This window comes from Gallinula chloropus (assembly GCF_964237585.1).
Source record: "Gallinula chloropus genome assembly, chromosome: 1".
Classification (NCBI taxonomy): Eukaryota; Metazoa; Chordata; class Aves; order Gruiformes; family Rallidae; genus Gallinula; species Gallinula chloropus.
In genome coordinates this window covers 188028683-188096933 of record NC_140085.1, presented here as the reverse complement: position 1 = coordinate 188096933, position 68251 = coordinate 188028683, and the positions used below count along the sequence as shown (strand labels likewise).

General features: G+C 52.9%; 1 protein-coding gene across 1 annotated transcript; it reads right to left on the bottom strand.

The window, feature by feature from the left end:
• Positions 1-24491: 24491 nt before the first annotated feature.
• On the bottom strand, positions 24492-66867 carry POLD3 (DNA polymerase delta 3, accessory subunit; the record flags this gene model as incomplete). The annotated part of the gene is made up of 13 exons (XM_084277099.1): positions 24492-24744; positions 25528-25838; positions 30877-30958; positions 32286-32383; positions 41544-41656; positions 43517-43679; positions 48285-48357; positions 50781-51045; positions 56497-56629; positions 57735-57774; positions 62674-62776; positions 63977-64032; positions 66808-66867. The coding sequence occupies 12 exons, from the start codon at positions 66865-66867 to the stop codon at positions 25633-25635; spliced, it is 1392 nt and encodes a 463-aa protein (XP_084133225.1). The 3' UTR covers positions 24492-24744; positions 25528-25632.
• Positions 66868-68251: the final 1384 nt, after the last annotated feature.

The following is a 68251-nucleotide window of genomic DNA, read 5'->3' as shown; positions in this document are numbered from 1 at the left end:
TACCCAAGATGTCTGGTGTGCAGAGGGAGGAGGGAGAGACGTCGGTGGTGTGAGGACCTGGGGTGATGTGAAGAAGGTTGGGATACATCCCTGGCACCCTGGTGTTTCCCAAGAGCAGCAGGAGCTAGCAGCAAAGCAAAACGTGGCCGTGCTTTCTTACCAGCCGCCGGCATAAAGGTGACCTGCAAGGGAAGAAAAATCATCCTTAGGCCTTTTCTTGGAGCCCCTGTGATCTGCAAAGGGTTTCTTTGGCCAAACACCGTCCAAAAGAAGTTTTATTTTAAAGAATCTTGGGTCTTTTCTCCTCTGTTTCAGCAGGGAGGATTCTTTTCCCTTCTTTGCAGGTCACTTGATGATGTAGTTTTTGGGAGGACCCGACTGCTGACAGGGTCTGAGCCCCCAAACACTGTACTAAGGTTGCTACTAAGCATGTTATTATGCTATATATTTATATATAACCTACATAATATCTACTGGGCTGTACTCACAAGAGGGGCATCTCCCAAAGGGTGAACAGGACCATTTCTGCAGTGTGGGGAGGAGGGCATAGAGCAGCATCGCCCTTCCCCTGTCTGGAAATAGCTTTGGGGGATTTTCAGGTTGTTTTGGTACATGTATTTATCCCTGGTTTCTTGTTTTATTCTGTTTTGATAAATCTATTTATTTGGAGATCCAGATCTGTCTGATAAATCTGATTAAAGTGTCTTCTTGATTCAGCCTCAGTTTCTTGGCTCTTCTTTCCCTGTAGGATCCCTGTTACGACTCGGAGGGGTGGGGGGGAGGCTCATTGTGGCCCCTGTCCCAATGGGGTCAGATGCCCTTGTTCTCCCCTCAGGCAATGTCCTCGGGATTGGGATGTGGGATTGGGGCATGCAAAAAGCACCCCATGGATGCTTAGCTCATCATCAGGGGATCACCCCACCCCATTTCCTTACAGTCCACAGCTGGTTTGGGGCTGAAAATGGAGCTCGGGGCTGGCCATGGGCAGGAGGGGCAGATGAAGGATGGGGGAAAACCTGGTCCTGGCATGCTGGAAGGACACCCAAGCAAGCTGCTAAGGGAGGCCAGGACCTCTCTCTTGGCCAAGAACTGCTCAGTGGGACTATAGCGGGATCATCACAGCTCCCACCCCAGGAATGAGCATGCCTTCCCCTTCTCCCTTCATTATGCTCCCAAAAACCAGCACTTGCTGCCACACAGCCAGGATGTGGATGGAAACCAGGTCTGTGCACAGGCAAAGGATGGAGATTCCAGACAGAAAAGCATCCACAGCTCCAGTGGACCTGCAGCAAGGAGCAACTGGGGATAAGCGGCGCAGCCAACGGGCACCGACCAGGCGCTGCCCACCGGAGCTGTGTGATGATGCTGGTGACAGGACTGATCTGCTTAAATTTATCCAGGGGAAAAAAAAAACCAACAAATCCCAGTGCTTTTTGCACATTGGGGGTGTCTCCCTGTGGTGTGGGGCAAAAGGAGCTGGGTGAAGTCACCTTCTCACCCTATGGCTGTGTGCTTGGCCTTGGCCATGCCCCAGCAGGGATGATGCTGCCAGTCCCCAAGCAGAGCCTGACCCCTCACTCGTCAGCCTAATTAGCTCACTCTTGCATGCTCTAATTGAAGCAGAGCTGAGGCCCAGATTATGCTCATTTACCAGAAGTGGCAGGTGTTTGAAATGAAGCTGCCTGATTGGGTTCCTCGGGATGGTCTGGAGAAAACCAGCACAGACCCTGGACTGCCCAACCCAGAAGAGGTTTGCTGCAGGTATCTATAGGTTGCTAAGCCCAGCATAGGTCATACTGAGCCCTTATAGGTCATACTGAGCTCATAGAATCACAGAATGACCAGGTTGGAAAAGCCCTTTAAGCTCATTGAGTCCAACCATCCCTGTCCTGTGCTGACGAGTACCTCATCTCAGTACCTCATCTCCCCATCTGTTAAACACACCCAGGGGTGGGGGCTCAGCCCCCTCCCTGGGCAGCCTGTTCCACAGCCCCACAACTCTGCCAGGGAAGAACTTTCCCCTCCCATCTGAGCTGACCCTGCCCTGGTGCAACTTGAGCTCATTTCCCCTTGTCCCATCTCCTGTCCCCTGGCTGAAGAGACCATCCCCCACCTCTCTGCACCCTCCTGGCAGGTCAGTGGAGGTGCTGAGAAGGTCTCCCCTCAGCCTCCTCTTCTCCAGGCTCAACACCCCCAGCTCCCTCAGCCACTCCTCAGAGGATTTGCCCTCCAGCCCCTTCCCCAGCCTGGCTGCCCTTCTCTGGACTCGCTCCAGGACCTCCATGTCCTTCTTATGGTGAGGAGCCCAGAACTGGACCCAGCACTCGAGGTGCAGCCTCACCAGTGCCCAGTCCAGGGGCACAATCCTACTGGCCACACTATTCTGTCACAAGCGAGCATGCCATTAGCCTGTCTGTGCCCAGACAAAAGCAGGAGACCTCTTGGGTGTAAATCAGCTGAGGGCCATGCACACAGAGCTCCTTCCATCTCCAAATGACCTTCAGACGCATTCTATGATTTGTTGATTCTATGAAATAATGTTTGGTTCTGTGCACACCCACCATGAAAGGAGGACCTGGAAGTTTCTGGAAGTGCTGTTTGTATGGTATGGCTGCAGATGGGACTGTCCCATCCTCCCATAACTCTGTTTGCCAGACCCATCACACCCACTGGCCCTGGGTGTCTCCAAGCAGCATCTCGTCTTATCCAGCATCAGCTCCTCTCCGGACATCAGGCATTGCACGCAAGGGCTGAGCTCCAGTGAGGCAGGAAGGGCCTTTACTCATCCAAAGTGATCCCTGAGCCAACAGCAATATGAGGAGTGGGGTCAGCTCTCCCTTCAGATGACAGATCTGCAACCATGGATTTCTTAGGTGGGTTCCTCAATCTTCATCCATCCATCCATCCATCCATCCATCCATCCATCCATCCATCCATCCATCATCTTTCTCCAGCTACATTTGTTGAAGAGCAGGCCTAAGGAGAAGAAACTGGGGTTGTTGGGGGATGAGAAGCTCCATCTGACCTGTCACTGTGTGCTGGCAGCCCAGAAATCCCCCGGTGTCCTGGGCTGCATCCCCAGCAGTGGGACCGGCAGGGCTGGGACAGGGGGATTCTGCCCCTCTGCTCCACTCTGGGACACAGACCCCCCTGCAGTGCTGCCTCCATCTCGGGGGTCCCCAGGACAAGGAGGACACGGAGCTGTGGGAGCCAGTCCCCAGGAGCCATGGAGATGATGGGAGGGCTGGAGCCCCTCGGCTCTGGAGCCAGGCTGGGAGAGCTGGGCTGGCTCAGCCTGCAGAAGAGAAGGCTGCTTCTGGGGAGAGCTCCCAGCCCCTTCCTGTCCCTCAAGGGGCTCCGGGAGAGCTGGAGAGGGGCTGGTGCCCAGGGCAGGGAGGGCCAGGCCCAGGGGAACGGCCTTCAGCTGCAGGAGGGGGATGGAGAGGGGCTGGGAGGCAGAAATCCTTCCTGGGGAGGGGAGAGGCCCTGGCACAGGGTGCCCAGAAAAGCTGGGGCTGCCCTGGGATCCCTGGCAGGGTTCGAGGCCGGTTTGGAGGGGCCTTGGGGCACCCTGGGCTGGGGGGGTTGTCCCTGCCCATGGCAGAGGAGCACTGGAGAGCACTGGGCGTTCGGAGGTCTCTCCCCACCCAAACCCTTCCCTGATTCTCTGCTTCTATAAACTTTTCAGCCCTCTCCCACGGGGACACGCACAGGGGCCCCGTGGGCTGGTGGGCACCCTCCACACATCACACTGCCCGGTGACGTGAGACCAAGGAGCAGGGTGAGGGTCTTGCTGTGGGGCTGGAAGGGGCTGTGAGGGGTGGGTAACGTCCTGCCATCCTGTCAGAGATACGTCGGGCTCGGCTGTCCCAGGCACCTGCCCTAATGACCGCATGTCCCCGCGGGGGGGGGACGTGTCCCAGGCTGCTTTCCCTGCGGGGAGCAGCTCTGGGGATTAACCCTTTTAATTGGATCAGCAGCCACGGATCAGAAGCCAACTTCTCGCGGTCGGTGGCATCGCCTCCCTCGCCCCGCTCCTCCTCCCTGCAGGGATCACCCCGTGTCCACCCCGAGCCGTGAGGACGGGGTTGATTCGGGGGCAGAGCTGGCACGGCGATGAGGGACCTTTGCAGAGCAGGGCTGGGCTTTCTGCAGGGGATATTGCCTGGGGACACCACACGTGGCTCGCTGCCACCTCTTGCTGCAGCCCTGACCCCGCCGGCACCCATCCCACCGTGGCTGGGGAAGCAGCAGGGCTGGCGGGGGGGGTCTTCCCCAGCTTGTGGACCAAGGCCACCCTGCCCTGCCATTGCACAGAGCTGGGTGTCCTTGCTGATGTTTGTGTTTTCTCCCCTTGTCTTTCTTTACAGCTGGGCCACCCCCCTGTCACTGTCCAGTTCAGAGAATTACCAGCTCCCAGGCTGGTGGGTGCTGGCAGGGACCTCTGGAGATCCCCCAGTCCCACCCCTGCCAGAGCAGGGCCCCCTCCAGCAGGCTGCACAGGACAGCGCCCAGGATCACAGGGTTGGGATGGCTCCAGAGATGGAGGGAGACTCCCCAAGCTCTCTGGGCAGCCTGGCCCAGGGATCTGCCACCCTCCCAGCAAAGAAGTTCCTCCTCAGGGTCAGGGGGAACTTCCTCTGCTCCAGTTTGTGCCCACGGTCCCTTGTGCTGTCCCTGGGCACCCCTGAACACAGACTGACCCCTCCTCCTGAGCCCACCCCTCAAGGGTTTCTCAGCACTGAGAAGATCCCCCTCAGTCTTCTCTTCTCCAGGCTGAACAGCCCGGAGTCCCTCAGCCTCTCTGGGTCAGAGAGATGTTCTAGTGCCCTCAGCATCTCCACAGCCCTTTCCTGCCCCCTCCCCAGGAGCTCCCTGTCCTTCCTGCCCCAGGGAGCCCAGCCCCACACACACTGTTCCTGATGAGGCCTCCCCAGGGCAGGGCAGAGCAGAGGGGCAGGAGAACCTCCCTGACCTGCTGCCCACACTTCTCCTGATACCCCAGTTGTGCTGTTTGGTGACTTGTGTCTGAGCTGTTCATGAGCTGGGAATAAAACCTTGCCATCCTGACTATTTTTGCACATCTATGAGCAAGGAGAAACCTCAGGTTGTGGTTACAGAGATGAGGCACGGTTTGGGACAGATGGAGCTCTCCAAAACCTTCCTGCGTACCCTGGCTGATGTCCTCCTGGTCTGGACTGCCTTCCTCATGTTTCTGTTGAATGAGAGAGAAGGAGTTTCAGCCAGCTCAGACCTTCGCTGTTGTGGATAAACCCTGTGGGTGGAAAGCCAGCACTGAGCTGGAGGAGCAGACAGGGCTTGATTCTGTCCCACAGAGGTTCCTGAAGCCTTGAGAGCACAAAAAAAAACCCTCAGAGCAAAACCAAGTACAGCTTGTATGGTGTCAAGGGCTTGGAAGCTTCAAGTGTCCTGGACAAGGGAACCTGGCATGGACCCAGTTGCCAGCCCTGGCCTGAGCCAGGAGTACACCAGCGTGTCCAGCCCTGCAAGAAGGGATCTTGCACAAGAGCTGAGGTGTCCTTGATGGGTTTTTTCACCCTGCCTGCACCCACCTGTCCTCTGCCAGAATTTTGCATGTGGGTGAAACATGGCTAATTCTGAGCTTCTCCTGGGCCCACATCTCCTGTAGCTTCTTCTGCAGGACCCATATCTCCCACCAGCCCTCCTGTGATCCTTCTCTCCTTCTTGCTCTGATCTGGTTTGTGTGCAATAAGTTCATCCCGTGTCCCGTGGCTGGTGCAACCTGTCCTGAGACACCTTCAGCCTCTGCAGAGCACCTTTGTGCACTGGATCCATTTTGGGTCCCCAGGACCAGGCAGGTGATGACAAGCTGAACCCAGCCCAGCTGAAAGATACACCCAAAGAGCTACTTCCCCCTGCACGCCCCCCCCCCCCCCCCCCACTTCAAGTGCTGGAACAGGGAGACCAAGGGAAGGAGCAGGGGGGGTCTCCATCCTTGGAGAAACTCATCCCTTGCCTGGACTCAGCCCTGAGCAACCTGATGTAACTTCAAAGCTCTCCCTGCTTGGAGCCAGAGGTTGGACCTGGGACCTCCTGGGGTCCCATCCAACCTGAATTACCCCATGGCTGTGTGCTCCAGGACGGATGGCAAGTCACCATCAGAAATCTTGGCTCTACCTCTGGGGTCTTAGGGTGGTTTTTTTTACGTCAGAGCCGGGCTATTTCATGCTCTATTATCAGGTTAGTCAAAACACTTCTCCAAACTCTATGTCTATAGAATTGCCAGCTACACTCACTTCCTTGGCTCCTGCTGTTTTCCATTGCATCGGATTTTCAGTCATGCAAAATATCTACTTTCACCTTAATCTGCATGAAGCACCCCCCTCCCCTTCCCCTCAGGCAGCCCAGGAGCGAAGGGGAAGCCAATGCCTCACCGCCTCAACCTTGTATCCCACAGGGCAAGGCAGGGAGCAGGGGCTGGTGACGTGCCCTGCTCGATTTGGGGTGCCCCTGCACCCTTAGTGTTCAGACATGGGGAAATGTCTGTATGTCTCCCACAGAAGGTTGTGTTGGGTTTGGTGCTGTCCTGAAAGTCCTTCATGAAGGCTCTGGACATGGTTTGAATTATTTTGGCTCATTGGGAGATTCCACAGCCCCCTGGGCAGGGGGATGTGGAGTCTCCTTCTCTGGAGATATTCCAGCCCCGTCTGGACGCCGACCTGTGCGCCCTGTCCTAGGGAGCTGCTTTGGCAGGGGGGTTGGACCCGATGGGCTCTGGGGGTCCCTTCCAGCCCCTACGGTTCTGGGAGTCTGTGAAGTGTCTCCCAGTGACCTGGGATGTGTATTCCCATGTCACCTTGCCCTGGCTAAGGGAGGGAACTTCTCTCCAAAGGGGATGGGATTCCACTTTAAACAGCACTTGGTGGCTCTCCATAGAGTCCCCCTCATCCACTCTTCCCTGCACATCTCTCCCTCTTTTAGGGCAACGAGAAATGGAGAAACCAGAGGATCGTCCGTGCCGTGCGGCTCACAGGCTGTTCTCGTGCCACCGCAGACCTGTCTCCTCTCCAGACTAAACAGTCCTAATATTTCCTGTCTCTTCTCACATAGAAATGTGTCTGTAATCACTCTTCCCCCCCCACCCCCCCTCTCTTTCTGTACCTTTTTGGATGCCGGAGCAGCTCAGGATGTACCTAATCTGGTGGGTTGTCTGAGCTGCTGGGGAAATGAGATTGTATTTCCCTGCCTTCAGCTTTGTCAAAACTTGACACCCCCCTAAAAACTGGGAAACAACAGAAAAAAAATATCCCTGCAGAGGAAAGGTTTTGCCAGCAAATCAGGACTATCTGGACACTGGAAAAAGCCCCTGGCTGCCTGGAAGACGGGTGCTGAGAAAGAGGTGATGAGAAAAACAGGAAAATCCTTGGAGACCATGGGCTAGAAGGGCTGGAACTGAAGGAGGGGTGGGAGGTGGAGGAAATGTGACTGGTGCAGCATGACCGCAGCCCCGAGGGCCTTTTCCTCCAGTGTAATGCTTAGCCCCTCTGCCCTGAGCGTGTGATGGGGCCATCCCTTAAACAGGGGTTGTATGGACATCCCCATCCCCAAAAGAGGGGTTATGTGGTCATCTCCATCCCCAAAACAGGGGTTATGTGGCCTTCCCCATTACCAAACCAGGGGTTACATGGTCATTCCCATCCTCAAACTGGGGCTTACATGGCCATATCCAAACCAGGGGATATGTGGCCATCCCCATCCCCAAACCAGGGGTTGCATGGCCATCCCCATTCCCAAACCAGGTGTTTCCAAAGGGGAGGCAGGTCAGACCAATGGTAAAAGGAGCCGGTGGAGCATCCCACAGTGCCTGGCGGTCCTCCTGCCCCGTTGGATGCGGGAAAGCTACCCATGCTGCCTTTGGCTGCTTTCTCTGGTGCACTGGGGTGGTGTTACTTGCTCTCCTGTTTTTTGGCCATGGGAGCACAGAGCCCTCTGGAGAGATCACTGTTTGTACACGCTGGATAAATCCAAAGGAAACTGCTTATGAGTCCTTCTCACCAGCACTGCCAAAAGACCATGATTCAGTGCTTTTTTTTTTTGGGTAGAAATTAATTAGTTCAGGCCCATCACAATTATCTAACTCAATGAGCACAACAATAACCCACTGTTTCAAGGTTGTTCATGGCCATTTAGCACCATCTGGGTCGTCTGATCAGGGGCTTTGAAAACAGTTGCAAATGAAGTAAGAAGGATTTCTTGGCCAAGACAATCCTTTTTGCCTCCCAGCTGCACAGACAATGAAAATCATCCTGATGGACCCATTAGGCACAGGGAGAGGGACTGGGGAGCAAACATCACCCTGTGATGTATCTTGTCGTGCCCCCTCTGACCTGTGGGTCGGTGTTCCCAAATGGGAAAGCGGTGGCCTTGGAGAGAGAAGGGGAGAAGAGCTTGGTCACATGTCCAAATTGCAAAGGGTTCTGCCCTGGGCATGCTCCTCTTCAAAATGATGGGGGTTGAGTTTGAGTGGATGAAGCTTGAGGCATCCTCATGGGAAGGCTGGAGCTTGCAGAGGTCTCTGCTGATGCTCAGAAGGACTTGGACTGCTTTGGAGATGGAGCAGTTTCTTGTGCATGCTGGAAGATGGATTTGAGTATTTGCCAAGTTGGGCTTCCCCCAACTTTGGAAGGCAGAGGGGATAACCATCGATTTTTAAGAGCAAGTGGTCTCTCACCATATCCAAAGCTGCCCTAAAAGGGGCTTGGATCCTGCTGGAAATTTGAGACAGACAAATTTCAGGGGTGACCACCTGAGAAGTCAGGCTCCCCATGTCATATAAGTCAGGAGATGCCACATTTCATAGCCAATGTGCACCCTGCATGGCCTTCCCAGAAGCCAGCCAACCTCCATGTTCCGTGGTGTCTCCAGGAGCTGGCTTGGACCTCCCAGTCCCACCATTTCCACTTCACAGCCCCTGGTCTCTCCAAAATCCATCCCTGACTGACGGCATCTCCAACTCCTGGCTGTGTCCTGTGGTCTCACTGTGCTGCTGGCACCCAGACCCTCAAACACACGTGGACACGCAGGAGTCCCTCAACCAGGAAAACAATTAGACATGGAGCTTAATGAAGAAATGAAGTCTAATTAATGAGACAAACTGCACTGACTGGGGACAAGTTCAGTGACCTACCACCTGCAGTGACATGCCACCTCCAACTGGCATGTAATATCCCCTTATCCCCCTATTTTCACTCTCTGGTTCCTCTCCAGACCACCTTCACACCTTCCTTTGCACACCGTTGGTCCTTCCCCTCAACACTGTCTTCTGCAGTCCCCAAATACTCTTTCTTTGAGGTCTCAGCACCTTCCCCCATCTTTCATGAACCCCTTCCTGCACTGTGAGAGGAGCAGTGGTGGCAACATGGGCTTCTGCATCCCCATCACCACTCGCTCATGCCAACCATGTGAGATGCACCTGAGATGCAGGCTGAGGGGGTGTCTGGGTGTGGATGGGGTCTTGGGTAGGAACCACACAGGGCTTTATAGGTCTGGTTTTGATGCCAGCACCAACATGCAACAAGCCAACAGGAGCTGGGTGTCCACCTGTGGAGGCTGTGCTAAGCGTGGACACCACTGTGTGTTCTACAGAGAGGGCACCCAGCTTTCTACACCCTGAAACAGCCACAGGGGCACTGATGTGGGACGTGTCTTTGTCTGTGGGGCACTATCTTGGCCACCACAACTCAGGCCAGGACCTTTGCCAGCTGGATGCATCAACCTCCTCTCACCAACGGGGCAATCGTTTGTGTTGACCAGATGGCAGCATGACTCATGCTCAGATCTGATTGTACACCCATACATCTGCTCAGGATTGACTGGACAGCCCTGAAATGTGGCAGATTTTTTGGTCTGGAGGTCCAGAGGGGTGGATTTTGTCTGGGCAGAGGAAGATAACTAACCTTCTCTGCCCTGGGAAGGTGCAGGTCCCAGCAGGGCCTGTGGGCTGGAATGGACACCGTGGCTTCTTGCCATGAGGTCAAGAGGGGACACAGACAAAGTGATGGAAGGGGTTACCATGAAATGTGATCACCCAGTGGCATGAACTCTGTCCTTGTGGCACCATTTTTACCTGTGGGCCATGGAGGGAAGCCAAGGTGATGGGCTTGCATCATCCTAGAGCTGCCCTGCAGCACGAAACAGCTCTTTTTCTCCTGTGGGATGGAAAAAGATTGTATTTGAAGAGAGTGGCCATGCTTAACACGAGCCAGCAGTGTGCTCTTGCAGCTTGGAAGGTCGATGGGATCCTGGGCTCCATCAGAAGAGGGGTGGCAGCAGGGACAGGGAGGGGATTGTCCCTCTCTGCTCTGCCCTCGTGATGCCCCAGCTGGAGTCCTGTGTCCAGAGCTGGGGCCCCAACACAAGAAAGATGTGGGACTGTTGGAGAGGGGTCAGAGGAGCCACAGAGATGATCAGAGGACTGGAGCACCTCCCCTAGGAAGAGAGGCTGAGGGAGCTGGGCTGGTTCAGCCTGGAGCAGAGAAGGGTGCGGGGGGACCTCACTGCAGCCTTCCAGACCCTGAAGGGAACAGAGAAACAGGAGGGGAATCAGCTTGTTAAAGGACAGAGACTGGCAGGACAAGGGGGATGGAGTGAAGCTGGAGGAGGGAAGGGTGAGATGAGATATTGGGGGAAGTTCTTTCCAGAGAGAGTGGTGAGGGGCTGGAAGGGGCTGCCCGGAGAGGGGGTGGGTGCCCCATCCCTGGGGGTGTTCAAGGCCAGGTTGGATGGGGCCCTGGGCAACCCTGTGTAGCTCCAGGCCTGGAGGTTGGTGGCCCTGCCTGTGGCAGGGGGTTGGAGCTCTGTGATCCTTGGGGTCCCTTCCAACCCAGACCAGTCTGGGATTCTATGATTCTAAGAACATGGTTGAGTGATCCATGTTGGTAGGAGTCCTGCTGGCCTCAGGACACGCCTGCATCTCCACAACAATGGCCATGGGCCCTGTATGAAACCAAAAAATGAGATGTTTTGAGGTGTTTATGCTCAGCACTGGCTCTCCTGAGCAGTGCCAGGGGTTGGAGTGGGCTGTGTTCTTGCTGTGGGGCTCCCAATGAGGAGCACGATGGCTGCTGAGGACTGGATGGAAGATGTTTCATCAATGGGTCCCATTCCTGCTCTCCCATGTGTCTTTCATTTTTTGCATGGCATGAAGACTAATGTTTTAGGAAGGATCCAGTCTGGCTGCCCTGCAGAACTTGGTCCTTCTTGGAGAAAGCTGAACATGTCACCGTGGGCTTGCCTACTGGTTCCTGTCAGGTGGGCACCCATTGCCTGTTCCCAGCCCAAACCACTTTCATCTCAGAGGAGGAAGGTCAGGAGAGCCCATTCCCATGGTTGGGGGCTCCTTCTTGGCTGTCTCCATATTTTTCCCATGCTGGGTTGCACAGCCACCAACTTCTAGAGAACTGGGGAGGTTTTTCCTCCAGTGATGGCTACAGGGAGATGGGTTGGGGATGCAGGAAGGGCTGAACTCCATGACAGCCTCAGCAGCTGGTCCTCCAACTACATCTGACCTCCAGGCACTTGTGCAAACGGAGGGCACCACAAGATGTTCAGTCCCCCAGGTTCAGAGTAGGATGAACAGACAAGAGCCCAAGAAACCTACCTAGGTGAGAAACGTAGACACGTGTCCCCTGCCAGTGTCCCCAACCTCCAAGCCCTACAATAACCATGTCCACCCAAACAGACCAAATGTAGATCTTCTTTCCCCACCCCCTGCCCATCTCCATGGCTGGTTTCTGCTTGGTGCCAAGTGCTCCAGGCTGCAATTTGGGGAGGAAAACCTGGTAAAGCACAGTTTGCTCACTGGTGGGCTGCCTGAGGCAGCAGTTCACAGTCGGGGTTTGTCAGGGAGCTCTAGAGGGATCTACTGAGGTTCCTCCAAACCTCATCAGGCTTCTGGCTCCAATTCCATGGCAGGAGGATCAGCACTAAATAACGATTAGAAAGGCTGATCCCCTTCCAGGCCGCTTTTAGCGTGTCCTGAGAAGTCACACAGACGTCAGTGCAGGCTCCTTCTCCTCCTCAGTGGAGCAGGGGAACATGGAGCCCACTGACACAGGAGCCCAGGCGTGACACAGAGGAGAGCTTGCACATTGTCCATCCCCTGATCACCTTCCTTGGAAGTCAGGCAGACCTGGTTGCACAATGGGCAAAGGCTTTGGAGATGTGATGATCGCTGCATCGGGACATGAGGTGGCTGTTGGTGATGGCTACCTGGGCCAAGAGGTTCTCAGGGGAAAACTGCAGATTACATGGTTGACTTCCCAAGCTGTAATAAGGAATACCTGCTTAATAGTCACCAAGTTTTGGTTCCGGCTTTCCGAGGCATCAGGTGATTATTGGCACTGGAAGCTGAATGTAAACCTCCAAAACCAATGGAAAAGAAGAATCATAGAATCCCAGACTGGTCTGGGTTGGAAGGGACCCCAAGGGTCACAGAGCTCCAACCACCCTGCCACAGGCAGGGAGACCAACCTCCAGGCCTGGAGCTACACAAGGTTGCCCAGGGCCCCATCCAACCCATCCAAGGTCAGTTAGAGGTGGATATGATCTGGCCCTTCATCTAAACAAATGGTATCTATCCTGTGATAGATACCCAAAATTACAAGAACAAACCTCTCCAGACAGTGTTGATCTGCTGATAAGCACGAGATCCTATGACTGGGACTGGATTTCCACATCAGCCTCACCAACTACTGGCCCAAAATGACCAGATCCCCAAAGGTTTTTGGGTGCCTCTTGCCTTTGAACCTGCCCTGCAGATCAGAGCAGCTCCAGTTAAAATCGGGATGTATTGGAATCAGAAAGAGTTTTGTCCTTCACATTGGAGGTGTTTAAGGCCAGGTTGGATGGGGCCCTGGGCAACCCTGTGTAGCTCCAGGCCTGGAGGTTGGTGACCCTGCCTGTGGCAGGGGGTTGAAGCTCTCTGATCCTTGGGGTCCCTTCCAACCCAGACCAGTCTGGGATTCTGTGATCCTATGATTGGCATACCTGGGGGTTTAACCCTACACACCCAAAAGGATTTTGAGGGAGGTTTTGTCTTTGAAATGGCCCTTTAACCCTTTCCAGTTGGTCACTGTCTTGAAAGAGTCATTTCCCACGACCCAATAAACTTGAGTTTTACGGCTCTCGCTTGGCTCGGCAGCGTGTGCACTGGTTGGGATGGGGATGTCTGGGTTGCCTTGGCTGCTGGCTAGCTGCCAGGGGACTTGGTGTCCCTTGGGGTCATGTTGCAGGTCCTAGGAGATGCCAGATGATGGGATGCACAGGGAGAAGTGGTGGGACTCTCAGCCACAGCTCAGTTGTAGCTCGTTGCTTTCTTTTGGTGAGACCAGCAGTAGAGTAGCCCAACCTCTGTGTGGGGCTCCAAAACAAACCTTGGGTGATGTTCTGTCCCTGTACCCTGTGGGGATGGTCCCTCCACCCCCATGAAGTTTTTCACCCCCGGGGAGAGGCCGTGTTCCCCACACCTGGTCTGGGGAAGAGGGATAACGTCATCTGTAGCTCCTTGGCACAAAAGCAATTGCAAAATACCAGCCAGGAGGCCAGAAGAGAGGCCAGCTGGGGGGAAACTTATGGGTGAGCCCAGCGCCAAGTCTCCCAGCCGGGAATTGGTGGGGAGGGCTCAGGCTCTGCTTTTCACAAAGCCAGCAGTTTTATTCCCTCTACACTCAGGCAAGGGGAGGGAGGAGGCATCTCTTGCAACCAAAATAAAATCCCCAAACCCTGAGATTTTTTTTGTTCTTCAAAGATTCTGGTCTGGGATTGTGCAGTGGGAGATTTTTTTTGGGAACTGACATCCCAGTGTCCCCATGGGATAGACTCAGCAGGTCCTTGGGTGCCCCATGCATCTGAGCATGTTCCTCTCCTGTGTCAGCCTCTCCTCCCTTCTACAATCTGCTTTTTTTAGACACCCTTGATCTTTTTTTTCTTTTAGAGGCCCAACAGAGTGTTTTGGTGGTTCATGAACCTCTCCAGCCTTTGATGTGGGCTCCAGTCCTTGCTTTGATACTAGCAGGACAGTGCCTCTGGTCCCTCAGGGAAGAGATGGGACCTGGGGGAGTGGATGCTGCATTTCGGTTGGGATTTTCATCCCTGAAGTGAGTTTGGAAGTTGCCAAACTCCAGTCATGGCACCTCTTAGCCCAGTGGAGAGTCAACCATCCCACCACACACACACATACTCCCCCAGCCTTGTCTCCCCAAATTAAGGAATACCACAAGAAACAAGGTGGACAGATGTCCCTTCCTTGGGCTCTCCCCTTCTTGGATCCTGACAAGAGCTGGGTCAGGGATTGGATCACAGAGTCATAGAGATACAGTGTTGGAAAAGCCCTTTAAGCTCAGGGAGTCCAACCGTTCCTATCCTGTGCTGACCCAGATCTCTCAGTACCTCATCTACCTATCTGGTAAACACACCCAGGGGCGGGGACTCAGCCCCCCAAGCCTGTGCCAATGCCCAATAACCCTTTTGGTGCACTTGGCTTTGTTAAATCTCATCCCGTTGGTCTCAGCCCATCGGTCCAGCCTGTTCAGATCCCTCTGAAGAGCCTCCCTACCCTCAGGCAGATCAACACTTCCTCCCACTTTAGTGTCATCTGCAAACTCACTGAGGGAACGTTCAATCCCTTCATCCAGGTCATTGATAAAGATGTTGAGCAAGACTGGACCCAGGACTGAGCCCTGGGGGACGCCACTCGTGACCGGCCTCCAGCTGGATTTGGTTCCATTCACCACCACCCTTTGGGCCCGGCCATCCAGCCAGGTTTTAACCCAGCTGAGGGTCCACCTGTCCAGGCCAGTGGCAGCCAGTTTCTCAGTCAGAATGCTGTGAGAAACTGTGTCAAAGGCTTTACTGAAGTCCAGGTAGACCACATCCACAGCCTTCCCCTTGTCCATTAAGCAGGTCACCTTGTCACAGAAGGTGATCAGGTTAGTTTGATAGGATCTACCTTTTGTAAACCCATGTTGACTGGGCCTAATCACTTGGTTGTTGGAGGTGGACATCACATCCAAACCCACAGTGCTTGATCACCACCAGCAGCTCCACATGCTCACCTGGTCCCTCTTTGAATCCAGCAACTATGATTCTGATTTTCCATCTCAGAGAGCGTTTAGAGGCTTTCTTCAACCTGGTGGGGTGTCATAGGAGGATGTCCCACCAGCCCAGCAGACCGAAATGCTGTTCCCCACCCCACAGAACAGGATTTTCTCTCTAACACTTCAGCTCTGACCTTGGATCTGACCAGTTCTGGTGTGGAAATCCCTTTTTTTCCAGGGTTGGAGTAGCTTTATCTACCCAACCAGCAATGCTGGTGTGGGGTAGATTCAGGTGGACCATCCCTGGACTGTGGTGGGCAGCACTGGAACAGGCACATCCCCATCTTAATGGTGGCCAGCATTTGTGTGCCCCTCTCCCAAAATACACATGCCTGGGTAGGACAGCAGGTTTGCATTTGGGGCTGAAGCACTTAAGTGCCACCACGGCTTTATCCCAGATGGAGAACATCACATTCAGGCAAAGGCTGAGAAGAATATGGGGACAACCAGCGTGGATCAGGACCAATCTGACCTCCAGCTGCGTGCACAGGAGGTAAGCCAAGGATGTTTTTCCCTGAGATTCTATCAAAGCTTATGGCAGCATCTCCACTGGCATCCTCATGGCCAAAAGACAGGCAATAGGGACACCCCTACAACAGGTATCCCTGAGATAAGAGGATGGCAGTGGGTGAGGATGGCTGCAGGTGATGTTGGGCTCCTCTGTGACACATCTACTGGCTCAACTGGGTCCCATCCCACCCAAATTTACTCTTAGAGTCCTTTCTGAAGTACAGGCCCATGCTCAGCACCAGTGGATGTGGTGAGTGCAGGTAAAGAGCTGAAGAGATGCAGTCCCTTGGGCTTGAGCTTGGGCATGTAGGACAGGAGGAACTCCAGAAATTCATCATTGTGATAATAATATTATTATAATATTCTGATTTAAATTGTGTGGTAGGAATGGCTGTCCTAGGAGAAGACATTGTGGTGGTGGGTGAGCAGGATCTGGAGCAGGAACAATGGAGGAGGAGGAGAAGGAGGAGGAGGGATGGATCTGCTCTTGGATAAACAGGTCAAAACTCTTCAAGACCCCAAATTTTGCAGGCTGGGTGACCCCAAATGCTGCATCCCAGCAACAGTACACTCCAGCATCGCCCTGGCAGCATGCCATTTCAGCCCTGATCCTGGGGACAGTTGGGTCTGTCTGCTTGGGGAGGTTGTTTAGCCCCTGGAGTTATGATAATGTCCCAAGGAGTTAATTCCTGGCACCCTGCCCTTAGCAAGGGGCAGACACAACGTGGTGCTGAGCCAGAGCCTCTGTGATGCTGATGAGGAGGGGACTGCGACTGGTCTGGGCATCCCACCCATGGGCTGTGTCCCTCCCTGCCTGGGGGTGGCTTGGCAGGGGGCGGCCAGGGGATGGCCACTGGGGACCATGGCTGGGATGCAGGGGGTGAAAGAGGGTGCAAGGCTGAGATTCTGGATTAGGGGACCAGGTGTCCCTGATAAAGCTTCTGCCTGCAGAGATGGGGCTCAGCCGTGGTGGTCCCATGCATTACTGAGAACCTGGAAAGGGCAGGGATGTCCTTGAGGTGTTTGAGACCTCTCATCCAGTTCCTGTGCCCACCCACTACCTCCCCCACCCCCCACCCTGGCAGATGTGAGGCTCCAAAAATGGTGGGAGTGGTCCCCATAAGCATCCCTGTCACTGGGGATAACGCGATGGTCCAGCAGCAGCTGGTACAGAGCTCTGCTATCCCTGGCCCCAAGCATCCCCTCCTGGGTGCAGGGCAGGGTGACACCCTGTGCCAGCCCCCTTAAAGCCACTCCATGGGCATGGGGCCGACCAGTCCTGTCCCCCCCACCCTCACTGACACTGGGGTCCCCCCTGGCAGCCTGCAGCCTCTCTCACAGCAGGGCCAGTAGCCGGGAACCTGTGCTGGGACCAGAAGCCCGTTTCATACGGCCGGGGAATATAATAAAATTAAAGCTCATTAAGCACTTAGAGAAGGGTTTGCATTGAGGGGGTGCAGGAGGGGGGCTCTGTGTGTGTGTGTGTGTGCATCTCAATACTGGGCTATTTAGAAGGGAGAATTTAATAACTGGGGAAGGAGGCGGGGGGGGGCGGGGGGGAGTTGGTTTTTATGGCAATAGATTTATTCCACCTGGGCTAAGAAATACATTCCACATCTGCCGAGCCGTGTAACCAGACTCTAATTAAAATCGTATGCCAAGCGAGGGCCCGGCTGTGAAACACAAAGCTGGCTTTTAGAGCGGCTGGGAACTGCCGCTCGCGCCGAGCACCGGGCCCGGGGCCAGGCAGCCGCGCGGCGGCGGAGGAGGCCGGCGGGACGGGCACGGGGCTGGCGGGATGGGTGTGTGGCTACTCGTGTCCTTCGTGCTGGGGTAGGAAGGGTGTGTGGATCCTCGGTGGGGTGCAGGTGGCCATGGGGGGGATGCTGGGGTAAGGGGATATCTGTATGCGGGTAGTGACCTTGGGGACAAGGTGATGTGCATGTGTGTGGGGACCCTGGGGTAAGGGGACGGCCATGGGGCATGTGGTGACCTTGGGGACAAGGTGATGTGCATGTGTGTGGGGACCTTGGGGTAAGGGGATGGCCATGAGGCATGTGGTGACCTTGGGGACAAGGTGATGTGCATGTGTGTGGGGACCCGGGGGTAAGGGGATGGCCATGGGGCGTGTGGTGACCTTGGGGACAAGGTGATGTGCATGTGTGTGGGGACCCTGGGGTAAGGGGATGGCCATGGGGCATGTGGTGACCTTGGGGACAAGGTGATGTACATGTGTGTGGGGACCCTGGGGTAAGGGGATGGCCATGAGGCATGTGGTGGCCTCGGGGACAAGGTGATGTGCATGTGTGGGGACCCTGGGGTAAGGGGACGGCCATGGGGCATGTGGTGACCTTGGGGACAAGGTGATGTGCATGTGTGTGGGGACCCTGAGGTAAGGGGATGGCAATGGGGCATGTGGTGACCTTGGGGATAAGATGTCCGTGTGTGCACAGGGAACTTGGGACAAAGTGGTGTCTGTGTGTATGGAGTGACCATGGGTACAGGGTGATGGACACGTGTAGGGATGCTCAGACAAGTTGATGTCCGTGTGTGTGAAGTGACCATGGGGAAAAGGTGACATCTGTGTGTGTGACCATGGGGACAAGGCTATGTCTGTGTGTGTCAAGTGACCACGGGGACAAAGTGACTTCCATAGGCATGGGACCATGGGGACAAGGTGACATCTGTGTGTGTGACCATGGGGAAAAGGTGACATCCGTGGGGACATCTATGGGATGTGTGACCATGGGGACAAGGTGATGTCCATGTGTGTCAAGTGACCATGGGGACAAGGTGACAGCCATGTGTGTGAAGTGACTGTAGAGATGAGGTCACATCCATGCACCTGTCCATGGGGACGAGGTGATGACCATGAGCGTGCGGAGATCCTGGGAGAAAGTAACATGTGGGTACATGAACAGTGATCACAAGGACCGTGTCACATCAACGTAGGCATGGTGATGGTGGCGATGCCAATGCGGTGACTGTGGGATGGAGCTATGTCCGTGTGTGCATAGTGACCACAGGGCCAGGACAGCCGTACTCTAGTGACACAGGGACAGGGCACTGATGTCCATGTGTATGTCATGACCAAGTGACCTGGGTGCGCACGGCGATGGCAACACCCGTCCATGGGATGGACCAGGCAAGGCCTGATCACAGAATCACAGGGGCTAGAAGGGACCTTCAGAGCCCATCGGGTCCAACCCCCCTGCCAAAGCAGCTCCCTAGGACAGGTCGCACAGGTCGGTGTCCAGACGGGGCTGGAATATCTCCAGAGAAGGACACTCCACACCCCCCTGGGCAGCCTGTCCCAGGGCTCCCTCACCCTCACCGGGAAGAAGTTCTTCCCCAGGTTGGTGTGGAACTCCCTGTGCTCCAACTTGAGGCCATTGCCCCTTGTCCTGTCCCCACAGACACTGAGAAGAGGCTGGCCATGTCCCCCTGTGTCCCACCCTTCAGACATTGATACCCATTGATCAGATCCCCTCTCAGGCTGCTTCTCTCCAGGCTGAACAGCCCCAGCTCACTCAGCCTTTCCTCACAGGGGAGATGCTCCAGCCCTTTCATCATCCCTGTGTCCCTCCTCTGCACTCTCTCCAGGAGATCCCTGTCCCTTTTATACCAGGGAGCCCAGAACTGGACCCAATACTCCAGGTGGGGCCTGACCAGGGCAGAGCAGAGGGGGAGGATCCCCTCCTTCGACCTGCTGGCCACGCTCCTTTTGATGCCCCCCAGGATCCCATTGGGCTCCTTGGGCACACTGCTGGCTCATGGCCACCCTGTCACGCCCCAGGACCCCCAGGTCCTTCTCCACAGAGCTCCTCTCCAGCAGCTCACCCCCTGCCTGTACTGATTCAAGCTGTTATTCCTTCCCAGGTGCAAGATTCTCCGCTTGCTTTTATCAAACCTCATTTGGTTTCTCCCTGCCCAGCTCTTCAGCCTGTCCAGGTCTCACTGAATGGCAGTACAATGTTCCTGCATGTCCATGAACAAGCAGTGCCATGGGGACAGAGTGACTGACATCCATCCATCCATCCATCCATCCATCCATCCATCCATCCATCCATCCATCCATCCATCCATCCATCCATCCATCCATCCAAGGACATGGTGTTACGGGTGCTGAAAGGCCGCCCTGTGTGCCCCAGTGCGGGACACCCGCGCTGTAATTTTATGGTCCCACGAAGTCAAGCCCAGTATTTACCCAACAAACAGCAGTTCTGTCTCGGGTTTAATAGACCTGGTCCTCCAGCCAGCGGCAAAAAAGCACCAGTTCTGATGGAGGAACTAATGAGACCTTCAAAATAGCTTGTACAGGAGCAGTGAAGAGAGAGAAGCAAAAAAAACCACCCCAAAACTCAACCCCAACACACTCGATGCCAAGGAAAACACATTTCCCTAGTAAAGCATGAGTAATAAGTGGCACTTTTTACAGTGTGAAGATAGAACTTTTCATGAAAACACCAAATAAGGCTCCGTGTGAAAGGTGGATGGTCTTTCTATTGATTTTTTTAATTCTCTCTTCCCCCCTTCCCCTTATTCTCCCCCCCCCCTTCCCACCTTTCTTTTCCTTCTCAAGACACACACGTGTGTTTTCCCCAGTGCCTGGTTTGCAGGAGCCTGTTTACGGGTTCCCACCACCCCCGGCGTGGCGCGGCTCGGGTTCCTTCGCTGTAAGATGAAATGAGAAGGGAATGGAAAAACAGGAGCTGCTTTTCTGTGAGACTTTCTATTTTTAAAAGGTATAAAAATATCTATTTTCAGACACCAGCCCAGGAAACGCTGGGGTGAAGCGACGCGGCGGGACACGAGGAGTAAACAAGTACCGGGACGTGCCGGGCGGCGCGGAAGGCACTGATTGAGGATGCTTGTGGGGATGGTTTGCCCTGTCCCTGGGGGTGTTCAAGAACACGTTGGATGGGGCCCTGGGCAACCTTGTGTAGCTCCAGGCCTGGAGGTTGCTGGCCCTGCCTGTGGCAGGGGGGTTGGAGCTCTGTGATCCTTGGGGTCCCTTCCAACCCAGACCAGTCTCTGATTTTATGGGGGGATATCATGAGCCACCATGAGCTGCTCACGTGGCTGCAAGATGAGGGGGTCACATCAAAGAGACACCAGTGAGGATGCTGAGCCCCGAGGGGGGATGCTCAGCATCAAGGCAGGATGCTCTGCCCCGAGGGAAGGGACTTGCCACCGAGGTGGGAAGCTCATCGCCAAGGTTGGGTGATGCTCTGTTCCTGAGGAAGGGTCCTCAGCCCCGCTCTCCCCGAGGATGTTCAGCATGAAGAAGGGGTGCTCAGCACTGAGGGAGGACACTCAGCACCCAGGAAGAGGATGTTCAGCACCCCTGGCAGATGTTCAGAGGAGGATGGCTGATCATGGCTCGGTGAGGGGTGGAGCCCACCTCAGGAGTTGAGTTTTTCTGCATTCTCCCATGGGTACCACCATGGGAGGGGGATGTGGAGAAAAAAAACCCATCTCCAATATCCCACAGCTGCTTTTTCTCCTTCTATGTGTTTTCCTCCATGTTTTCCCACCGCAGGGATCAACGTGCCGTACCACAGCCCCACAGAGCAGGGATTTTGGCAGATACCCCCCCAGGCAAGAGCCCCACCTCAGAGAACAGCACGTAGGGGCTTAAATATCATTGCTGCAATTTTGCACAGCTACAGGTTTAATTTCCAGACTGGTGGATGATGGATGTGACACCTGGAGGTCCCTGGTCTGAGCCCCAAAGCAGGGTCAGCTTTGATATGAGATCCTGCTCCAAAATGAGTCACGCTGGTGCACTGACTCTTTCCAAACAGGGAGCATTCTGGGGATGCTCTGGCATCTTCCCAGTGCTGAACCCACTCCTCCAAAGCCTGTAGGAGACGTGGTTTAAGAGGGTTCCTTCAACCCAGTCCCTGCCACTTGGGATCCGCAGAACCACCTCCATCTTCCCCAAAGGGAGCCACCAAAATACCTGAAGTAGGGTCCATACAAGCAAGTCACAAGTGTGACTTTTCCCCAGGCACCCAGCTTTGCCCTCGCAGGGCTGTGGGACTGGGACTGGACAGCACTTGGCACTGGGAGGAGGGTTTCAGTCTTCAACACATGGTGAGCCCAAAGCGATCCTGGTTCCTTGGGAACACACTCCCAGCTCCCCTGTGTCTCCAGCACCTTTTTCCAAGGCTCAATGGAGCCATCAGCAGATGATTCAGCAGCAGCTTTCTCAGGATCGGGGTGCTGGTGCAGCAGCCTGTGCTGCTGGCTCCTCCAACAGAGGATGGGTGAAACCCTTCCACCACCAGTGGGGAGTGACTGGTTTCAGGAGAGCAGAGGAGACACAGGGTCTCATGCACCCCATGCCACATCCACAACCCCTTTTTACTTCAGCTCTCTGTGCCTTGGAGAACACCCCAAAGCATTGGGGGGCCGGGGGGCTGGCGTGAACCAGCTCTAATGCTTTTTAAATTCTTCCCTGGCTGAGGTGGCCACCATCTGGGAGGGACAGCTGAGGAGAGAGCCACCCCTGAGCTTCCATGGGGATCTCAGCAGACACTGTGACCTTACCCCTACCCAAAGCAGACCCCCATCCTGGCAAGGAGTACCCTGAACCCCACAGCCCGGGGTGCCACAGCCTTGCTCCCCATCGCTGGGGAGAAGCGAGGCGCTGACGCAGGGGCGGCCTGGCAAGCGCCCGCTCTTCCCTCCGCCGGCGCCCGGCCTCGCCGTGCTTTGCTTCCTTATAAGGCCCTGGTGCTCCGCGCTCCCCTCTCCGCTATCCGCGGCCCAGAGTTTGCAGCAAAACAACTCCCCGCACGCCACCGGGACACAGCTCAGCCGCTGCTGCTCACCCGTTTGTGATCACCCCTCAGCACCCAGCAGCGCTTCCTCCCAGCCCTCCTGGGATTTTTAACTAGCTAAAAGCCAGGCAGCCCCAGAGCAGGGACAGGCAGAAGGGTTTTTATCCAAGCAGGCTCTGTCCCAGGGGATGGAGGACTGTAAAACAGCTCCTGGCCAAGGAATGGGGGATTTTTCATCCCTAGGAGTGGTGTTTCTAACCCCTTCTCAGGGCAGGCGCCGTTGCTGGATCAGAGGCACCTCAGCCAAGAGGAGCCTGAGCAAAGAAACTCTATAAACCCTGCTGTCTCGTAGATATTAAACTAACAAACATCCTCTCCCACCACCCCTGTTAAGGCCTGGCCCTCCTGAGCATGTAAACGTGGTTGGAAAGGAGATGACGGGTGAAGAGGAGAGGAAATCCCTGGATTTCTGTATGTCCAGGACAAGGTTTTGGATCCTGAGCACCATCAATACAGAGTCTCGAGCCGACCATGAGGCAGGAGACGTGCTCCTTGCTCTGAGAGCTGGTGCCTGGCTTGGAACTGCCACCACCTCACAGATGTTTTGCCCCCCACTGGTCACCAGGTGCCAAATGGGTGACATCTGCCCATGGCAGCCAGGAGAAACCTTCTCCCTTCAACCAGCAGCTCAGAGAGCCAGCGCTGCTCCTCGCTCCCGCACGGCACCTGGGGACACTCCCAGCTTCACCCCAGGGGCATCCAGGGACCCAAGGCCCCCCTGGGGGCTGGCAGCCCGTGAAGTGCAGGGTGGGGGGGAATATTAGATCATGATTTTTGGAAGTCTGAAGTTCTCCTATGTCCTGCTTCTTCAGACATTAAGTCATTTTCCTGAGGAAGTCACGTATGACGTTGATCTGGTTATAGAGGGAGTGGGGTGGAGCAGCGAGCTCCGGCTAGACCACGGTAGAGGTGAGGTGCAAGAGCACCAGGACACCACGTCCTGCCAACGTTTGCCATAGAAATAAGACTCAAGGGATCAATTCAACACCGATCCTGAGAGCTGGAGATGTTCTTACCCACGTTTCAGATGCTCTAACGTGCTCGGTTTAACGCTTCCAGCCCTGGTTTTGAAGGAAGAAGAACTCTTTACCCACTTTCACCAGGGATTTTCTTCCACACAGTCAAACCTCACATCAAGCGCTGGAAAAAGCAGGACGTAGCTCAGCAAGGACAAAAGAAAAACCTTTATTTAATGGGCTTTGTTACTTAATCCTTCTCAAAACACCCCCCCCCCAATTTGTCCCAAGCAAACCAGAAACACTACAGCAGGACCCTTTTTTTATTTTGGGAACAGTTAAATTTTCTTCTGAAAAGCCCCAACAAGGGCTGTTCTTTCTTCCCCCCATGGACGTCACTCAAAGTGAGCACGAAACCTTCTTCAGCCTGTGGAGCAGGCTCTGTGTTTGCATGTCCACGAGCACTGTGTCAATCCCACCTTTCCCTCACCCATCTTCCCATCATTTCCCCCTGTCAGGCTCCGATTTAGGAAGTCCAGAGGAGGGGAGCGAGGTGGGGAGGGCGCTGAGCTATGAGGTTACCCATGAATACCTTGATGGCAGCAATGCATACAGGGAGCAGCTGGACCCACCCAGCCAGGACATGGGCACAAACCCAGAGACATTTGAATTTTTAAGTGGGTTTTTAGGTTTTTAAGGTTTTTAGGAGCTGCTGAGGGCGATGTGACTTCAATCAAGGGAGCTGCTGGTCACTATTAGGTGTGTGTTCAAGTTTCTCCAGTCACCAACCTGATGTCTTGGTCTGAACGACAGTGGAAACACACTTGGTTGGCCCTTTTGGTGGGCACAGATTGGAACACTTTCAGCTGGGTGCCTGAAGATATTTCCTCCTTGGTTCATGTTCTGCAGACTTCATCTCCCTTTCTACTCACCACAAACACTTTATAAACCAGTATGTACATACCCATCCATACATACGCTGGCCTGACGCCACTCAAACAGCCACTAATGACATCAGTTGCCCATTTGGGAGCCCCTCAACCAGGCCAAGCTTCAGAAATGCTCAGCCCCACGCTCTGGAAAGCCCAGCCTTTTCCACACACCTATCCCAATTTAGCACCAGAACACCAGACTGCATCCAAAGAGACGACTCACTTCTGATTAATGGGAGCGCAGTGCTTTATTCATCTCCCATAACTGGCTCCTCAGGGCCATGTGCTGTGACACACTTCCTTCAGGCAGGCAGATGATGAGATGTCCTGGAAAACAACTCTTCTGTTGTCTGGTCTATGTCTGTAAAAAAGAAACACTTTGGGCAAAGCAAAACCTCTAAAACCAACGTTGAATTCTTCATGGGCAACCATGACCAGTACCTGACCAGTGTGACCAGAAGCACCCTCTGAACACCCTTCCCTTTGACTCTTCAACTTTCCAGGTTAAAGATACAATTGCTTTCCTAATGAGAACGAAGCCAATAGTGTGGGAAGCTTCACAGAAACATCTTTGAGGACACAGCACCAAAAGCATCCTGGTCTCTAATTGGGCATCTGAGTGATTTCCAGAGGATATGTTCAAGGAAGAAAAAAGTAGGAGAATTTTGTATGCACTGCTTTGCCCAAAAAGAGATCATGAAAGGCAGAGCAGAAACTATTTACCAGTCTTAGGGGGAAAATTAAGTACATTTCATTCAGTTCAAGCTGAAGCAGATGTTCAGTATCTGTGAGTCTGCCGGAGACCTGCTACGTTACGGTTTCTAACCGACGTGAACATTTACAACTGGAGAGCTGGGGGTGTAAAAAGAGAAGGGGGGGGGAAAGAAGCCACAACTTGACTTCTAAGTCCATCTACCGCTCTGGAATGGCCCTTCAGCACCTGTGAAAGGGTGTATTAAAAAAAAATAAGGTTCCCTGTGAATAGATTAAGAGTCTTCCAAGAGTTCCTCTAGAGTTTGGTTCTATCTGGTGAATCCCATACTGCTTGGTAAAGACAACTGAAATTATTGAAGTAACAAATAAAAGTCTCGGATACAAATTCTAGTCCAGAAAGCTTACTTACATAGTAAGCAAGACATCTTACATAGCTGAAGATCATGTGTTGGTTGTTGCCGCGGTGGCTTTCAGGTAGCCACACAAACAGAGCAACAGTCCCAAGCTGCTGAGAGGAGCAGGAGAAAGACAGAGTTCATTTCTTCTGGAAAAACCCCATGATGGAGACCTGTTTGTTGGCTCTGCTGGCAGTAGCTGCCCCTTTCTTCGGGTTCTTCCTTTCTTCCTTTGGTTCTTTCTTTGGAGGTGGCACTGGCTGTTTGTGTGGAGCTGGTGGCTTGGACTTGGCAAAGTCATCCTCACTATCTGTGCAGGATTCGCTCTCGTAAACCTTCTCGGTCACTGGTTAAAAGAAAAGAGGTGATGATGGTTAAAGCTGTGTAGCAGAGAAGGGACCTTCCCTGCACCATTTCCACTGCTAATCACAGAATGACCAGGTTGGCAAAAACCTTTAAGCTCATGGAGTCCAACCGTTCCTGTCCTGTGCTGACCCAGGTATCTCTCAATACCTCATCTACCCCTCCATTAAACACCCCCAGGGGTGGGGACTCAGCCCCCTCCCTGGGCAGCCTGTTCCACAGCCCCACAGCTCTTGCAGGGAAGAACTTTTCCCTCCCATCTGAGCTGACTCTGCCCTGGAGCAGCTTGAGCCCATTTCCCCTTGTCCCATCTCCTCTCCCTCGGCTGAAGAGACCATCGCCCACCTCTCTGCACCCTCCTGGCAGGTCAGTGGAGGTGCTGAGAAGGTCTCCCCTCAGCCTCCTCTTCTCCAGGCTCAACACTCCCAGCTCCCTCAGCTGCTCCTCAGAGGATTTGCCTTCCAGCCCCTTCCCCAGCCTGGTTGCCCTTCTCTGGACTCTCTCCAGGACCTTTAATCTAATGGTAAATTATGCCATAAGCAGCAGCAGCCAAAGACTTCCCACTGGGAAGGGCCCTTGAGAGGACGGTTCCCTTTCCAAACCTATCCAAGCATTGCCCTCTCCTAGAAACAAACCCAACTACACTAAGACCATCAACTCATTGTGCAGAAGGTGACAAGTGGCTGTCAGGAAGCAGTAAATCTGAATGAGATCAGAATCCATAGTTGGAATTAGACCAGGGCTGGAACCCGAGGGAACGGCGTGAAGCTGCACAGGGGAGGTTTAGGCTGGGTGTCAGGAAGAGGTTCTGTCCTGAGAGGGGGGTCGGGCGCTGGCACAGGCTCCCCAGGGAAGGGGTCACAGCCCCGAGCTGGGCTGAGGGCAAGAAGCGTCTGGCCGATGCGCTCAGTGCCCTGCGCTGACTTGGCCTGTGTGGAGCCAGGGGTTGGACTCGATGGGCCTTAGGGGTCCTTTCCAGCTCAGAAGATCATGGGATTCTCTGATGGAATATCTATTTTGCGGTTAGAAGCAACCATTCTGACTTGATCTGATTTCCACAGGGTCCAGAGTGATCCAATTGTCCTGAAATCCAGCCAGGACAAGCCCAGAGACAGACCCTCACCAGCACCGCGCACGTCAGACAGACGGGGAGGGGGAAATAATAAATGAAGCAAACTTAGCAATTCTCAGATGAGATAAAGACAAAACCTCAGGAGCAGCTTCTTTCTGTACAGGTAAATAGGGAAATGACAAAGAAATCCCTTTAAAAAAGAGAAATTAAAACCAATCCCATGACTGAAATTCAAGGACTACGACCGAACGGGGTTGCCAGCTCGCTGCTGTCAGTGTCTGGTGATGGAAAGCTAAAGGGATATAAAACAAGGCTCAAGGAAATTAAACTGGAGTCAGCTCCACTGATGAAAGCCATCGTTAGATACTAATAAATGTTGTTATATCAGCTTTCCCAGCACTGCTCTGGTATTCTTCTAGTAAGCCATTTGTCTTTTAGCGACTGTATTCTTTTAAACAGATGTCCTAACTTCCCTTCTTCTGGGAAACTGGCTTTCACTTGTATTAATGCATCAAATTAAAGAAGGTTTTTCTACGTAACCAGAAACCAAGAAGAGGAATGGGATGAAATCCTGCTCTGCAGCGCTAGTGGATGCTCAAACAGAGACTGGAAACCAAAACTAACCTCCCTTGGGAGGCATATGGCTTTTCAGGGAGCAGCTTGAACACACCACTGGTGACTTACTCAGCTTTAAAAAGGTATTGAGTAGTCCCTACCCCCTGTTAGTAATCACTGGTAGCTCTGAAAGTGTGTAAAAAATCCTATCCAGGGATCACAGAATCACAAGATTGACCAGGTTGGAAAAGACCTTTAAGATCATTAACTCCAACCATCCCTTTCCTGTGCTGACCCAGATCTCTCAGTACCTCATCTACCCGTCTGTTAAACACACCCAGGGGTGGGGACTCGGCCCCCTCCCTGGGCAGCCTGTTCCACAGCCCCACAACTCTGCCAGGGGGGGAAAGCCTCTATATTTCAAAGAATAACAACAATTTACATTAGCCTGGGTGATTTAAAAGTTATTTAACCTACGAATGATCAAGTCTGTGCATGGAGAGGGTGGGGAAGGGAGGGGAGGAGAGAAACCGGACAATAACCAGACAGCAAGTTCTGTGTAACGGATGGGTAGGTCTTTAGTAGGAGCAGCACTTCCTCCCTACCCAGTTCCCCAATATCCCAGCTCCATCTCTCCCTCCTCCCTAGAGGATCCATCTCTCAAAGTCACAACCAGGGGCCTGCGTTGCTCTTCTCTTACAACGGTAGTGGATACGAAGTGTAAATGCAGAGGGATGGGTTTTGCACGAGACTATCAAAGCTCTTGAGGTGGGGAGGGGGGAGAGAAGGGAGAGAAAGGCAACCTTCCCAGCACTTGTATCGAAAATAGGGTGGCCAGTAGGTCTGGGGAGGGGATTGTGCCCCTGGACTGGGCACTGGTGAGGCTGCACCTCGAGTGCTGGGTCCAGTTCTGGGCTCCTCACCATAAGAAGGGCATGGAGGTCCTGGAGCGAGTCCAGAGAAGGGCAACCAGGCTGGGGAAGGGGCTGGAGGGCAAATCCTCTGAGGAGCAGCTGAGGGAGCTGGGGGTGTTGAGCCTGGAGAAGAGGAGGCTGAGGGGAGACCTTCTCAGCGCCTCCACTGACCTGATAGGAAGGTGCAGAGAGGTGGGCGATGGTCTCTTCAGCCAGGGGACAGGAGATGGGTCAAGGGGCAATGGGCTCAAGCTGCACCAGGGCAGGGTCAGCTCAGATGGGAGGGAAAAGTTCTTCCCTGGCAGAGTTGTGGGGCTGTGGAACAGGCTGCCCAGGGAGGGGGCTGAGTCCCCACCCCTGGAGGTAGATGAGGTACTTAGGGATATGGTTTAGTTTAGGACAGGAATGGTTGGACTCCATGATGTTAAAGGTCTTTTCCAACCTTGTGGTGTTGTGATTCTGATCTGTCTGGGAAAGGCGGGACAGAAAGAGCAGAGCACTCTGCTGGAAGCAGAACCTGGAAGAGGTATTACTGTGAGCTCTGGATGCAGACCTGGTTCAACTCAACTCCCCAGCTAATGCTTTTTTTGTTGTTCCATTTGCCTTCCAAGTGTTTTAATGGTTCTATCTGGGACAGGAGAACAAAACACCCCATAATGCTACGAGCCAAAGAAGTTGCAAGTCAGAGTCTTTGACAAAACCCCAGTACCGGAGATGTCAGTTACTGGTGTGGCCAGTAAGTGCTGGGTTTGTGTCTTTAAAGGAGACACACGGGGTTAATAGGAAACATAAGAGGCAACTCCACAGGCAGGTGCAAACAGACATGAGCTGACTCACAGCCAGGCAGCTCCAAGCCCTGGCCAAGAGAGCCTGTAGCAATCCACACAAGTACAAACCCGCGCGATGGCAACAGATCTTCTCCCTGAACTGGCTGAGCTTCCCCGACGTCGACTCGGACCAGCAAGGCTGGGGAACGTCAAGCATCCCCTAGCATTGAGCTGACAAGAGGGCAACAAAACCCACATTCCATCCTCTGAAACTGGGTTTGTTGGGGTTTTTTTCTCTCTAAAACCTTTTAAAACAAAAAGTAAACCAGGCCTGAAGACCGGTTACCCTGCCTGTGTCAGGGGGTTGGAGCTCTGTGACCCTGGGGTCCCTCTCAACCCAGCTCAGTCTGGGATTCTATAATTCTAAATAAAAAATTCTCAAGTCCGGCAGCTCAACTTCAATGGCAGGACATGGAGGAGGAAACAAGTAGAGTGGTGTTACAACAGCTTTCACAGTATCAACAGGTTGGAAAAGCCCTTTAAGAACATCAAGTCCAACCATTCCTGTCCTGTGCTGACCCAGATCTCTCAGTACCTCATCTCCCCCTCTGTTAAACACACCCAGGGGCAGAGACTCAGCCCCCTCCCTGGGCAGCCTGTTCCACAGCCCCACAACTCTGCCAGGGAAGAACTTTTCCCTCCCATCTGAGCTGACCCTGCCCTGGTGCAGCTTAAGCCCATTTCCCCTTGTCCCATCTCCTGTCCCCTGGCTGAAGAGACCATCGCCCATCTCTCTGCACCCTCCTGGCAGGTCAGTGGAGGTGCTGAGGTCTCCCCTCAGCCTCCTCTTCTCCAGGCTCAACACCCCCAGCTCCCTCAGCTGCTCCTCAGAGGATTTGCCCTCCAGCCCCTTCCCCAGCCTGGTTGCCCTTCTCTGGACTCGCTCCAGGACCTCCATGTCCTTCTTATGGTGAGGAGCCCAGAACTGGACCCAGCACTCGAAGTGCAGCCTCACCAGTGCCCAGTCCAGGGGCACAATCCCCTCCCCAGACCTACTGGCCACGCTATTTTCGATAGAAGCTTCCTCCAAGTCACAGGAGGAAGCAGTGGCCAGTCAGGCTGGAACTGAAAGCTTCTGGCTCTCAGTACTTCTGCTGAGACTCTCTTCCCTGCTGCAAGCAGCCATGATTATTGGAAGCAAGAAGACTCTCTCAAGGATTTAAGCCCAACTTATTTCTCGTTTATCTGGGACAATTCAAAGTTTATATTAACATCTAATGGAGCTCTGCTGCACAGCTCTGGATTTATCCCCCCTAAACGGGAAAAAACAATGCCCTACCAGGAAACAAGCCCCCAACCACAACAAACAACTTATCCCACTTCCTCCCCAAACCTACACCTCTCACTGGAAATCTTTAAAAGCTTTGGAGAGGAGAGCAAATGGAGGAGGTGCTGGCGCTGGTGGGACAGATGGCAGAAGCACCCAAAGAAAAATCTGTGAATAATCAAAAAATAAGGATTTGGCTGTAGCTCCATACTTCCCTACCCAGGCCTTCACCAAAAGGACAGTGACCTCAACCTCAGAGCACAAGGTCGAGGTGGAATAACCTCAACTAAAGTAATTTTGGGAACGTGGAAGAGGCTGGGCCTGTAAAAAACATTCAACATGTCTACAATAAAGTTAGTTTCTCTGTAGGACACAGCTGGTCTTACCCATGCAGCCTTCTTCTTCATCAATGAACATTTTGGATTTCAGCACACGCTTCCGTTTCCTCTTCCTCCCTCCAGCTGAAACCTGAAGGACATTGCAGCATGGTGAGACATCAAGAGGCAAGACCCCACACACCTACGCAGGTCATAAAGGATTCAGCCCCCAGGAGTGAAATCTAGTCTCCTTAACCAAGTAGAGCATGGTTTGATAACTAATTCTGTCCCTCCCTAGGATATCCTAGGCACATGTCTGCTAAGGGCACAATTTCCCCCATCACAGAATGGTTTGGGTTGGAAGGGACCCCAAGGATCACAGAACCGTAGGGGTTGGAAGGGACCCCCAGAGCCCATCAGGTCCAACCCCCCTGCCAAAGCAGCTCCCTAGGACAGGTCACACAGGTCGGTGTCCAGACGGGGCTGGAATATCTCCAGAGAAGGAGACTCCACACCCCCCTGGGCAGCCTGTCCCAGGGCTCCCTCACCCTCACCGGGAAGAAGCTCTTCCCCAGATTGGTGTGGAACTCCCCGTGCTCTCACTTGAGGCCATCGCCCCTTGTCCTGTCCCCACAGACACTGAGAAGAGGCTGGCCATGTCCCCCTGTGTCCCACCCTTCAGACACTGATAACCATTGATCAGATCCCCTCTCAGGCTTCTTCTCTCCAGGCTGAACAGCCCCAGCTCACTCAGCCTTTCCTCACAGGGGAGATGCTCCAGCATCACAGAACTCCAACCCCCTGCCACAGGCAGGGACACCAACCTCCAGGCCTGGAGCTACACAAGGTTGCCCAGCGCCACATCCAACCTGGTCTTGAACACCCCCAGGGATGGGGCACCCACCCCCTCTCTGGGCAGCCCCTTCCAGCCCCTCACCACTCTCTCTGGAAAGAACTTCCCCCCAATACCTCATCTAACCCTTCCCTCCTTCAGCTTCATTCCATCCCCTTGTCCTGCCAGTCTCTGCCCTTTGAACAAGCTGGTTCCCTTCCTGTTTCTCTCCTCCATGTCCTACCAGGACAAATTTCAAGGACACAAAATACATCTTAAATGACACAGCAAGCTTTCCTGTCTGCCAGTACGGGCACAGAGTGGGGTGTGATTAGGACACATTCCTCTTCTTTCATTTCTGGCCCTGCCCTGACCTGAGGCCCGAGGCCAAGATTCAGAAGGAACCATCAGGAATTCATGGAGCCATCAGGAATGAAGAAGAGAAGAAATGCTAAAACTGAGCTATGTCACTGGAAAAGGTTGAGTTTAACTAATGGCCCAGAAAATGAAAGAACAAGTGGACTTGGTGGATTCTTCCAAGCAGGATGGTGGGATGGACTTGACGGGGAAACAGCACCTTCCCCCAGCATCTAAAACAGGCTGGGCAATCCCCATCAAGAACTTAATCACATTAATAAGCTCTTACCTCTGTGGACACAGGCTCTAGTTCAGTTTTCAGAGCAGGTACTGGAGGTGGAGATGGAGCTTTCTCTTCCTCAGGTGTGAGGGACAGGGGGACATCCTCTAAGAAGATGAACAGCAAGATGTTAATGCCTCCTCACAGCTACCTTGCTGCTCAGATCATTTCATTTAACTCCAGGCAATTGCTTGTAACCTAGAATCACAGAATGTCTAAGGTTGGAAGGGACCTTTGAAGCCCATCTAGTCCCACCCCCTGCAGTGAGCAGGGACATCTTCACTAGAGCAGGTTGCTCAGAGCCCCATCAAGCCTGACCCTGAATGTCTCCAGGGATGGGGCCTCCACCACCTCTCTGGGCAACCTGGGCCAAGGATCCACCACCCTCAGAGGGAAGAACTTCTTCCTAATGCCCAGCCTAAATCTGCCATTTTCTAGGTTAACCCATCACCCCTCATCCTGTCGCTCCATGCCCTGGGGAACAGTTCTTCCCCAGATTCCTACAGGCACCTTTCAGGGACTGGAAGGGGCTCTAAGGTCTCCCCAGAGCCTTCTCTTCTCCAGGCTGACCCAGCCCAACGCTCTCAGCCTGGCTTCACAGCAGAGCTGCTCCAGCCCTGGGATCATTTTTGTGGCCTCCTCTGGACCTGCTGCAACAGGTCCCTGTCCTTCTTGTGCTGAGGGCTCCAGAGCTGGACATAGCACTGCAGGTGAGGTCTCCCCAGAGCAGAGCAGAGGGGCAGAATCCCCTCTCTTCGTCTGCTGGCCACACTCCTTGGGATGCAGCCCGCTCTTCAGATCAAGGTTTACACATTCCAATTTACATTTGTTTAATCCAAAGCAGGAGGAACCATTTGAAGCACTCGGCCTCCAGTCAGATAGCTCACCCTGTGCTACAGCTGCAAATCCTGAAGGAAGGATGATGGGACAGGGTGGGAGACACACATTTAGGATTTTCATTAAGCCAGAATCAGTTCTGTCAAATGAAACTTTAAATCCAGGCATAAACCTTGGTCTGTTTTAGCCACATATTTAATTTGCTCAGGAAGAAGAGGGACTAATTTCTTCAGCAATGGAAAAAGTCAGGGTTTCAGGCTACATATTCCCAAATCACTGGATGATTTTTGGTTCTCTTTGATTCTTGAAACAGTCATCGATGAAGAAGTGGTCCCACACATCCCTGAGGATTGATGCCGTTAGCGTGGAAGTTCCTTAATCCAAGAATTAACTGCAACAGGCTATTACCCACCCTAAAAAATTGGTATAGGATGCCCCAATCTCAAAAAACACACAAAACCACCCCAAACCACCCTAAGAAACAAAGCCCCTTCTCTCATCTGTCATCGTAGAGCTGTTGGAGAAGGTTCAGAGGAGCCACAGAGATGGTCAGAGGGCTGGAGCACCTCCCCTACGGAGAGAGGCTGAGGCAGCTGGGCCGGTTCAGCCTGGAGAAGAGAAGGCTGCAGGGGGACCTCATTGCAGCCTTCCCATCCCTGAAGGGAGCAGAGAAACAGGAGGGGAATCAGCTTGTTAAAGGGCAGAGACTGGCAGGACAAGGGGGAGGGAGTGAAGCTGGAGGAGGGAAGGGTGAGATGAGATACTGGGGGGAAATTCTTTCCAGAGAGAGTGGTGAGGGGCTGGAACGGGCTGCCCAGGGAGCAGGTGGGATGCCCCATGCCTGGAGGTGTGTTCAAGGCCAGGTTGGATGTGGCCCTGGGCACCCTTGTGTAGCTCCAGGCCTGGAGGTTGCTGGCCCTGCCTGTGGCAGTGGGTTGGAGCTCTGTTATCCTTGGGGTCCCTTCCAACCCCACCAGTCTATGATTCTATGATCACAGAATCATAGGGGTTTGAAGGGACCTCGAGAGATCATCGGGTCCAACCCCCCAGTGATGTCCTCCGCATGCAAGGACTGAGAGAGGCGAATCCTTTCAAAGCCAAAACTGACTGCAATGGTCACAGCCACCTTCATGAACTTGTACAGAGGAAAACCAGCTCCAGAGCCTCTCCTGGGAATGTCAAACAGGGCTTTAGTGAGACTGGCAGGGCTTATGGGCATAAGAGAAAGCCAGGGTCACTCTTCCATGGGGCTGGCAGAGGGACAGAGCCACGACGGTGAAGGAAAATCAGTGCAGGGCAAGAGGGGAAGGAGCAGCACCTCACACCACGCAGCAGGCAGGGTGACTAATTCAAACAGCTTTGAAGGAATCCTCCCTGAGTGAAAAACCACTGCCATGCGAGCCCTCAAACGTGGGGGAGAGCAAGGAACGTGGGGGAAGAAACTCCTCATCTGACCTATTGCTTAATAACACCAGCGATGCCGCCGGCGGAGAGGAGGAGAAAGTGCCTGCTTGGCTCCTCTTCCAGCTCCCTTGGCTGCAGCACCACATTCATCCTGTCATTGTAACGCGGATTCTGGATCCGGAGCTGTCCCAAGTGATTAGGTCAGTGTTAAGAGTTATGACTGTGCCAGGCATAGGGCCAAGTGACCTTCAGAGGTTAAGAAGGGCTCAAGTGAAACGGGTGGGTTGGCTGCCAAGGCGAAATAATAAATTACATTCTTCAAACAAGGACTCAGCCTCCTCAACTACTTCAGTAAGCGAGGCAGAGAAATGCAAACAGAGAGGGATAACATGACTCTGGATTTCACCTTGCTCCAGAGAGCTGGGGCTGGCAGCAGAGCAAAGATAAAAACCAAACATGGGATCTGCTCTGAAGGTGCTAAGTGCTGGGGTAGCCAGGACCCACAGGCGTGGGTCAAAATCCTCAAAATTTTATAGTTAATTCTCAATATTTTATTTATCCACTCAAAATCCTCAATATTTTACTGTAGGCTCGCAGCAACCATGGGTTGAATCATAGAATGGTCTGGGTTGGAAGGGACCCCAATAATCACAAAGCTCCAACCCCCTGCCACAGGCAGGGACACCAACCTCCAGGCCTGGAGCTACACAAGGGTGCCCAGGGCCCCATCCAACCTGGCCTTGAACACCCCCAGGGATGGGGCACCCACCGTCTCTCTGGGCAGACCCTTCCAGCCCCTCACCACTCTCTCTGGAAAGAGCTTCCCCCCAGTATCTCATCTCACCCTTCCCTCCTCCTGCTTCACTCCATCCCCCTTGTCCTGCCAGTCTCTGCCCTTTAACAAGCCGATTCCCCTCCTGTTTCTCTGCTCCCTTCAGGGACTGGAAGACTGCAGTAAGGTCCCCCCACAGCCTTCTCTTCTCCAGGCTGAACCAGCCCAGCTCCCTCAGCCTCTCTTCCTAGGGGAGATGCTCCAGCCCTCTGATCATCTCCGTGGCTCCTCTGACCCCTCTCCAACAGTTCCCATACACTACATGGCACCAAACTGCAGCACCAAACCAGCTTCACAGGCTGCCCAAGGCTGGATGCATCAATCTGAAGGTATTTTTAAGAGAGCAGAGGTTAAGAGAGGGCTGAAAATCCGCCTGGAGGGAAGAATGTTGCCTCCAGCACAGGCTGCCAAAGGTATTTTCAGCACAAGGATATTTTCATCACATCAACTCCACTGTGCTTGCTTGGGGGGGGAAATGTGGGCTTTTCTGCAGCCTCCTTCAAACAAGATACCCCCCTCTCCCAGCATCTGGGAGGCAGAAGGCACCTTCTCCCCACGTCAGAGCGTTTCAGACTGCCACCAAGCCACATCTCTATTATTTTATTATCCTCTTGTAGCCAACACAGCCCTCTGACATGTGGTAACTCCTGAGTCAATCTCTAGCTGCTGCCCACAGTTTACTCAACAGCAACAGCTGCATGAAATGGATACAAGTTGGGCAATTGGACGTACCCAAAGATGTAAATCCTGGCTTTGTTCAGTTTGCTCTGACCCTGCCTGAAAAAACTGTGAGAAGCTTTTAGAGCTTCTGCTGTGGCTCTCTGAAAACCAGATAGAGTTTGTAGGATCCAGTGCCACTGAAATCACCCTCCAAAGTGGCTGTAAAACACTTGTCAACACTGCGAAACGCTGCCTGTGTTTGTACAGCTGAAGCTGCCAAAACCTCCTGTCCTCCACGGACACGCTTGTGTAGTTTATTCTTGCACTGGAAGCAAAACAACCTGCAGTGACTAAGGCACCCTCAAACCAATATAACTTTATTTTTTAAATAAAAAAAAAACCCACAAAATATTTAAATGGAGAGGATTGTGCCTTTCTGCCCTCTCTGTATTTTTCAGCTTGGTACAATGTGCCGACACTTGTGTAAGATGAGCTTATTTTGGGCTAATTTCAGTATGTTAAGAGCAGCTCAATATAGAATAAAGCTAAGGACTGAGCACTCTTCTCTCAGGGTGAGAGTGCTTCACATCAGTCGTACCAGACCTGGTTTCAAACCCGCAAAAGGTCGCTAAGTCTGCCCAAAAAAGAGGGCCCGTGGTTTTACTAGCAGTTACACAGGTGGAGCTCTGTCTGGAGGCCGCTCAGACACCGCAAGGGCTGCGGACAAGAGTCCCCTTGTATCTGCAGCTGCACCCGTGGGGAAAGGTTCGCACCCCCTGCCCCAGGCTGGGCCTCCTTGAGCTGCCACCCCACAGCCTGTGCTGGCAGCTCCTCGTTAGCTTCAAGCAGAGGTCAGCCAGGTTAGCGTGGCTCGTTAGCATAAGCAGCAGTTAGATTACCCTAACCCCCCCCTTGTCATTCATCCTTGGTGGATGAACTGTGCCCGGCAGCCATTTTGAAATGGCGGCTTCCTCCCTCGCCACTGCCCCAGGGATGCAGCGGGGAACAATGTCACTCCAGGCCCCATTTCACTCACTGACTGATTAAAAGTGCCATTGCTCTCTGGAGAATCCCTCTCCAAGGATAAATGGACTCAGAGACCAACTTACGCTCTCATACTTCAGCATCGAGCATAGTATCACCAGTATGAATATCTCAAAGAATTCCAATCCATCTCCTGTCCTCCGGTCAGCAGGACCCGGCCACTCATGAGGGAGTTGAGAGAGCCATTAGCTTAAAGAGGAATCATAGAATCCCAGACTGGTCTGGGATGGAAGGGTCCCCAAGGATCACAGCCTTCCAACCCCCTGCCACAGGCAGGGACACCAACCTCCAGGCCTGGAGCTACACAAGGTTGCCCAGGGCCACATCCAACTTGGCATTGAACACCTCCAGGCATGGGGCACCCACCCCCTCTCTGGGCAGCTCCTTCCAGCCAATCACCACTCTCTCTGGAAAGAACTTCCCCCTAATACTTAATTTAAATCTCTCCTCCTCCAGCTTCACTCCATCCCCCTTGTCCTGCCAGTCTCTGCCCTTTAACAAGCCGATTCCCCTCCTGTTTCTCTGCTCCCTTCAGGGACTGGAAGGCTGCAATGAGGTCCCCCCACAGCCTTCTCTTCTCCAGGTTGAACCAGCCCAGCTCCCTCAGGCTCTCTTTGTAGGGGAGCAGCTCTCATCTTGATTCTAATCTTTACCTTTTGAAAGGGGGACTAGTACTCAGCTAGCCTGAACAATATATAAATCTGTATAGCACGCTGTAATTTGCATAAATTTGCAATTCTAATGAAAGAAGGCAGAGCAAGCAAAACCAGAAACAACTACACTGAGGTACGACATGTGCTGAGGGCAGGATTCTTGGTCATACCTTGGAATAAGTGAAAACACCAGGCACCACATTCAAGGGCATTAATTATTCAGCACGTGCTAAATTAAGGGACTGGAGAGCTCTAACAGTCAAAACCAAAGCAGGTGTGCAGCAAGCAGGAGTTTGCAGTGTAGCATCAGAGAATCCCAGGATCTCCTGAGCTGGAAGGGACCCACAAGGCCCATCGAGTCCAACCCCTGGCTCCACACAGGTCAAGTCAGCGCAGGGCACTGAGCGCATCGGCCAGACGCCTCTTGCCCTCAGCCCAGCTCGGGGCTGTGACCCCTTCCCTGGGGAGCCTGTGCCAGCGCCCGACCCCCCTCTCAGGACAGAACCTCTTCCTGACACCCAGCCTAAACCTCCCCTGTGCAGCTTCACGCCGTTCCCTCGGGTTCCAGCCCTGGTCCCCACAGAGAGGAGAGAGATCGGTGCTGCCCCTTCGCTCCCCTCGGCAGGAAGACACAGACCCCATGAGGTCTCCCCTCAGCCTCCTCTTCTCCAGGCTGAGCAACCTCAGGGCCTTCAGTCTCTCCTTGTAAGACTTCCCCTCCAGACCCTTTCCCATCCTCACTGCCCTCCTCTGCACAATCTCTAATGGTTTTGTGTCCCTCTTGTCCTGTGACACCCAAACCTGCCCCCCAGGACTGGAGGTGAGGCTGCCCCAGTGCAGGGCAGAGCGGGACAATCCCCTCCCTGAACGGGCCGTGCCGGGCTTGATGCACCCCAGGATGTGGTTGCCCCTCCTGGCTGGCTCATGGGTAACTCACTGTCCACCGAGACTCCCAAATCCCTCTCATCAGGGCATTACCCCCTACATCAAGGCACTGCCTTATTTCTGATGGAAATTGAGAGGGAAAGTGGAGCGTGCGGTCACAGAATGTTCTGGATTGGAAGGGACCCCAAGGATCACAGAGTTCCAACCCCCTGACACAGGGACACCAACCTCCAGGCCAGGAGCTGCACAAGGTTGCCCAGGGCCCCATCCTGGCCCTGAACATCCCCAAGGACGGGGCATCCACCACCTCTCTGGGCAACCTGTTCCAGCCCCTCACCACTCTCTCTGGAAAAAAACTTCCCCCAATACCTAATTTAAACCTTCCCTCCTTTAGCTTTAATCCGTTCCCCCTTCTCCTGGCATTATCAACCCTCTTAAAAAGTTGATTCCCCTCCAGTTTCTAAGCTCCCACAGTCACAGCTCCACTTGCTGTGGGCTCAGAGCACTGTCCTCAACACAGGCCAAGAGTCCCTAACTCACAGCAACACGAGGTAGACAGACCCAACAAACCTTCACCACTGCAAAGAGCAGCCTCTCTATACAGCCCTGAAACACAGCACTCATTTTCTTGCCTGTGCTCGTTAGCAGAGTACAGAGGAGCTGAGAGATCCCAGCACAGCAAGGAGCAGCGCTTCAAGCAGTTAAATGGGCTGATTTCAATCTTCCCTCTTCAGAGCTAAACAACGCAGCTTGTCACTAGGCTGAGTGATGAGTAAATGGAAAGACCAGATAATAGCTTACAAACATTTAAAGAAGTAAATACCAAAGACTGTGGGCATATATGTGGGTTTTTTTATGGCCAAACAAGGAGCTGCACACAGTAATGTGATGAAATTAAGGCTGATCATGAAGAACAGCTTCCTGAGAGATTTATCATCCCTGTCTGGGGAGCAGTGATGGACACCTGATGACAGAGACCACTGACATGAAGAGAAACCATGAAAATAGGTCTAAGGTGGCACGGAGGCTGCTGAGATGTCTAACAATGTTTGCCTCTCTAAGTTGTATTACAGATTTGGGGGGGACCTCACTGCGGCCTTCCCATCCCTGAAGGTGCTTATAAACAGGAGGGGAATCAACTTTTTAGAAGGGTAGATAATGGCAGGACAAGGTGGAATGGATTAAAGCTAAAGGAGGGAAGGTTTAAATTAGGTATTAGGGGGAAGTTCTTTACAGAGAGAGTGGTGAGGGGCTGGAACGGGCTGCCCAGAGAGAAGGTGGGTGCCCCGTCCCTGGGGGTGTTCAAGGCCAGGTTGGATGGGGCCCTGGGCAACCTTGTGTAGCTCCAGGCCTGGAGGTTGGTGGCCCTGCCTGTGGGATAGGGGTTGGAGCTGTATGATCCTTGGGGTCCCTTCCAACCCAGACCAGTCTGGGATTCTATGATTCGCTTCGTTTCATGGTTGATTCTCCTGAGCCAGCCACACTAAGTAAGCAAACAGCTTCAGCTCTCCCACGGGAGTCCACCTCCTCACTAAAACAACCCCTTTGCTGTTTCACCTTTTTTTTTATATACTGGAGCCATACACCAAACTGGTGGTTTCAATTATTTGTCCATAATGATCCCCAAATTCTTTTCCCCCATCAGCTTGTTGGATGAGTGTTGCATTTAGCACATACTCCCTAGCTCGATCCTGACTTATTTTCCAGTTATCTATATTGAATGGCATTTGTCACCTCAATTATCCAAATTCTTTGGAATCCAGCCCTGCTGTTCCTCATTAAAAGCCCAAATCCTACGAGGTTCTGGGCACCCTGCTCCTTTTCAAAGGCAATAGCCACCAAGGAGACGTGGAGTCGCATCGGATATGGCTCAACTGTTTTGCTTCCAGTTTTTCTATCTCTTTTTTTTGGTGGTTCCAGTGCTGTCTCCCAATCCATTTCTATAAACAGACAGAATAAAGAGACTAAAATTGACCCTGAGAGGGGGAGGCCAGGGGGGAGGTCACTTTGTGAGTGTTTACTCACCAAATGAGCTGGTTATGGCCAGACTTACAACTCTGGAAGGCGTGCTATCTTTCACAAGAGGTTTGAGAACCTCCTTCCCACACATCAGCGTGACTGGCAGCACACTTGGTGAGGAGACAGCCAGACCCCAGCTAAGCTAAAACAAAGACTGAATGACTGAGGCATCTCAACTGTATGCCCAAACAAGATCACAGAATCACCAGGTTGGAAAAGACCTTTAAGAACATCAAGTCCAACCATTCCTGTCCTAAGCCAAACCAGATCTCTCAGTAACTCATCTCCCTGTCCCCTAAACACAGCCAGGGATGGGGACTCAGCCCCCTCCCTGGGCAGCCTGTTCCGCAGCCCCACAACTCTGCCAGGGAAGAACTTTTCCCTCACATCTGAGCTGACCCTGCCCTGGTGCAGCTTCAGCCCATTTCCCCTTGTCCCATCTCCTGTCCCCTGGCTGAAGAGACCATCGCCCACCTCTCTGCACCCTCCTGGCAGGTCAGTGGAGGCGCTGAGAAGGTCTCCCCTCAGCCTCCTCTTCTCCAGGCTCAACACCCCCAGCTCCCTCAGCTGCTCCTCAGAGGATTTGCCCTCCAGCCCCTTCCCCAGCCTGGTTGCCCTTCTCTGGACTCGCTCCAGGACCTCCATGTCCTTCTTATGGTGAGGAGCCCAGAACTGGACCCAGCACTCAAGGTGCAGCCTCACCAGTGCCCAGTACAGGGGCACAATCCCTGCCCTGGACCTGCTGGCTACACTACTTCTAATACAAGCCAGGATGCTTGTAAAAAAACAAACAGAAAACTTAAGCAACAGCCATTTGCATGGTCTTTAGATCTCTAAACTATTCCCTCAATCAGTGACCAACAGCCTTGCATAGAAGCATTGTGGAAATCAGGCCCCTGACCTACATGCCTGGTTGTTTGCACATCTTTTTACCTTCCTCATCACTGCTGTCAGACTGAAGTTGTTTGATTCTCTTCCTCTTTTTCTTTAGATTTTCACAATCTCTTTCTTCCTCGTTATCTGACTTGTCCATCCTCTTCATTCTACTGCTAGAAAAAGGAGAGAAACACTAGTAAGGGAAGCAATTCAGTGATGTATGTAGCTTCGGAGACAATTAATTACTGGAGCTTTAATATAATGAGAATTTGCATGGTTTGAGAATAGAAAGTATTTGTGTCTTTTGGATTTTAGGAAAACAGGGCTGGTTTGAGCTGGTTCTTTAGAGCAGGTACAAAATTTAACCCTAACAGTGGAACAGCCTTGAAGAGAAAGAAGTGAAGATGGGGAGTCACAACTAATGAGACCAATGACCAATTAAGAGGCAAAAGGGGTTGCTAACTCATTTGTGCAGGAATGTGGTTTTCAGACTATGGAGAAAACCATAAAGAGCATGAGCTGAGAGAGAGGAAGACAATTAGCCTTCATCCTTGAAGACCACCAGAAGACCCCGAGTGTCACTGAGCATGCTCCATATGGGAGGAGTTAATGTAAATGGCTTCCTAGGAATAATTTGCATAACCCTGCCTTTTCTTAGAAATTTTAATGAATATGTAGAGTTAATCTGTATAAACATAAGAAATTTGCCTTTAATTGGGGCACATATTCAGAGAAGCAATGCCCTGTGTGCCCAGAGCTGCAAGAAAGGATACGTGCTCTGGAGTCACCAAGGCTGGGGAGTTTTGATTCCAGCTTCTCAAGGCTTCAAAAGCCAATCCCTTTGTACCTCTCCAAGCCAAATCAGCATCCCACACACTGAAGTACCCTCACCTATATAATCAGACAGGCACATGGACGTTTTCAAGCCTCCCACCCTCAGCCATACCCAGCTGTCCAAAACAAGGAGGATTTCTTTAGTCCCACCCCCCCCATTTTGCCCAGTACCTCACCTAGCTTTAGCCACAGGAACCTGGCAAGAGCACGTTCCTGATCTTGTCTCTCTAGCTCAGGTTCCCAAACACTAATGTCCCCAACAGCATCTCGTTCAGAAGCTCTTTTGACAGACTGCTTGCCACTGACTGACTATGAGGTAGTGTCTCAGAATCCTGGAGCCATTTTTAAAGACTACTGGAAAAATAAAAGAGCTTCTTTCTTTTTAGTGTTGGCAAGACATGTCAAACTAACAAGCCTGGAGGCTAAAGGCCCACGTATCCTCCTTAGAGCTGGTACAGTGGCCTTCCCAACACCCCACTGCCAACAGTTTCCAGGCCCTTGGCTTCTTTTTTGAACAAGACTATCAAGAAGACCAGTGAGCACCAACCGCGATGGTGGGCTGGGCGGTGCACTTACCTAATTAGTTAGAAACAAATTGAGACCACCAGTTAATTACTCACAGGCCACCAGAGAGCCATCAGACTGTAATGATTTTTTTTCTTGTCTCTGTCAGTTTGGGTTGGATTAAACACAAAAGGGCTGAATTAAAAATTGACTTGAAATCCCAGCCCAAAGTAAACCAGTGGCACTGAAAGCACCAGTACATTAGCTATGGGAATCAACAAGCAGAACTTTGTGTGCTGGAAGCTGTGTACATATAAGCTTGAGGATATAGTACCTTGCCCACAGTACAGGTGCTCCTGCCAGCCCCCACAGATTGCCTGCAGGGTCTATCCTAAGCCTACTCACAGTGTGAGATTGTCTCCTGAAAATAAAGCCACCCCACCTCCCACCAAAGGCTACCTGGACCATTTCCCTTCCCCTTTGCAATGGCACAAACGGCCCTGAGGCATCTACAGCTCTAAATGGAAAAGAAATATTAGGAAAGAATTCCAAGAGAGATCATTTTAGCCAGGTTTAATGCAATTTAGTAGGTGGAAATGGGAGGTGAGCCATCATCGTGCAAACAGCCAGTTCTACATGGGACATTAATATGTGGGTTACAGATTCCAAGGACGCCAAATGGTGCAGCCCACCTTTTTTTGTCCTTCTGTTGAATTCTAGTAGACTCTGGTTTCTTCCCAGGTTTCTCTCCTGCAGTACTAGGGGATGACTCTGGTTCTGCTACAGCAACTGAGGGCTTGACTACTTCTTTCTCCTCCTTCGGGTGCTCAGGCACAGAGTTGACCTTGAGTTTATCTGTGAATAAATAATTTCAAAAATAAGAACAAATATTGGACAGAACTTTATTCAACAGCTTTACACACACACACAACAGAGAAGGGCACATCAAGTGAGAGACCTACAGCATCCCCAGCAAAAGATGCCCAAAGAAAGAAACTATTCAGCAATGAGATAGACAGCTATCAGGTGGAGAAGGACCTGGGGGTGGTGGGTGACTTCAAACTTACCATGAGCCAGCAGTGTGCCCAGGTGGCCAGGAAGGCCAATGGCATCCTGGATTGTGTCAGACACAGTGTGGCCAGTAGGTCCGGGGAGGGGATCGTGTCTCTGGACTGGGCACTGGTGAGGCTGCACCTCGAGTGCTGGGTCCAGTTCTGGGCTCCTCACCATAAGAAGGACATGGAGGTCCTGGAGCGAGTCCAGAGAAGGGCAACCAGGCTGGGGAAGGGGCTGGAGGGCAAATCCTCTGAGGAGCAGCTGAGGGAGCTGGGGGTGTTGAGCCTGGAGAAGAGGAGGCTGAGGGGAGACCTTCTCAGCACCTCCACTGACCTGCCAGGAGGGTGCAGAGAGGTGGGCGACGGTCTCTTCAGCCAGGGGACAGGAGATGGGACAAGGGGAAATGGGCTGAAGCTGCACCAGGGCAGGGTCAGCTCAGATGTGAGGGAAAAGTTCTTCCCTGGCAGAGTTGTGGGGCTGTGGAACAGGCTGCCCAGGGAGGGGGCTGAGTCCCCACCCCTGGGTGTGTTTAAGAAGATGAGTAGATGACGTACTGAGAGATCTGGTTTAGCTTAGGACAGGAACGGGGTTGGATGGTCTTAAAGGTCTTTTCCAACCTGGTGATTCTGTGAGATCAACCACACCATCAATAGGAAGAGGGGCTGCTGAGAGGGCTAGAAGACTTCATGCCAACGTCTGTCTTGTTGAAAGCTTAAAACCAGGCTGGCTGCTTCACTGAGGGAGGCAAAACATCTCATGCATAAGAACTTGAACGACAGCTCTCTTATTTATGATCAACAGCAGAAAGCTAAAGGACCCAATTATTGTTAACTCAGGACTTTCTGGCACGGGGGAACTCTTCAAAGCCAGGAGAGACATGCAGCACGTAGGGAATAAATCTTACTCCTGGAATCACCCTATCTCTTCTCTACACATAATCGTTTCCAGTTCTGCTGTTTGCTCCTTCCCTGCAGCCACCTCACAAATCTCCTTGAAGAACTCCTTGACAGTACTCAGCAGAGAAGAGAAATCATGGAAACACGTCCATTGCTATCTTGACCACACAATTTCAAGCAGGTAAAGCTATGGCAGTCTGGTGAAGCTCCCACTGCACGGAAAAGGGCAAACATAACCCCAACCCCAGTTTTTAGGAGGTGAAAAAAAGAAGACCTGGGAAACTAGAGGCCAGTCAGGCTCACCTCTGTGCCTGGCATGATCATGGAGCAGATCCTCCTGGAAACTCTGCTCAGGGACATGGAAAATAAGGAGCTCACTGGTGACAGTGAACACACTGTCTTCACCCAGAGAGGTGGTGGATGCCCCATCCCTGGGGGTGTTCCAGGCCAGGTTGGATGGTGCCCTGGGCAACCTTGTGTAGATCCAGGCCTAGAGGTTGGTGGCCCTACCTGTGGCAGGGGGGGTGGAACTCTCTGATCCCTGAGGTCCCTCCCAACCCAGACCTATGATTCTATAATTCATGAAGGGCAAGTCATGCCTGATAAATCTGGTGGATTTCTATGACAGGGTGGGTAAGGAAAGAGCAACTGGTGTCATCAACGTGGACTTGTGCAAAGCATGTGACACTGTACTGCACAGTATCCTTGTCTCTAAATTGGAGAGACATGGATTTGATGGATGGACCACACAGTGGATAAGGAACTGGCTGGACAGTCACACTCAAAGAGTTGTGTTCAACAGCTTGATGTCCTAGTGGAAATCAATGACTCATGACATTCCTTGGGGTAGGTACCGGGACCAGGGATGCTTTAACATCTTAGTCACAGACATGTACAGTGGGATTGATGCACCCTCAGCAAGTCTACCAACACCAAGCTGTGTGGTGAGGTCCACATAGTGGAGGGAAGGGAAGTCACCCAGAGGGACCTCAACAGGCTGGAGAGGTGGGACCACGTGAAACATGTGAAGGTGGATGGTTTGGCAGAGCGTGGGGACCCAAGGACAGATTTGAAATCTTACAGAGCTGACAGCCATCCACTGCCTCAAACCTGCTCATCTGTGTCCCTCATGTTAGCAAAGCATATGGTCCCCATCCATCTTTCCAACAGCCCAGCTCCAAGCTGACAGCCTCACTCAACACTTTTAGCTCCTGAGCAGCTTCCCCAGGCTCCCACTTCCAAGCTGAAGCAGCAGTCAGGCTCACCCTCTTCCTCCCACACTTGCTACAGGGCTACAGCCACATGATGCCCTTCTCCCTCTGGGATGACACAGACCCTGGAACGATGACAGTTCCCTACCGGGACACATCTCATGCCCTGGTTCTCTACAAGGAGGTATGACTTTTCTCCTCCAGATGATGACCCTGAGACAAGACATTGAGCCAGCTGCTGCTTTGCACCTGAGAGGGGTCTCAGGTTTACCTGCAGAGGCTGTGGGTATGCAGAGGTATTTGCAGGAGGGAAGAGATGTCACCCAGAGGGACCTGGGCGGGCTGGAGAGGTGGGAAAGTGTGAACTGCTCAGAGTTGAACAAGGCCAAGGGCAAGGTGCTGCACATGGGTCAGGGCAAACCTCAGCACAACAACAGGCTGGGGGTGGGGGTTTGGGGTGGATGGAGAGCAGCCCTGAGGAGAAGGACTTGGGGAGGTTGTTTAATGAAAAGCTGAACATGGGACAGCTCTGTGTGGCACAGAACCCCCCCATGTCCTGGGCTGCATCCCCATCAGAGGGATGGGACAGGGGGATTCTGCCCCTCTGCTCTGGGACACAGACCCCCCGGCAGCGCTGCCTCCAGCTCAGGGGTCCCCAGGACAAGGAGGACACAGAGCTGTGGGAGCCAGTCCCCAGGAGATGATGGGAGGGCCGGAGCCCCTCTGCTCTGGAGCCAGGCTGGGAAAGCTGGGCTGGCTCAGCCTGGAGAAGAGAAGGCTGCTTCTGGGGAGAGCTCCCAGCCCCTTCCTGTCCCTCAAGAGGATCCAGGAGAGCTGGAGAGGGGTGGGAGAGCTGGGCTGGCTCAGCCTGGAGAAGAGAAGGCTGCTTCTGGGGAAAGCTCCCAGCCCCTTCCTGTCCCTCAAGGGGCTCCAGGAGAGCTGGAGAGGGGCTGGTGCCCAGGGCAGGGATGGCCAGGCCCAGGGGAACGGCCTTCAGCTGCAGGAGGGGGATGGAGAGGGGCTGGGAGGCAGAAATTCTTCCTGTGGAGAGGGGAGGCCCTGGCACAGGGTGCCCAGAGAAGCTGGGGCTGCCCCTGGCTCCCTGGCAGGGTTCAAAGCCGGGTTGGATGGGGCTTGGGGCACCCTGGGCTGGGGGTCCCTGCCCATGACAGGGTTGGAACTAGAGGAGCTTTGAGGTCCCTTCCCACCCAAATTAGTCTGGAATTCTATGAACTTCCTGGGTTTTCAGGTTGTGAGCTTCAGTCTAAAGCTGTGTTCAGATTTTCACAATTTTACTTAATGTGACAGTATTAACTGTGCCCCAGGCTGAATGTCCTCAGCTCCCTCACAAAATTGTAGGGGTCGGAAGGGACCTGAAGTGATCATCAGGTCCAACTCCCCAAAATTAACCTAATTAACCCTAAATCCAACTCCAGGCTCCTCATTTCCATGGTGAAAAGCAAGCATCATGAACACACCCCATGTTAACAGGTTTTGGCAAAGATTTTACCAATAGCAAACCTTCCAGCCAGGAGCACTCACTTTAAATCAGATTTCTTCTGCACTAAAAATCCTTCCTGGGTTAGTCTGCACAAAATATGTCATTTTAATTGATCTCCATCCAGCAAGCTTTTTGTCTGAAAAAATTCCACTTGCAACTTTTAACTTTCACCTTAAGAGCTGCATAGAAAAGCATTAACCTCTCTGAGGTCAAGAGAAGAGGAATGAGGCAGAAAACTTTAAGAAAAAAGGGGATATAAAGAAAATCCAACAAGTTTGGCAAAGCAGCTTTGGGAAGGAAGGTTTCTGCTCCTTTCTCTTTATGCCTTTCATCACAGCTGTGTAACCAGGGGGGTTTTAACTGCTATTTAGCTTAAAAAACAACAATACAAAAAGATATTTCCAATATACCTTGGAATTTCTTGGGTGACTGTGACTGACCATGAGCCAGCAGTGTGCCCAGGTGGCCAGGAAGGCCAATGGCATCCTGGCTTGTGTCAGAAATAGTGTGGCCAGTAGGTGTGGGGAGGGGATTGTGCCCCTGGACTGGGCACTGGTGAGGCTGCACCTCAAGTCCCCACCCCTGGCTGTCTTTAACAGACGGGTAGATGGGGTACTGAGACATCTGGGTCAGCACAGGACAGGAACAGTTGGACTCAAGAGGCTTAAAGGTCTTTTCCAACCCTGTGATTCTAGGATTCTTTGAATTAAGTAATTTTTTGTTAAATAAACTCCAGAGGTCTTATCCCTGCCCACAATGGTTTCTGAAAACAAGACCTGTGTTCTAAAGCACTTACTCATGGCAGCTTTTCCAAAGAAGTTGCTCATTATGTTGCCCTTCGCTGGCGGTTTGCTGCTTACTGCAGACACCTGGAAGCAAACAGAGGAGTAACCACAGGAATTAGTCACACAACACAGCCCTCCAAGTGCTCAGTACCACCCCTGGGCAAGGAAAATAAACATCTGATCATTTGTTTGGTAGTCAGGGTCTTAGATTGCAGTAGTTGTTGAGGGGAATTTGAAGACAGTAGGTACTACCTGCCTCAAAGGGTTGAGAGTAAGTTACTTCTGACTCCTTAGCTGGGCCTGCAAATCTAACTTGGGTCACATTCCCATTTGATGGCCGACAGCGTCACTGATCTAAGCAGTTGGGACTTGGGTGAGTTCCCAGTAAAGAAACTGTTCTTATCCCAAACTCTCAGTGCCTCAATTCACAGCAACTGACAGAGGAAAGATCACAGCTCAGCCAAACCAGTACGCTGCTCTGAGCCCTCTGCAATACGAGGGGAGGAAAGGGGAAAGGAAAAAGGAAAGGGAAGGGGAAGATCACTGCTCGATTCCAGTAACACAGACACCAAGGTGACAAATCCCAGAAAACCCAACAAAGGAAAAGCTGGGGCCTCCTAATCCCATTTATTTTCATACATTAAAAAGAAAGGCAACCAGACATTAAAGTTCCCAAAATCCTGAAATAAGGATATTCCCCCAGCTCTAAAATAACTATAAAACCTCAGAAAAATGAACCAAAAAGTACTCAGCTGTTTAAAACCAAAAGTTAAACCACATGCAGGGAACATTACCATTTTAATACCCATTTTATCTGGCCATGTTGCTTTCAAAACAATGACACTAATTAAAATTAAAACCTTGGGAAGAAAGCCAGCAGTTGAGAAGATAAACAATTTAGTCTCACACAGGTCAAGCTCTGAAATTTCCCTCACAGTTTAAACACCTTTATACTTTTAAGACCTGAACTTCTCCCATTTCACTTCTTGCTCAAAACAAATCCTTTTAAGCACAATGGAGAGTGAGATCCTCAACTGGTGTATATAGTGGGGTAACTGGAGATGATGGAACAATTGTCTCAATAATACAGCTATGCTGGTTTATACTGGCTGGAGATGCTGGATGAGAAACTCCGTGTGAGCCAGCAGTGTGCTGCTGCAGCTCAGAAGAGTAATGAGATCCTGGGATCCATCAGTCAGTTGGGTGACTGACCATGAGCCAGCAGTGTGCCCGGCTGGCCAGGAAGGCCAATGGCATCCTGGCTTGTGTCAGACACAGTGTGGCCAGTAGGTCTGGGGAGGGGATTGTGCCCCTGGACTGGGCACTGGTGAGGCTGCACCTCAAGTGCTGGGTCCAGTTCTAGGCTCCTCACCATAAGAAGGACATGGAGGTCCTGGAGCGAGTCCAGAGAAGGGCAACCAGGCTGGGGAAGGGGATGGAGGGCAAATCCTCTGAGGAGCGGCTGAGGGAGCTGGGGGTGTTGAGCCTGGAGAAGAGGAGGCTGAGGGGAGACCTTCTCAGCGCCTCCACTGACCTGCCAGGAGGGTGCAGAGAGGTGGGCGATGGTCTCTTCAGCCAGGGGACAGGAGATGGGACAAGGGGAAATGGCCTCAAGCTGCACCAGGGCAGGGTCAGCTCAGATGGGAGGGAAAAGTTCTTCCCTGGAAGAGCTGTGGAGCTGTGGAACTGGCTGCCCAGGGAGGGGGGCTGAGTCCCCATCTCTGGGTGTGTTTAACAGACAGACAGATGAGGTACTGAGAGATCTGGGTCAGCACAATACAGGAACGGTTGGACTTGATGATCTTAAAGGTCTTTTCAAACCTGGTCATTCTGTGATCAGAAAAGGGGTGGCCAGCAGGGACAGGGACACCTCTCCTAGGAATAGAGGCTGAGGGAGCTGGGCTGGTTGACCCTGGAGAAGAGAAGGCTGTGGGGGGGACCTCATTGCAGCCTTCCAGTTCCTGAAGGGAGCAGAGAAACAGGAGGGGAATCGGCTTGTTAAAGGGCAGAGACTGGCAGGACAAGGGGGGTGGAGTGAAGCTGGAGGAGGGAAGGGTGAGATGAGATATTGGGGGGATGTTCTTTCCTGAGAGAGTGGTGAGGGGCTGGAACAGGCTGCCCAGAGAGGGGGTGGGTGCCCCATCCCTGGGGGTGTTCAAGGCCAGGTTGGATGGGGCCCTGGGCAACCCTGTGTAGCTCCAGGCCTGGAGGTTGGTGTCCCTGCCTGTGGCAGGGGGTTGGAGCTCTGAGATCCTTGGGGTCCCTTCCAACCCAGACCAGTCTGGGATTCTATGGTTCCATGAGATCTGGCTCAGGGAAGAACATGAAAGCATCTAAGTTATTATAGGTCAAAACAGATTTTTGCCCAAGATGTCAGGTCCATCTCTACAGTTAAATACTTACAGGTTTAGCACTAGAATTGCTGGACAAGGTTATTCAGGTCAAGTAAGAGTGAAGCAGGAAGAGCTATTAACCCAGAGGGGTGCAAAGGGTCTGAGGTAACTTACGCCTGGGGCCTCCTTTGCCTCTGCTTTAGTTTCTTTATTTGCATCCTGGGGTCTGGAAGCCGCTTTGGCTGCAAACATTCCCATGATGCCCTTGGGCTGCTGCGAGGGCTGTTTAGCGCTGGACGGGCCACGGCCGTTGACCGCAGGGACGCTGACAGCACTGGTGTCACCTGGGGCCGGGGACCCGGCCTGCACAGACGTCTGTGGTTGAGAAGCTTCTGCTGCGGGCCTGGGGACTGCAGCAGCACAGTGAATGGCACTAAACCTGTGTGACGAAGTGACAAAACTTAATTAGCTTTTTAATTGGTTATTATTTACCTCGGTGCCTTGCTTCACACACTCACAGAACTGCAGGGGTTGGGAGGAACCTCCAGAGCCCTTCGGGTCCAACCCCCCTGCCAAAGCAGCTCCCTAGGACAGGTCACACAGGTCGGCGTCCAGACGGGGCTGGAATATCTCCAGAGAAGGAGACTCCACACCCCCCTGGGCAGCCTGTCCCAGGGCTCCCTCACCAGGAAGAAGCTCTTCCCCAGATTGGTGTGGAACTCCCTGTGCTCCAACTTGAGGCCATCACCCCTTGTCCTGTCCCCACAGACACTGAGAAGAGGCTGGCCATGTCCCCCTGTGTCCCACCCTTCAGATATTGATACCCATTGATCAGATCCCCTCTCAGGCTGCTTCTCTCCAGGCTGAACAGCCCCAGCTCACTCAGCCTTTCCTCACAGGGGAGATGCTCCAGGCCTTTCATCATCTCCGTGTCCCTCCTCTGGACTCTCTCCAGGAGATCCCTGTCCCTTTTATCCCAGGGAGCCCAGAACTGGACACAACACTCCAGGTGGGGCCTGTCCAGGGCAGAGCAGAGGGGGAGGATCCCCTCCTTTGACCTGCTGGCCACACTCCTTTTGATGCCTCCCAGGATCCCATTAGCCTCCTCTTGGGCACACTGCTGGCTCATGGCCACCCTGTCACCCACCAGGACCCCCAGGTCCTTCTCTGCAAAGCTCCTCTCCAGCAGTTCACCCCCAGCCTGTACTGATACATGCAGTTATTTCTTCCCACATGCAAGACTCCACTTGCTTTTATTAAATTTTCTCTGGTCTCATATGTACCAGACAAAAAAGAAAGGCTGGCATAGAAGGAGAGATGGAGACCTCTACTGAAAAGATTAGCTGAACCTGGCAGCAAGATCCAGAGCATTCAAACAGTAAACAAGCTGTTCATATTTAAGGGGGGGTGCGAGAGGGAGCCAGTCTCCACACCCATGGTGGAGATGGAGTTGACTGCATTTCATTCCTAAACAGGTTACACTCTCTAAAGTTTGCAGCATGAATTGTAGGGGTGTGTGATGAGCTGAATCAGTTACAACTCTCAGATGCATTGAAAGAGTCCACTACTGCCCCAACAAGCAGCCACAGTCATGCCAGCCCACTGAGTAAATCACAACTGAAACCCAACTAGTGTTAGACTTAATCAAGCTGGATAGATCACAGAATCACTGGGCTGGAAAAGACCTTTGAGATCACTGAGTCCAACCATACCCATCCTGTGCTAAACCGTATCCCTAAGCACCTTATCTGCCAGTCTTTTAAATCTATCTAGGGTTGGTGACTCAGCCCCCTCCCTGGGCAGCCTGTTCCACAGCCCCACAACTCTGCCAGGGAAGAACTTTTCCCTCCCATCTGAGCTGACCCTGCCCTGGTGCAGCTTGAGCCCATTTCCCCTTGTCCCATCTCCTGTCCCCTGGCTGAAGAGACCATCGCCCACCTCTCTGCACCCTCCTGGCAGGTCAATGGAGGTGCTGAGAAGGTCTCCCCTCAGCCTCCTCTTCTCCAGGCTCAACACTCCCAGCTCCCTCAGCTGCTCCTCAGAGGATTTGCCCTCCATCTCCTTCCCCAGCCTGGTTGCCCTTCTCTGGACTCGCTCCAGGACCTCCATGTCCTTCTTATGGTGAGGAGCCTAGAACTGGACCCAGCACTGGAGGTGCAACCTCACCAATGCCCAATACAGATGTACAATCCCCTCCCCAGACCTACTGGCCACACTATTTTTGACACAAACCAACTCCTGATGGTTGGGCTTGATCTTGAAGGCCTTTTCCAACCATAACAATTCTATGACTATGAACTACTTGCAAATGGCTCAGAAGATCCCCACCACGTTCAGGCTTAACTATATAAAGTCATTTCCATGTAATCACTAGTAGACAGAGATTGATCTCAGCTTATAACAACCTGAAATGTGATTGATTTGGTATAGGAAGATACCAGGACTAAATGATGTGCTCACAGTTACAATACAATTCCCTGACAGGAATAGCAGTATCCAAAAATAACTGAACTCTCCTCCCCCACTGCGCAAATCCCAGGCCAAGCTTTCCAGATTTCCTCCAGAAATGCCACAAAAGAGCAGGGATTCACGCCTTCCAACCCACTGAATTACACAGCATCTTTTTATTTGCATAAGAAACAAGCAGGTTCTCCTGCCAATTCATTTCCATGCCTCAGCATTAGCTGGCTATCCACTCAGGCCACTTGTACTGGGATCAGGAATTGAAATGTATTAACAAAGCAACACCAACTCCGCAGCAGTTCCAGGCTGCGGCCAGGAACTCTTGACATTGAAACCATGAAAGGAAGGAAAGAAGACATTGAAAAAATTAAATAATTTCTATTTTCAAACTGGTTTCAACATGGACAGAATCACAGAGCTGGAGGGGTTGGAAGGGACCCCCAGAGCCCATCAGGTCCAACCCCCCTGCCAAAGCAGCTCCCTAGGACAGGTCACACAGGTCGGTGTCCAGACGGGGCTGGAATATCTCCAGAGAAGGAGACTCCACACCCCCCTGGGCAGCCTGTCCCAGGGCTCCAGCACCCTCACCGGGAAGAAGTTCTTCCCCAGATTGGTGTGGAACTCCCTGTGCTCCAACTTGAAGCCACTGACAGCTTTCACTCCTACTCCTCTATACCCATTATAACAACAACAACCATCCAGGTGAGAATGTTTTATTGTCAATGGCTGTATAACCATGGAATCATAGACTGGCCTGGGTTGGAAGGGACCCCAAGGATCATACAGTTCCAACCCCCATGCCACAGACAGGGCCACCAACCCATAGGCCTGTACTGACTGTGCACAAGCTCATCTGAATTTCATGCAGTACAAGCACTTCCCTTAAAGCTCCTGGAGTTCATGGGCTTGATCAAAAGTCACTAAAACACTGAACAAAAAAAGCCACCCCACAAACAAGAAAAGCTGCACCAGAGTTTGCAGATAAAGAGCTGCTTCCACTTGTAAAGCCAACATTAGCAACATGCATAGTCTTACGAGGAGAGGCTAAAGGCCATGGGGTTGTTCAGCCTGGAGAAGAGGAGGCTGAGGGGAGACCTCATGGGGTCTGTGTCTTCCTGCCGAGGGGAGCGAAGGGGCAGCACCGATCTCTCTCCTCTCTGTGGGGACCAGGGCTGGAACCCGAGGGAACGGCGTGAAGCTGCACAGGGGAGGTTTAGGCTGGGTGTCAGGAAGAGGTTCTGTCCTGAGAGGGGGGTCGGGCGCTGGCACAGGCTCCCCAGGGAAGGGGTCACAGCCCCGAGCTGGGCTGAGGGCAAGAAGCGTCTGGCTGATGCGCTCAGTGCCCTGCTCTGACTTGGCCTGTGTGGAGCCAGGGGTTGGACTCGAGGGGCCTTACGGGTCCCTTCCAGCTCGGGAGTTTCTGGGATTCTATTAAATCCAGCTAGTTATATCAGTACATCATCTACCCACCCCCACTGTCTTCACAGCGGAATAGGTCCCACAGAGGCACAGGAGGGAATAAGATCCTATCCTCTTCCTATGAGACAACATTCAGGCATCTCCCTTCTAAACCAGATTGGTCATGGGACTGGACGTACCGATTACGTCAAGCTGAAGCTGTTGCGGTGGAGATGACATATAAATGAGAAGCCACAGCTGCCAGGCACTGCTCAGGAGGGGAAACTATGACCCCTGGAGACCAAAGATCCCCTGAATTTCCAGACAGCCCTTCTTCAGTCCAACCATGAAGGACATGACTAAGAGGGCCAATGGGATCCTGGGGGGGCATCAAAAGGAGTGTGGCCAGCAGGTCAAAGGAGGGGATCATCCCCCTCTGCTCTGTCCTGGTCAGGCCCCACCTGGAGTGTTATGTCCAGTTCTGGGCTCCCTGGGATAAAAGGGACAGGGATCTCCTGGAGAGAGTCCAGAGGAGGGACACAGAGATGATGAAAGGCCTGGAGCATCTCCCCTGTGAGGAAAGGCTGAGTGAGCTGGGGCTGTTCAGCCTGGAGAGAAGAAGCCTGGGAGGGGATCTGATCAATGGGTATCAATATCTGAAGGGTGGGACACAGGGGGACATGGCCAGCCTCTTCTCAGTGTCTGTGGGGACAGGACAAGGGGCGATGGCCGCAAGTTGGAGCACAGCAAGTTCCACACCAATCTGGGAAAGAACTTCTTCCCGGTGAGGGCGACAGAGCCCTGGGACAGGCTGCCCAGGGGGGTGTGGAGTCTCCTTCTCTGGAGATATTCCAGCCCCATCTGGACACCAACCTGTGCGACCTGTCCTAGGGAGCTGCTTTGGCAGGGGGGTTGGACCCGATGGGCTCTGGAGGTCCCTTCCAGTCCCTACGGTTCTGTGAGTCTGTGACATTCATGCTGCTTGGTTTGTTTTGTACATTTCCCTGCCACCTCAGGTTCTCATCTTATATATGGAGAATGAGTTCCTGAGGTAGTCTTCAGAGAGGTAGGGAAGTCCACTGCAGGAAAACCCAGAAGGCCATCTCATGTCAGCTCTCTGCTGAGCACACTGCTTGTGTTTTTGTAAGCCTGTTTCAATTTACTCTCACCGTGTGACTGACAACTGGATAAAAATGATCATGATTAAGTATGGCATGGAAATGAGAAGAAGGTTTCTAGCCACCAGGGAAGGAAGGCACATATGCCCATTGAAGTAATGGAGCAAGTGAACCAACAGTGAGTTGGAAATAGCTTGGTTAACGAAACCAGACAGCACATTGTGCAATTGGAGGCGACTGTGCCCCTGTAGTGGGTACTGGGCAGGTGAGGCTGCACCTTGATTGCTGGGTCCAGTGCTGGGCCCCTCACCATAAGAAGGACATGGAGGTCCTGGAGTGAGTCCAGAGAAGGGCAGCCAGGCTGGGGAAGGGGCTGGAGGGGAAATCCTCTGAGGAGCGGCTGAGGGAGCTGGGGGTGTTGAGCCTGGAGAAGAGGAGGCTGAGGGGAGACCTTCTCAGCGCCTCCACTGACCTGCCAGGAGGGTGCAGAGAGGTGGGCGATGGTCTCTTCAGCCAGGGGACAGGAGATGGGACAAGGGGAAATGGGCTCAAGCTGCACCAGGGCAGGGTCAGCTCAGATGGGAGGGAAAAGTTCTTCCCTGGAAGAGCTGTGGGGCTGTGGAACAGGCTGCCCAGGAAGGGGCCTGAGTCCCCACCCCTGGGTGTGTTTAACAGATGGGGAGATGAGGTACTGAGAGATCTGGGTCAGCACAGGACAGGAACGGTTGGACTCAATGATCTCAAAGGTCTTTTCCAACCACGAGATTCGGGATTTAGGATGTACCTTGTTCTAAACTTTCTAAAAATCCACCCACATCTGGTAGCCATTGACTTTTGCTCAGTGCAGTAACTTCTCACCACTCTCAAATCACATCACATAAGGTAAGAAGACAAGGCAAGGCACAACTCACTTGCTGCAGTTGTGGAGGTTTGTTTTGGTGATATCGTAGTCGGTGTTGTAGAGGGGGCCGCTGTCCTTCAGCAAGGCTTTCTGGATGCTGTAGACATGGACACTCGCAATCGTGGCCAGTTTGGACTTCATGGCTGAGGGAGGGGAGGGAAACAAATAAAAGGAAAGAGAAAAAATCCTCTGTTAGCACAGCTTTTAGGGAATCTGGTGGCAGCTTTAAGTCCCAGGCTCTTCTAGGGATGGAGAAAGACTAACAGAGCACATGACAGCAAGAACCTGAATATAAAACTGTGTAATTGTACCTCCTTCCAACGCTCAGGAATTGAGAACTAAGATTCCACAAGCCTGTTTATCATGTTTTTCACCCCAGACTCTTGGTTCTGACACAGTCTCTCTGTGTTCACCTTCAAAATATCCAGAATATCTGTACAACTATCTAAAGCTAGGGGAGAAAATAGAAGGGCAACGAAGCTGGTGAAGGGTCTGGAGCACAAGTCCTGTGAGGAGCAGCTGAGGGAGCTGGGGCTTTTTAGCCTTAAGAAAAGGAGGCTGAGAGGAGACCTTATTGCTCTTTACACCCTCCTTGCAGTCAGTTGTAGAGAGGTGGGGGTCAGTCTCATCTCTCAGGTAACAAGCGATAGGATGAGGGGGAATGGTTTCAAATTGCACTGGGGAGGTTTAGGTTGGATATCAGGAAGGATTCCTGTACTGAAAGGGTTGACAGGCATTGGAAGAGGCTGCCCAGGGAGGTAGTGTAGTCACCATCCCTGGAGGCATGTGGATGTTCTGCTTGGGGACATGGTTTAGGAGGGAAGGGTTAGATGAGATATCTCTGCAGGTCCCTTCCAACCCCTGTGATTCTGTGATCCTCAAGAGCTCAAATGCTCCTAATTGTTCTGTAAACACAGCGAGGTGCCACTGCACACTCCTCAACGGTGCCTTTAAGTGGAGCCAACTGTCAGTGGCAGGCAAGCTGGGAAGAATCAGTGGTCAAAATGTTCAACTTTAAAGAAAAACCAACCCAAAACCAGACCAGACCCAAATCACAAGTCTGTGAAGTCACCCAGCTGTTGGCTCAGCTACTTAAAATTCTGAGAAAAGCCGAGGACAAGAAGTCCACACCTGAACCCAAGAGCCTGACCAGGCATTTACGTGCAGATGGCAAGTTCAGAGCTTCACTCACTTCACTGTTCTCTCAAAGAAAATGCAAAGCCCACGTAGTGTTCACACTCCACTTACCTTCCAGTTTATCCTCTCTCACTACTGCGACCTTGTGGCACTGCAAAGAAAGAAAGAAAGAAAGTGCAATTTAAAGTTTGGAAAGCTCTGTCCTACGTGGTGTTTTTGGTTAGGTCTTGAAGAAGAAAGCCTACAAATTACAGGTGTGGCTTTATTCATGCAGAGAATTCAGCCAGATGCCTCTAAAGAGCCATCAGCCACGAGTTTGAGAAGGTCTCTCTCCCTAATTTTCTAAGGAACTGTTCCACAAGTCACCATAACCCTAAATAAATCCTGTCCTCCTGTTTCTGACACCAGGAGATGAGACCCAGATGAAATGAGAACTAAACAAGTCCGCAGCACAGCAGGGAAGAGCAAACCAAGAGAGCTGATGACCTGACTGGGAGAAGTCAGCAGCGTTAGCCTAATGATCCCTGTATATTTAGATTGCTGGTAAACTCTGAACGGAGGGAACAAGCACAGATGTGGCACCAGAGAAGCAAAACACTAGGAGAAATTCATTGTTAATTTAAGAGCCTGAGAGGAACACCTCTGGAAACAGGCTCTACAGCTGGTCTTCAAGGACTGTACCTGCTCTCATATGTTTCATAGGATCAGAGAGCGTGTTAGGTGGGAAGGGACCTCCAAAGGCCATCTAGTCCCACCCTGCAGTGAGCAGGGGCATCTTCACTAGAGCAGGTCACTCAGAGCCCCAGCAAGCCTGACCCTGAATGTCTCCAGGGATGGGGCCTCCACCACCTCTCTGGGCAACCTGGGCCAGGGATCCACCACCCTCAGAGGGAAGAACATCTTCCCAATACCCAACCTCAATCTCCCCTGCTCTAGTTTAACTCATCACCCCTCATCCTATCACTCCATGCCCTCAGGAACAGTTCTTCTTCAGCTTCCTACAGGCACCTTTCAGGGACTGGAAGGGGCTCTAAGGTCTCCCCAGAGCCTTCTCTTCTCCAGGCTGACCCAGCCCAACTCTCCCAGCCTGGCTTCACAGCAGAGCTGCTCCAGCCCTTGGATCATTTTGTGGGCTCCTCTGGACCTGCTCCAACAGGTCCACATTCTTCTTGTGCTGAGAGCTCCAGAGCTGGACACAGCACTGCAGGTGAGGTCTCCCCAGAGCAGAGGAGAGCTGAGGGGCAGAATCCCCTCTCTCCATCTGCTGGCCACACTCCTTGGGATGCAGCCCAGGATGGGGTTGGCCTTCTGGGCTGCAGATGCACATTGGTGGCTCATGTCTGGCTTCTCACCCATGATTCCTCCAAGTCCTTTTCCTCAGGGCTGCTCTCCAGCCCATCATCTCCTGACCTGTATGGATAATGGGAGTTGTCCCAACCCAGGGGCAGGACCCTGCCCTTGGCTTTGTTGAACCTTCTGAGGTTCCCCTGGGCCCACTTCTCCAGCCTGTCCAGGGTTCCTCTGGATGCCATCCCATCCCTCTGGCACATTCACCTCACCCCTGAGATCAGTGTCATCAGCAGACTCGCTGATTTAACAGGCTGTGGTTAAAACATTGAGTATCTGAAGAGACAGAGTGGACAAAATCCAACTGCACATGAATTCTGTGTCCTATACCACAGATGAACCAGCAAAAGTTAAGAGTTGAGGAACTGTGGGCAACACCAAAGGGTAAAGAAAGACTGAGAGTCTTGGTCCCTCACCAAGAAGGGTAAGAAATTGCAGACAAAGAACATGCAGTGGTCAAGACATGAGAATTACTTATGACCAACTTTTCTCCCTATCTCCTTTCAGAGGAGTCTCCCAGTTGAATCCACAGCCTTGTGGCTACACCTACAGACAGCAGGCAGCAGTGCAGGGTTACCAGCAAGCACAGGGTTGCATCTGAAGCACTGGCATCCCTTTCCTACCCAAGACTGACTTGTGCCAGGTAATACCCACCAGCTACACCAATGCCTGCACATCATCTGGAAGAAGCTTTGAGATGTGACCACTTCTACCTGCTACAGCCCTCAGACATTCAGTCTGGGGAGCTTTAAACTCCTCCTGCCTGGCACACCTAACCCTGGCATTGATTTCTCTGTCCCCCAAAAGTTCCTGCAACTGCAGGTCACCTTTCTTAGCAGCCCCTGAGGTTGGGGTATTAAAAGATCCAAATTCACCTGTTTATTTTAAATACATTCGGGTAAATTATTATTTTTAAATAAATTAGGGTAAATTTAAACATAGTAGAGTGTGTTGACAAACCTCTGGCCAGTTCTACTGAACCCAGACCGGTGGGAGTTCCAAGGACCTCTGGAGATCCCCCAGTCCCACCCCTGCCAGATCAGGGTCCCCTCCAGCAGGCTGCACAGGACAGCACCCAGAATCACGGGGTTGGGATGGCTCCAGAGATGGAGGGAGACTCCCCAAGCTCTCTGGGCAGCCTGGCCCAGGGCTCTGCCACCCTCCCAGCAAAGAAGTTCCTCCTCAGGGTCAGGGGGAACTTCCTCTGCTCCAGTTTGTGCCCACGGCCCCTTGTCCTGTCCCTCGGCACCCCTGAACACAGACTGACCCCTCCTCCTGAGCCCACCCCTCAAGGGTTTCTCAGCACTGAGAAGATCCCCCTCAGTCTCCTCTTCTCCATGCTGAACAGCCCCGATTCCCTCAGCCTCTCTGGGTCAGAGAGATGTTCTGGTGCCCTCAGCATCTCCACAGCCCTTTGCTGTCCCCTCCCCAGGAGCTCCCTGTCCTTCCTGCCCCAGGGAGCCCAGCCCCACACACACTGTTCCTGATGAGGCCTCCCCAGGGCAGGGCAGAGCAGAGGGGCAGGAGAACCTCCCTGACCTGCTGCCCACACTTCTCCTGACACCCCCAGGACCCCATTGGCTTTCTTGTCCCCAGGACACATCACTGGCCATGGTCAGCCCGGTGTCCCCCAGCACTCCCAGGGCTTTTCCCACAGTGCTGCTTCCCAGCAGCTCACCCCAAACTGTCCTGGTGCCGGGGGTCACCCCTCCCTGGGGCAGGACCCAGCACCTGCCCTGGTTGAATTCCAGAAGATCACTCCCTGCTCAGCTCTCTCCTTTATTCAGATCTCCCTGGATGGCAGCACAACCTTCTGGCATGTCCACCACTCCTCCCAGTTTGGTACCACCACAAACTGGCTGAGGGTACACTCTGTCCCTTCATTTAAGTTGTTGATGAATATATTGAACACTATCTTGTTATTTCTAAAATAAATCGGGGGGGAAGGTTGTTACCGAGGCTATGAAGATGACACCACCTCTACAGCTTTTACAGTTTTAATTAATTATATTCCATCTTACAGAATGAACGCAACCAATAATGACCTTGAATTTCAGACAAATCTGGAGATTTAAAGAGATCAAGTGACCCTATTTAATATTTAGGAAAGCCAAAAAGATCTGTTGAGCTTTTAGCCCCAAACCACATGTAAATGCTGAGACACCTTGAGATACACCAACTCTAACCAAAGGCTGTGGGTACCAGTGATTCAGGACATATCATACCAAAGGGATCCTGGGGGGCATCAGGAGGACCGTGGCCAGCAGGTCAAAGGAGGGGATCCTCCCCCTCCGCTCTGCCCTGGTCAGGCCCCACCTGGAGTGTTGTGACCAGTTCTGGGCTCCCTGGGATAAAAGAGACAGGGATCTCCTGGAGATAGTCCAGAGGAGGGACAAGGAGATGATGAAAGGCCTGGAGTTCTTCCCTGGCAGAGTTGTGCGGCTGTGGAACAGGCTGCCCAGGGAGGGGGCTGAGTCCCCACCCCTGGCTGTGTTTAACAGAGGGGTAGATGAGGGACTCAGAGATCTGGGTCAGCACAGGACAGGGACAGTTGGACTCAGTGATCTCAAAGGTCTTCTCCAACCTTGTGATTCTGTGATTATTCTAACTGGAACTCCAAGCTCTCTCCACACACTACTTAGCACACTTTAACCCCACAGCAGATCCTGGGAAATGGATTAGCTGATCTCACAAGGGCTCCTCCAGACTGATAATCCTTGCTGTCCAATGGTAGTGATAAGACTGAGAGACGACTGGTAACAGGATTTAAGTTAATTAAATAAATCCCTAGCATATTATCCAGCACCATAGTACTGAGTCACAGCCAACTGATCTTCCCTCACCATTGTTCAGATGATGGGACAGAGATAGTCTAGTAGATGAGATACTTCCCATGAGCCAGCAGTGTGCTCTTGCAGCTCAGAAGGCCAGTGGCATCCTGAGCTCCATCAGCAGAGGGGTGGCAGCAGGGACAGGGAGGGGATTGTCCCTCTCTGCTCTGCCTCAGGAGGCCCCAGCTGGAGTCCTGTGTCCAGAGCTGGGGCCCCAACACAAGAAAGATGTGGGACTGTTGGAGAGGGGTCAGAGAAGCCACAGAGATGATCAGAGGGCTGGAGCATCTCCCCTATGAAAAGAGGCTGAGGGAGCTGGGCTGGTTCAGCCTGGAGAAGAGAAGGCTGTGGGGGGACCTCATTGCAGCCTTCCAGTCCCTGAAGGGAGCAGAGAAACAGGAGGGGAATCGGCTTGTTAAAGGGCAGAGACTGGCAGGACAAGGGGGATGGAGTGAAGCTGAAGGAGGGGAGGTTTAGATGAGATAGAGGGGAAGTTCTTTCCAGAGAGAGTGGTGAGGGGCTGGAAGGGGCTGCCCAGAGAGGGGGTGGGTGCCCTATCCCTGGGGGTGTTCAGGGCCAGGTTGTATGGGGCCCTGGGCAACCTTGTGTAGCTCCAGGCCTGGAGGTTGGTGGCCCTGCCTGTGGCAGGGGGTTGGAGCTCTATGATCCTTGGGGTCCCTTCCAACCCAGACCAGTCTGGGATTCTATGATAGTCCCAGATAAGGGACTGGACACGTACAGGAGACTTAGCACACCACACCTGTTACTGAAAAACAAGAACAAGCTCTGCTTTTGAACCCAAGACTACAGAACAAAATAAAAGCCATAAAACCAAAGAGCTCCCAGACACCTTCAAAAAATAAACTACTCACAACGTGTCCATTCTGCATGAGGTTCCCTGCTACCAAGTAGGTGACATGAAGCTGAGCTCCCGAATTCTCCTTTCGTTTCCTCTCGACGTAATCATACAGCATCCTGCATGAAGAAGAACCCAGCATTAATCACCTGGCAAGGAAACAGCCCAGCACCACCCCTTCCAGGAAGCTGAAAAGAAAAACAAAGGAAAAGAAAAAAGCAAAGCCAGCCTGATATGGAAACATTTCACAGAAGCATGGTGATTTTAACTAGGATTAAATTCATCTTAGGGAGACACCTTTCTCCTCTGGCACACTGGAGAACCTCAGTCCAAGGACTATATAACCGAAAAGTGATATGAATAACAAGCTCTCAAAGCTTTAATGGTTGGTTGCAGATGGTCTCTCAGCCTCTGGGCAGCCTGTTGCCAAAGTCTCCCCTCCAGCATGGCTGTTCTCCTCATCCCAACCCTGGACTCTGAAACACCTGACAGAGGAACCGGTGGGTTTTGGTAACACCGTTGCCAGGCCAGTCACGGTGATCAGGAACAGGAGGAAAGAGAATGATTAATGAGGACAAGATTGAGCTGAGCTCAAGCTTTCCACTCCTGCTCATACCACTGATTTATGATGAGTGCCCTGTGTAACGGAGCTCTTCACTCAGAGGATGGTTGATCCTAGAACCTCCTGAGGTGGCAGAGACCTGTAAGGCCCATCGAGTCCAACCCCTGGCTCCACACAGGTCAAGTCAGCGCAGGGCACTGAGCGCATCGGCCAGACGCTTCTTGCCCTCAGCCCAGCTCGGGGCTGTGACCCCTTCCCTGGGGAGCCTGTGCCAGCGCCCGACCCCCCTCTCAGGACAGAACCTCTTCCTGACACCCAGCCTAAACCTCCCCTGTGCAGCTTCACGCCGTTCCCTCGGGTTCCAGCCCTGGTCCCCACAGAGAGGAGAGAGATCGGTGCTGCCCCTTCGCTCCCCTCGGCAGGAAGCCACAGACTGTGATGAGATCCCTGGCCCAGGTTGCCCAGAGAGGTGGTGGAGGCCCCATCCCTGGAGACATTCAAGGTCAGGCTTGATGGGGCTCTGAGGACCTGCTCTAGTGAAGATGTCCCTGCTCACTGCAGGGTGGGACTAGATGACCTTCAGAGGTCCCCTCCAGCCTAATTCATTCTATAACAACACAACTGAGAGTACCTGAGAAGACGTGGAATTTTTAATTATTTCCCTAAAGATAATTTGAATACACCAACCACAACCATGAGCACAGTAATTAACAAAGCTTCACCACAAAACGAACTTGTGGGATATTCTAATACCTACTGTTTAGCCTGGTTGACATGAACTCCCAGAGTGTAGCTCAGCCATTTGTATGTCACCTGTAGGAAATGAAAAACACAACCTTTAGTAAGAAAGCCTCTCTTGATTTGTCCAGAATCAAACTCTTCAGGAGTACACATACCTCCAAGAAAACAGCAGGAAAACCTGTTAGAGGTGCGAGCACATGGGACACCCACCTGTTCTTCCATAAGCAACTGGAATTCCTAAGCTCTAAACACACTACCCTGAAAATGGTGGGGTTTGGGAACACCTTCTTGAAAAGCCACAGCAGAAATAAAAGCTCTTCAAGATTCTTGCACTGCTCAGCTTCAGAGCAGAGAAAAAAATACATTAAACAGCACAATTTGTAATTACAGAAGCTCTGATTGCTCTCCAAAACAATTAGTGAGGATTTATGCCTGTTGTGGGAATCTCTGCCTGCATCATGAGGCTGTGGAGAGGTGGGTGTTGGTCTCTTCACCCAAGCAACAGGTAATGGGACATGGGGAAATGGGCTCAAGCTGCACCAGGGCAGGGTCAGCTCAGATGGGAGGGAAAAATTCTTCCCTGAAAGAGTTGTGGGGCTGTGGAACAGGCTGCCCAGGGAGGGGGCTGAGTCGCCACCCCTGGGTGTGTTTAAAAAAAGGGTAGATGAGGTACTTAGGGATCTGGTTTAGCTTAGGACAGGGGAGTGGTTGGACTTGATGATCTTAAAGGTCTTTTCCAACCTTGTGATTCCATGATCATAGAATCACAGACTGGTCTGGGTTGGAAGGGACCCCAAGGGTCACAGAGTTGCTACCCCTGCCACAGACAGGGCCAACAACCTCCAGGCCTGGAGCTACACAAGGTTACCCAGGTCCTTGAACACCCCCAGGGATGGGGCACCCACCCCCTCTCTGAGGAGCCTGTTTCAGCCCCTCACTACTCTCTCTGGAAAGAACTTCCCCCTAATATCTCATCTAATCCTTCTCTCCTTCAGCTTCACTCCATCCCCCTTGTCCTGCTATTATCTACCCTATTAAAATATTGATTAGCATTCTGTGATAACCATTCTCACAGTGTAGGGTGCCGCATCTCAGGAGGCTGCAGCATTAATTCCAGCCCCACCACAGGCTTGCTGTATTATTTAGATAAGCCATGTCTTTATACCCGTTTCTCTTCCTCTGCCTTTTTAAACCAGCCCTCAGGCTAGGGCCTCTCCTACCCCAATTACAGTATTTAAATTACATTTTATTAGCCCAGTGGTTTACTGAACTATAATGAGGTGTGCAGGCAGGTCACGTTAATACAGGCAGCAGAAGAGATGCGCCAACTTTGGTACAGAAGTTTCTAGGCAAAAATCTTCCTTTTTAAATTAAAACAGAAGCACAGGCTTCCTGTGTTCTGGTGCCCCCAGTTCTGGGCTCCCTGGTATAGAAAAGACAGGGATCTCCTGGAGAGAGTCCAGGGGAGGGACACGGAGATGATGAAAGGCCTGGAGCATCTCCCCTGTGAGGAAAGGCTGAGTGAGCTGGGGCTGTTCAGCCTGGAGAGAAGCAGCCTGAGAGGGGATCTGATCAATGGGTATCAATATCTGAAGGGTGGGACACAGGGGGACATGGCCAGCCTCTTCTCAGTGGCTGTGGGGACAGGACAAGGGGCGATGGCCTCAAGTTGGAGTACAGGGAGTTCCACACCAATCTGGGGAAGAGCTTCTTCCTGGTGAGGGTGAGGGAGCCCTGGGACAGGCTGCCCAGGGGGGTGTGGAGTCTCCTTCTCTGGAGATATTCCAGCCCTGTCTGGACACCGACCTGTGTGACCTGTCCTAGGGAGCTGCTTTGGCAGGAGGGTTGGACCCGATGGGCTCTGGAGGTCCCTTCCAACCCCTATGGTTCTGTGAGTCTGTGTTTCTGAGAATTCCTACAAACAGTAAGGCTTCAAGAAGCTACAGGCGGTAAGGAGTCATTTCAGTTTTTAAGCTGTCTTAGCCATAGCTCAAAGAGCAGCCCAGAGTGTCTCAATCTTTGATGGAAAAGGACTGCTACACACACTTTTGTCATTCATTTCTTGGGCTAAATGCTGCCATCAGTGCTTTTATGGGGGGAAAACCACCTTAGGGAGCACAAGGAATTTGGGGAGAGCTGCTTTATCCTGGGATACAAACGATGCCACCACCAACCCTCTTCAGAGACAATTTACAGCATGGGGAGGGGGGGGTGAATCCTGACAAGAAAGGCATCTCCTGGCCAGCGTGACAGGAAGACCATGTTAAGTGCAACCTGTGGAAACGGGAACACCACAAACTCAGCCAGGAACCCCACAGAACACACACATCCCCCACACACACTCAAAGGAGCAGAACTCGGGGAGGTGACAGCCCTGAGGCGGGGGAAGGGGGTTGCAGGTGCGGAGGCCTCATTCCTTCAGCGCCTGCTGAGGGGAGGCTGGGTACCCACGCGTGTCCCGCAGGTGGGTGCTGGGGGCGGGGAGGGGAGAGGCGGCTGCTGGTCCCTGCGGGTTTGGGCTGTTTGAACCGAGACTCGGGGGATGGAGGAGGAGGGGAGGGACAGACAGACACCGGCCTCCCCCCAGGCGCTGACACGACCCCGGGAAGCGGCACTGCGGCCTCCCCCCACTTCCAGCACCCCCAGAGACGAGTTGGGGCGCGGCCAGAGGGGTTTCCCTGAACACGCAGGCTCAGCCTGCCCCGGCGCCGGGAGGGACGGGGTCCTGGGAGCGGGGGGAGCGGGAAGGGGGATGTCTCTCCCTCCCTCCCTCTCCCGCCCGAGGGGGTCGCGCAATGGCGGCGGCTCCCGCACTTCCCCTCCACCCCCCCCCCTCCCGTGACTCACGATGCGGTTCTGGTCGGTGACGAACTCGTCAATGTTTTCGAGGTAGAGCTCGTCCTCCATGGCGGGGCGGGGAGGGCCGGGCCGGGCCGGGCGGGAGGAGCCCTGCGCCTTCCCGCGCAGCTCAAGGCCGCAGCCGCCAGCCCGCCGTCATGGCAACCCGCCGACACGCGGGCGGAGGCGACGGCGGCCGCCGAGGGACGAAAGGGAAACGCGCCGGGCGCCGCGGGAGCTTTGTTCCCGCCCCGGGCAGGACACGCCCCCCCCCCCCCCGCGGTGCCCGCCCCGCCTCAGGGCGTCCCCTCACAGGCTCCTGGACTGCCCGAGGGCGTCACGCTGCCCCCTCGCGTGTCCCCAGGGCGTTACCTCACAGACTTACGGCCCTACAGTGTCCCCTCGCAGGTCCCCACACAGCCCCAGGACCTCACGCGGTCCCCATGCTGTCCCCTTGCATGTCCCCATGCTCTCCCCTCACAGACTCGGCCCCACTGTGTCCCCTCACAGGTCCTGACACTGTCCCCATGCCGTCCCCTCACAGACTCATGACTCAGTAGTGTCTGTCATAGGTACCCATGCTGTCCCCTCGCATGTCCCCACGCTGTCCCCTCACAGAATGTGGCCCTACACTGCCACAGGTCCCCACAGTGTCCTTTCACAGGTCTTCATGGTGCCCCCTTCACAGCCCCACAGCTTCACGCTGTCCCCTTGCATGTCCCCATACTGTCCCCTCACAGACTCATGGCCCCACAGTGTCCCCTCACAGGTCCCCATGCTGTGCCCTTACGTCCCTATACTGTCCCCTCACAGACTCATTACTCAGTAGTGTCCGTCATTGGTCCCCATGCTGTCCCCTCACAGACTGTGGCCCTACGCTGTCCCTTCGCATGTCCCCATGCTGTCTCCTCACAGACTTCTGGCCCCACACTGTCCCCACACTGGTCCTCACGCTGTCCCTTCGCATGTCCCCATACCGTCCCCTCACAGACTCATGGCCACACATTGCCACAGGTCCCCACAGTGTCCTTTCACAGGTCTTCACACTGCTCCCTTCACAGCTCCACAGCTTCATGCTGTCCCCTCGCAGGTCCCCATGCTGTCCCCTCACAGACTCATGGCCCCACATTGTCCCCTCACAGGTCTCCACACTGGTCCCCACGCTGTCCCTTTGCATGTCTCCATGCCGTCCCCTCACAGATTCATGGCCCCACAGTGTCCACTCACTGGTCCCCACTCTGTCCCCACACACATCCCCATGCCATCCCCTCACAGACTGTGGCCCTACACTGCCACAGGTCCCCACAGTGTCCTTTCACAGGTCTCCACTACTTCAATTTAGGTAACTCCTGTGGTGCCTACAAATCGATTGGAATGCTTGGGAGTTGACTGTAACATATGAAATCCCATCTTGAATCGATTCCATAGACCTCTTCACTGGGAAAATGAAACA